At 39.2% G+C, this 71,602-nt stretch overlaps 6 protein-coding genes across 6 annotated transcripts; all 6 read right to left on the reverse strand.

Annotated features, from left to right (window-relative positions):
- Window positions 1–10,464: 10,464 nt before the first annotated feature.
- LOC102929018 (hemoglobin subunit beta) lies at window positions 10,465–11,818 on the reverse strand. The gene is made up of 3 exons (XM_006979007.4): window positions 11,663–11,818; window positions 11,325–11,547; window positions 10,465–10,726 (listed from the first exon to the last, which is right to left on the reverse strand). Exons 1-3 carry the CDS (start codon window positions 11,752–11,754, stop codon window positions 10,598–10,600), a joined length of 444 nt encoding a protein of 147 aa, XP_006979069.1. The 5' UTR covers window positions 11,755–11,818; the 3' UTR covers window positions 10,465–10,597.
- Window positions 11,819–16,127: 4,309 nt separating this feature from the next.
- LOC143272274 (hemoglobin subunit beta-H1) lies at window positions 16,128–17,671 on the reverse strand. Its single transcript, XM_076566220.1, has 3 exons — window positions 17,539–17,671; window positions 17,193–17,415; window positions 16,128–16,362 (listed from the first exon to the last, which is right to left on the reverse strand). The coding sequence occupies exons 1-3, from the start codon at window positions 17,628–17,630 to the stop codon at window positions 16,234–16,236; spliced, it is 444 nt and encodes a 147-aa protein (XP_076422335.1). The 5' UTR covers window positions 17,631–17,671; the 3' UTR covers window positions 16,128–16,233.
- Window positions 17,672–21,995: 4,324 nt separating this feature from the next.
- LOC143272276 (hemoglobin subunit beta-H0) lies at window positions 21,996–23,877 on the reverse strand. The gene is made up of 3 exons (XM_076566225.1): window positions 23,726–23,877; window positions 23,380–23,602; window positions 21,996–22,242 (listed from the first exon to the last, which is right to left on the reverse strand). The coding sequence occupies exons 1-3, from the start codon at window positions 23,815–23,817 to the stop codon at window positions 22,114–22,116; spliced, it is 444 nt and encodes a 147-aa protein (XP_076422340.1). The 5' UTR covers window positions 23,818–23,877; the 3' UTR covers window positions 21,996–22,113.
- A 2,103-nt stretch (window positions 23,878–25,980) lies between these two features.
- Hbe1 (hemoglobin subunit epsilon 1) lies at window positions 25,981–27,526 on the reverse strand. The gene is made up of 3 exons (XM_006979009.3): window positions 27,372–27,526; window positions 27,031–27,253; window positions 25,981–26,234 (listed from the first exon to the last, which is right to left on the reverse strand). Exons 1-3 carry the CDS (start codon window positions 27,461–27,463, stop codon window positions 26,106–26,108), a joined length of 444 nt encoding a protein of 147 aa, XP_006979071.1. The 5' UTR covers window positions 27,464–27,526; the 3' UTR covers window positions 25,981–26,105.
- A 25,183-nt stretch (window positions 27,527–52,709) lies between these two features.
- On the reverse strand, window positions 52,710–53,651 carry Or51b4 (olfactory receptor family 51 subfamily B member 4). The gene has a single exon (XM_006979088.2). It carries the CDS (start codon window positions 53,646–53,648, stop codon window positions 52,710–52,712), a length of 939 nt encoding a protein of 312 aa, XP_006979150.1. The 5' UTR covers window positions 53,649–53,651.
- An 11,251-nt stretch (window positions 53,652–64,902) lies between these two features.
- Window positions 64,903–65,934, reverse strand: LOC102903806 (olfactory receptor 51B2-like). Its single transcript, XM_006979010.3, has one exon. It carries the CDS (start codon window positions 65,824–65,826, stop codon window positions 64,903–64,905), a length of 924 nt encoding a protein of 307 aa, XP_006979072.1. The 5' UTR covers window positions 65,827–65,934.
- Between the last annotated feature and the right edge of the window lie 5,668 nt (window positions 65,935–71,602).

Raw genomic sequence — 71,602 nt, forward strand, 5'->3', positions numbered from 1 at the left:
GGGAGGTGTAACAGCTATGGAGATTGCTGTAAGCCATTAATAGTATATATAATAGTATATAATATATATATATATATATATATTAAGAAGGGGGGACCTGTGGGAGCCCATTCTCGGGTTCCTCGTGGCTTTACCCAGCAGGTCTGAATAGAGAATGATCAGGACCACGGGCCTGAGTGCAGGTGTCTGAGATGGTCTGCACTTGGCTGTGCTGGAGGAGGAGGTCTGCTGTGGGACAGTCTGTATGTCAAATTGCTCTGATTGGTCAATAAATAAAACACTGATTGGCCAGTGGCCAGGCAGGAAGTAGGTGGGACAAGGAGAGAGGAGAATTCTGGGAAGCGGAAGGCTGAGGTGGAGAGACACTGCAGCCGCCGCCATGACCAGCAGCATGTGAAGATGCCGGTAAGCCACCAGCCACGTGGCAAGGTATAGATTTATGGAAATGGACTAATTTAAGCTATAAGCACAGTTAGCAAGAAGCCTGCCACAGCCATACAGTTTATAAGCGATATAAGTCTCTGTGTTTACTTGGTTGGGTCTGAGCGGCTGTGGGACTGGCGGGTGACAAAGATTTGTCCTGACTGTGGGTAAGGCGGAAAACTCTAGCTACAGAGGTCTTTTGCTCCACCCCTTGGCATCTCTATAAAAACCCTGGGCCAGAGATAGTCGGGGCCTGTTGGAATAGGTTCCAGGCCCTCTCGAGGCTATCCTTTATTTTCTATCTGTTTATCTCCACAAGATTCTCCACTATAAATCCTTCTATCTAATATTTCCTGCTGCTCACACTCAAGAAAACTCTGGGGAACTTTGGGGGTGGTGGGTAAATGCCCCACAGACCACCATGGCTTAAAGATAGATTTCAACAAGAACACCAACTACAGAAAGCCTACAATCACATCAAAACTGAATAATGCTCAACTGAATCACCAATGGGTCAAAGAAAAAAATCAAAGACTTCCTAGAATTCAATGAAAATGAATGTACAACATACCCAAACTTATGGGACACTATAAAGGCAATGCTAAAAGGAATATCCATAGCAGTAAATGCCCACATACAGAAGTTGGAGAAATCTTACACTAGCAACTTAATAGCACAGCTGAAAGTTCTAAAATAAAAAGAAGCAAACTCATCCAGGAGGAATAGATGCCAGGAAATAATCAAATTGAGAGCTGAAATCAATAAAATGGAAACAATAATCAATGAAAAAAGGAGTTGGTTCTTTAAGAAAAAAAAAAAAAGATACGCCCTGGTAGCTGGAGAATTTCCTCTCCAGGTCCCGCCAAGCCCCGGCAATCCGACAGCCCACTTATAAAATAAACACACGGACACTTATATTATTTACAAACTGTGTGGCCGTGGCAGGCTTCTTGCTAACTGTTCTTATATCTTAAATTAACCCATTTCTATAAATCTATACCTTGCCTCATGGCTTACTGGCATCTTCACATGCTGTTTGTCGTGGCGGCTAGCAGTGTCTCCTCCCTCAACCTTCCACTTCCCAGAATTCTCTTCTCTGCTTGTCCCACCTATACTTCCTGCCTGGCCACTGGCCAATCAGCATTTTATTTATACAGAGTGATAGTGATATCCATAGTACTTCCCATTTCTTTTTTAGAAAGAGATCACATTTATAATCAACCTGATTTAAATTAAGATACTGGTTTTTCTCTGTCTGATATGGGACATAAGAATCTCTTAACCTTTTTTTTTTTTAGCAATATGCCTGGGTTTAGAGGGGGAGTGAGCCAATTCCATCTCCAAAACCAGTTTGGTATATTTGGGAATTTGGGCATAGCTTCTCTTACTACTTCCTGCTGAAGGGGGGTGTTGTATCTTATGGGGACACAAAGGAAATGTTAGGCTTATAGGGTAGTCTGTGAGGCTGTATTATCTGAGCCAGTTGCCTCGAAACCATTCTGGATGTTGGATCATCTGGGCCACAGTGTCACTGGAGACCTTTCAGGTGGTCTTGGCTGGTCAAACCTGATGTATCTTAATCTGGAACAAATCCATAGCCTCTGGCTTTCTGTGGAAACATAAGCAGAGCCTCTTTTCCAAAGCAACATATCCTTATATCCAAATTTTGAAATTAAGTTACCTTTAAAATATACATTTTGGCATAACTCAACAGCTTTTACAATCGTTTTTCTTCAGTTACAAATATGAACAAGAACATAATCCAGATTCTCTGCGTGATAGCCATCTTAATTGGCTTATTTTTTATATTACCTTGAACCTATTGCTTTAAACTGCAGCATTCTAAGACTGAAATGGCATTGTGGCTGCTGGCTCTGCCCACTTCAGCTTCCCAAATGGCAGTGGTATGTTTTCTGCCAGCTCTGGGAGCCATCAACTCTCAGAAATAGTGGGTCTATGCTTCTATCAAAGTAGTGTGTAGCCCAGAAACCTCCTTTTTTTTTTTGTTTCGTACTAGCAAAGGCTAAATCCACCACGCATCTTAATGTGCCACTTGCAGAGGCCTCATTTCCGCCATACTGCAGGTGTAGCGCACATGCCAGGAACCCACCATAGTAGCTCAAACACACAGGCTGCCGCTAACTTCAAAGAGACAACTAGGAACTGTTTTTAGCTCCATTTTAGAATCGATTTACTCAGGTTTTAGGTGGAAACTCTTGCCAACACTTTGGGTGCCAAGTCCTTATCCAAACTAATGAAAAGGCAGAGAGAGAACATCCAAATTAGCAAAATCAGAAAAGGGAGAGATAACAACAGACAGTGAGGAAATACAGAGAATCATCAGGTCACACTTCAAAAACCTGTACTTCACAAAATTGGAGAATCTAACAGAAATGGACAATTTTCTAGATGGGTACCTCATACCAAAATTAGGGCAAGACAGGATAGACAATTTAAATAGACCTATAACCCCTAAGGAAATAGAAACAGTCATTAAAAGTCTCCCAACCAAAAGGAAAAGCCCAGGACCAGATGATTTCAGTGCAGAATTATACTAGAATTTCAAAGAAAAGCTAATACCAATACTCTTTGAATTGTTCCACACAATAGAAACAGAAGGAACATTACCAAACTCTTTTTATGAGGCTACAGTTACCCTGATACCCCAACCACACAAAGATGCAACAAAGAAAGAGAATTACAGACCAATCTCCCTCATGAACATTGATGCAAAAATACTCAATAAAATACTGAAAAACCAAATCGAAGAATACATCAAAGAAATTATCTATCATACTCAAGTAGGTTTCATCCCAGAGATAAAAGGATAGTTAAACATAGGAAAATCTGTCAATGTAATACACCATAAAAACAATCTCTATCATGGTATCTCTTTCATTGCTTTCCCACTCCATCCCTGTTTCAGCTCAACCATCCTGTTCCATTATGTTCTCATCCCCCATCCCCTACCCTCCATTACCAACCCCTCATCCCCAGTGTACTGACAGGGATCTCATCTATCTCCCCTTCCCAGGGTGATCCATGATAAAAATGTATTGTAGTGCATTACATATGTAAACTTTCATAGTCTTTATAATAATATTTTGAACAGAACTATAAAATAATTTATGGCATAACCACTATTATTCCTAAGGAGAAGAGCCCATAAACTTCTAGGTTCTTGTCATGGGGCACCATTGATTCAGCAGTCAGGCAGAGCAAGTCTGAAAGCTGTGGTTTTTGCCCTGCCTGCAGGGCTTCAACGGGTTCTCGACCACCCTAAGGAGGGAATGTAGGTACAGGAGATACAAAGGAAAGACACCAAGTCTAGATTCTGATCAAGGTGCAACTTTATTCCTCTTCCACAAAGGTTTATATAGTTCCACAGGGTGGGGGGAACAAGAAGCTGTCATCTGCATAAGGTGGGGCAAGCTAACAGGATGTTTGTATAGGCTGTTTACAGGGTGAGAGGGTCAAGGGCTCTGACTCAATGTCCTGTTGCTAGGCAACCTGACTGTAAGATGATCTAGTTCCCTGACTTATTGGGGGTCTGTATTTTTCCACTAACTAGAGATTCTGTCCTTGTCCCTGACAGTTTTAATCAAGATGTCTTCTTACTATTGTTTAGAAAGACAACAACAAACAAAATAAAACAAAAAACCCTAAGATATAATTCATTCAAGATAACCTAAATACCAAGATGTATTTTAATATACTGGATACCTTACATTAAATCATAAATTTCAGACTAAATTTGATATTTATTTTTATAATGTAAACAGCAGAGTAATCAGTACATTCAGCTTCAAATGGACTATTATTCTTTCTTGGACATCACTGTAACACCTTTGTTACATAGCAAATAGAGTTAGTCTCACAGAATTTGAGCCTCCTAATTTGAACCTGATAAGCTAAGTTCTCAGTGATTTTTGTTGAAAAACAGATGCATACCTACCTACATACATAGAGATACATATATCTCCATGTAACAAGTCTTTCTCTGTCCTGCCAGCCAGCTCCCAAATAACCACAAGGAGACTGCTTATTAATTATGAAAGCTTCACCTTAGCTTAGGCTTGTTTCAACTGGCTCTTATAGCTTAAATTAACCCATTTCTATTAATCTACGTACTGTCACATGGCTCATGGCTTTTACTGCTCCTCCTTCATGTCCTTCTTCCTCTGAATCTGGCTGGGAACTCTGCCTTTCTTCTTCCCTGAGTCCTCTCTGCTCCCAGAAGTCCTGTCTGAACTCTTCCTGCCTAGCTATTGGCCATTCAGCTCTTTATTAAACCAATCACAGTGACACACCTTCACACCGTGTAAAGGAATATTCCACAACATCTACATATAAAGTATTTAACTACTAAACTGTCTAAATAGAAATTGAGACAGTTTGTTAATACAGAAATGCACACTTAAGGGAAGGGAAACAAGCCAGTGAGGTAGAAATAGATAAACACAGTTACACCTTTAAGTACCAATATTTTTTTTTGTTTAGATTTAGTTTTTCATTTTCAAGACAGGGATTCTCTGTGTAGCACTATTTGTACTGGAACTCACTCTATAGACTAGGCTGGCCTCAAACCCACAGAGATCCATCTGACTCAGACTCACTAGTGCTGGGATTAAAAGAGTGTGCCACCACTGCCCAGCCAGGACCAATATTTTTAAACCATTAAGTCCTGTTTGTAGCCACAGAAAATTAATTGCATCTCTGCCTTACATACCATTCATATTTTTACAGAAAAGTGGCCATTGTTTAAACAATCTAAAGGAGAAAAACTTTTATCAAATAACCCACTTAGCTAAATATTTCATAGAAAGATATCACAATTTCAGATCATTATTAATAGAGTTAAGTTCAGTATCTCTCATTTTTTAAAGAGACATTAAACTCTACTGTCTGCAGGAGAAAATGAAGACTACCTTGGTAAAAGAAGTAGTTCAGACTCTGAAAGACAAGCATTACATGTTTTCTATAATGTGGAAATATGAAAAAAGAAGAAAGATGACTGATAATGACTACAACTGGTATCAGTGAAAAGGAGAAGAGGAAATGGAATGAGGATGTGAGGGTAACATGATCAACATAGTTTATACATATAGAAAAAAGGCCTAATGAAGTCCATCATTTTGGAGAAGTAATACATACTAATAAAAATTATTAGAGAAAAAGTAATGAAAATGAGTTCTTTACCAAATTTGAAATTTGGAAGATATCAACCTTAACTATGGTCATCAGTCAATGCAATAGGACACAGCAACTCGTTGTTCCAGTGTAACAGCAACTACCGCCTCATCATCTCTTCTAAGTCTTTCTCATCCATTACTGTCCTCTCCACCCAATTTCCAGGTCATTGTTTTCATCCTAGTCTGAGATATTCCAGATGTAGAGTGTTCTGTTAAATGAGTCAAACACCCTTTATGAATTTTTAAATGGCATAAATCTTTATTGCAAATCAAAACAGGAATGGTTAGGAGCACACTTCACTGTTAGAATCCTTAAGTAATTCCAGTGATTCCCTGATCAGATCTTCAGTACCAAAAGGGAGTAGGTGAAAAAGGAGTGCTGGGGATAGCATCTCTGAGAGGAGAGATAGGAGAGGAGCAAAAGGCCACAGATGGTGACCCCTGATATCACATGGGGATTTTCATATTCCAGTTTTATCTCTTCCAAGTTCATGTTGACACTGCTGGCTTCCCATTACTGTGTCTGAGCACATAGCAGGACACCTGGGAAACTCCCTGCCATCTATGTTGTCAGTACTGACTCATCTCCACATCAGCTCGGGTACTTTTCTGCCTGGCAGACAAGGATGTCAGCCATGCCCAAAGTTCTGGAACTACTGCGGCTAAACTCTATAAACTTCTAATTGCATTTCTTTGTATTCTGTAACTCTGTGCTCCATATATTTATTTCATGGAATTAACCATAGTTTGAACTGTAGACTATTACTGTATGGCCATCACCAACCAAAGTAATCCTCAGTGATTACCAGCATCTGAATATTGTGCTGACATGTACTGTGAATTCAGAGTTAATAGTTCATTATGCCCCTAGCCTCTCAAAGAGACAAGATAATATCTGTTATCTGCATGAGCATGACTCAACTTGCTCGACAAACTTAACCACTTTTAATAATCACATTCATCAACCTTATTAGACATATTTTCACCATGGATTCGGACTTATGTTTCATATTACTCTCATGTTCTGGTTCTCCATTTGAAAATGAGCATGACCTTGAGAGGGAGTAACACTAAGCTCTCAACAGTTCAGTTTCTCACATTCTGGCTTTCCTGGAGTGCTTATTATATTGTTCTAGCACTGTTGCTTACAGAGTTCCTTCCCTGCTTATACTCTTGGAATATACCTGGGTGCTTTCTCTCCTGTGATAAACTCAGTCACTAGTAGCACCAAGACCTAGTAAGGTCTCTTCATCAAAATAGATATAAATCCTGTGTTCTCAGTCAACTCCTCTCAACTAGATGAGTTCAAATGGAGTCAGTGCTAACCACAGTCCACAGGAATCTGTTCTCTTTTTCAACCACAAGAACTTAGTAAATATATTCATTTTAATATCACACAAACTATTGAAAATACTACTAAGTATCAGAAGAAATATTAAGCCTTATAAAACAAATTTCAGAAGTAAAAATTATCTTAGAATGAGTCTGATCTAGTAGCATTTATTATTGTGAGTATTTAAGTATGCACACTGATGAGTAATGCGAATAATGCATGTTCTGTGCTGATTGATTGATGGCTGTTGGAACATGAGACTCCTTTTCATATAAATGATAAATTATATCTTAAATTTCCAGTAAGAGTAACACTATATTGTTTATCCACACTTAAATTCAAGATCCCTTTTTTTCCTCATTATGTCAAAAGGAAAACCCACAGCGACATGTTATCTAGTTATACCAAGTCTGAGCATTTAACACTTCCCTTCCAAATAGACAGATATTCATTGATGTCTGATAATTTAGTGACCATAGAAGTTTATTGAACATTTCTTTTTCTTAAAAACATTAGGAAGAGACTTTGGGGAATTCAGGTAACAGGAGACACAACCTGGTGATAAGAAGGAAAATTAGTCTTATGTACCTGGTGGTTTGTTACCATAATAAACTCACCCTTGGATTAAAGACTTTTGCCCAAAATATTGCATGAACAGATTAGTTTGCTAACAGGAGAACCATGGGAGTAATCACAGAACTTACATCTCTTAAAATCATTGGTATCTTTTCCATTCTAAGCTCCTTCATTTACTTCCCTGGGTTATCAACATCCCCTCTTACCCCCATTTTGTGTGCAAGTCTCTCTGTTGAGTTGCATGGTCCTCCTCTCAAGTCTCCTTACACACCTCTACACTGCACTTTTCCTGTGTCCCAATCCTCCTTTCAACTGGACTGGTGAGATTTTCTGCATTTGTTTGTATTCCTCATATACAATCTCATTCATTCTCAGATCAATGTCAATCCAGATGGTTCATACAGAGGCCAAACTAAGTTATCTTCAACATACACTGTTAACTTCCTTCTTATTTGTGTATTTGGCAAGATATCTATCTGCTACACATCTCCATGGAGTATTTAGATGAATATCATTTGTATGCTAGCTTATTTTCATTTTCAGTACACATTAAGTAATTCAACAAAGTGCTTCTTTGAGAATAAGGCAGTAAGCAGTAGTATTTTCAAATCAATACATAAGCACATTAAGAGCTTAGACTGCTGATAAGGAAGACTAGCTATTTGATCTGAAGTTACTATATTATTTTGAAAAACACATACTTCAAATGGTAATTGTTTCTTAGGAGAGAGAAAAACAGAGAAAGGTGAGGAAGGATGGAGGAACACAAACACACACACACAGAGAGAGAGAGAGAGAGAGAGAGAGAGAGAGAGAGAGAGAGAGAGAGAGAGAGAGAGAGAGAGAGCTTCCCGCAACAGTAATTACAGTGAGTAACATTCAACCAGGCTCCAGTTCTTGCAACTCTAGAAAGCATCTCTGGACTAGACTAGACCCCAGCTCCAGCAAGACCTGGAAGCACCATAGGAATAGCACCCAGCCTCAATTGCCTCATATCAAAGCAAAAATAATATGTTTTAATTAGGATTCAATCAAGGGGTACATCCATGAAATGATGTGTACTGCCACCTCTTTATAAACCAGTATCTATTATTATCTTTGTTAAACTCAGAAAAGTAGGCAAAGATTCTACCTACCACAAAAAGAACTGCTCAGTTTATCTTTTTAGTAAGCCAAAGCCCTACTTATATGAAATATAGGGCAGTTATCAAAATTTCCAGTTCCATTTGAAAGCAGAAGATGCTGCTTTGAGAACAATAGCTTTCAAGGCACTAGATACTGCATCCTGAGAGGCCTGTAGTTTATAAACTCCGTTTGGCCTCTTAGCAAGAATTAATAGGGATATAAATGTGCATGATATACCTGGCTCTAGACCTATCCTAATGTATCCTATATTTTGTTCTAGATGATTTATACTTTCCCATCTTACTCTAAGTCTTCAGTTCATTTGGAGTTGTGTTTTTATGCCTATGACAGTGGCACAATCTCTTAACATTTTGGGGATTTTATTCTGTAATCTTGATAAAAATCTATACAGACCATTCTGTAATTAAAGATCACTTATTATATACAGTCATTACAAAATCGTGCTAAAATTATACCAGACAGTAGTGTATGGAACACTTGAAACTCGTATTTTGTTTTGCGAATTTAGAGTGACCTGGGTGGTTATGGAAAGAAAAACAAATTGCCAGTTCATGCACTGAGGACAGGACCCGGTCCCACTGTCTGGATGCCTCCCAAGCAGATCAAGCTAATCAACTGTCTTATTTATCTGGAGGGCCTGATCCAGTTGGGGGCTCCTCAGCTATTGGTTCATAGTTCATGTGTTTCCTTTCATTTGTATATTTGTCCCTGTGCTTTTTCCAACCTTGGTCTCAACAATTCTCGCTCATACAAACCCTCCACTTTCTCACCAGTTGAACTCCTGGAGCCTGGGAGAAGGGGACTGGACCTGCCTGGACTGAATCTACCAGGTTGAACTCAATCCTCAGGGGAGTCTTTGCCCTGGAGGAGATGAGAATGAGGCGTGGGCTGGGGGGCAGATGGGGGTGGGGGGTGGGAGGAGGGAGAACAAGAGAATCTGTGGCTGATATGTAAAATTAAATTTAATAAATAAATTTTAAAAATGAAAAAAAAGAAAAACAAATTGAGGATGCATTACCTATTGTGTTAACTCTAGTAACTGCATACAAAAAAAAAAAAAGCTATCAGAGAGCATGAAGGAGATTGGATCCACAACCCATTCCTTGATACTGAAGATAGACATATTGAGAAAGAATAGGGTGTCCATCTACAGGGTGCTATGAAAAGTTCATAAGACACTAGTGATAAGCCTTAAAAACTGGATTTTCTTATTCTTTCTAGTCTTAGATTTCTCTCCTAATTCAGGCCAGAGCATGGTGTGATGTGTAAGGGTCCCAGGAAAACACCATTTGAAATTTCATGGTGACTATTGACTGTGGAGGGGAGGGATAAAGTCTCAAGCGACAAACATGGCACTTTCATTCTCCCTTTAAGCATACTTCTATAGCATAGTGGGGCTGTCTAAGGTAAGAGGATTCAGGGTATAGTGAATAATGTGGCCAGGAAAACATAGATAGAAAACTTTAGGGAATAGTGGTAACTTTAGGCAAGAAAAACTTTGCTGGATAGGCAAGGGAAAAGATAAGAGACATTTATAAGAAAGACTAGAGTAAACAAATAATGTACATAAAATGTAGCTGAAAATCTATATTGCAAATGAAGCCACCACTTTAATTCTTCTTTGAGTGGTTAGGAGGGGCATTAGGGGCTGTGGCTTGCTGCTTGCTGTCTCAGCTCCTATCATAAAAAACAAGGCTTTGGTCTACTTTCTCAAGGTTAGAAACACCACTTATTTGTATCCTGAATCCTTACCATGAACCCTCCTATGAGACACACATATAATTTAACACACCATTGCAGTGAAAGCAAATGTCTTTTATTAGTCAGAAGACAGATGCCCAAAGGCCTTCATCATTTGTCCACAGCTGGCAGTTGTTCTCTAGGGGACAACTGACCTTTGAGCACAGACAAGGGCAGGAAAGGGAGCTTAGTGGTACTTGTGAGCCAGGGCAGTGGCCACACCAGACACCACCTTCTGATAGGCAGACTGTGCAGCGGGGGTGAAGTCCTTGCCCAGGTGGTGGGCCATCACAATCACGATCATATTGCCCAGGAGCTGTGGAAGATAGAATAGGCATCAACATGATAGTAGAGAAAAGCACCAGACACTTCAGGCTCATTTCAAATGGTACTTATGATTCTAAGCTTAAAATATAGACAAAATGACAGCTGAATCTTACTGGAAATTTTTGAGAAGAATTCTTCTATGTCAAGCACAATTTATATGCAAAAAATATTCTGTCCTATGTTCTAGCCAGAAAGCCAATTATCTCTGTTATTCTTTAGAGCTGTGCAAAGAGCAGGGAATCACTTATCTTCCTTGTCCTCAAAGCAAATTACCAGGAAATACTTGAAAGAAAACAAAATAAAGAAACAAAAAAAGTAGATAAAGAAAAAATACATTTTAAAACTACAACTGAAAATTAAAGCTTGCTAGAGAAAAAGGAAATCACAACATAGAAGGATGAAGTGAGAGGACATGATGATTGTGAGTGGAGAGTAAAATAACCAAACTCTTGTCAGCACTCCATGGGGGAACAAGCAGATACCTTCCATCTAAACTGCTCCCTAGAATCTCTTCCCATTTCCTTCTGATAGGAAGGTAAGCCCAGAAACTAGAGGAAGGAAACCATGGGCAGACCCATCAGACTCACCTTGAAGTTCTCAGGATCCACATGCAGTTTGTCACAGTGGAGCTCACTCAGGCTGGCAAAGGTGCCCTTGAGGTTGTCCAGGTGTTTCAGGCCTTCACTAAAGGAGTCAATCACCTTCTTGCCATGGGCCTTCACCTTGGCATTACCCATGATAGCAGAGGCAGAGGAAAGGTCTCCAAAGCTGTCAAAGAACCTCTGGGTCCAAGGGTAGACAGCCAGCAGCCTAAGAAGGAGAGAACAGCCAGAGGATGCTGGAAGTTATTGCCTGTGGGCAGCAGACCTCCATCTCCATGCACCCAACTTCCACTTGTGAGTTGTCTTGTAACCTGAATACTAACCTTCCCAGGGCCTCACCACCAATTTCCTCAGGTTTCACCTTTCCCCACAGGCCGGTGACCAGAGCCTTCTCAGCATCAGTCAGGTGCACCATGGTGTCTGTTTCTGCGGTTGCAAGTCAACACAACAGTATCAAAAGCAAATGTAAGCAGCAACTGATCCTGCTCTACTTTATATGCCCTGCCCTGGCTCCTGCCCTCTCTGCTTGCTTGAGCAGATTGGCTAGTGCCAGGGTGTGGCTCTTTAGGGTGAGGCTTCAGTGATGACAGCCATACCTACCCAGGGTGGATATGACACAGGCTTATTCTGGCTGGGGCTGCACACAATTGGACCTGAACACCACCAGCTAAGATATACTTGGCTGTGTGCCAGAGACTGTTACTTTGAAGTTTAATTCTCTTGCTGATAAATTACCTAAAAAAAAAATAGCACCCTTATGAATCCAGTCTCAAGTGAACGTTTGAGGACAGTTACTGCACAAATCAGATAAATCTCTATTGCAGCAACAGACAACATTGGGGCACTCGTAAAATTGCCAACATTAAGACAAAAATAATTGTTGCTTTTAACAAATGTAACTTTCTTGACCTCAGAATAAAATTTTTGAGGCATACCTGCAAAACCAAGATGTACTATCTGATGCTGTCTATAGCAATCTGTAGTCTAAAATCATCACTTGTTTTTATAATGCCCAGTGATGGAAGCATTGGTTTAAAGTAGATCTCTATTCCTACCTAGTCACCAGTGTAAGCCCTTCATCACATTCAGAGCTAACATCTCTGAGTTTCACCTACTCAACGCGCATCATGACCATTACCTGATATCTTCCAAGCTTTTGAATCACAGGAAGGCAGCACATGCTGCTCATGTTTGGGTTTCTCTGTGTGTGTGTGTGCCTATACCTATGTATGTGAGCTTACCTATTTCTTTCATTTTTACACATAGCCAAATAATGTTTGAAAAATGATAAGTTTGAATTGAGCATATTCTGTCGAGTAGTGGCTCAATTCAATTTTAGGGATCCAGAGAACCAAACAGAGAATTCTCAATTCTGAAAAAAAAAAATCAATATAAAACTATTTAGAACCCAATGTTTTGAAACATTAGGAGAGGCCATTGTCTCAAAGTAGAGACATAGGGATACCTAACTGTTTCTGTCTGTGGCAGTCTGGCAATGTGCCTGCTTTGGTTCCTGACTCCAGGTTCCTGATCTGAGGTCTTACCCTGAATTCCCTCCATGATGGAACAAGACTTGAGAGGAGTTAGATGAAATAAATGCTTTCTTCCCAAAGTTGGGTTTGGTCATGTTGTTTTATCAAGCGATAGAAACCCTGAGATATCCCACTCCCATTTTCCCTGTATTCTTTGTTCAACTTGTCTACTTTGTCAGAATTTACATGTACATCTTTACAGCTCTTCCAATACCATCTTGCTTCTTGTTTTTATTTTCCCCCATGTAATATACTGTTCACTTCTGTAGTTTGATTTCTTGATGTTAAAAGCTGCAATGTAAAGAGGAGAAGCAGTATTTCTGATGCAGTGTTGAGATTCCAACTAGGTCTTCACTCTCTTTTTATTATCTAGACCTTCTGATCTTTGTCCCCTGCCTGAACTGAGAGCAGGGAATTGCTTTCCTATTTACAGTGTTACTTTACTATTACTATTTACTATTACTTTACTATTTACAGTGTTTCTGGACTTTATCAAGGTGCACTACTGTCTAGAAACATTTTTTTTTCTCCTGGTCATACCCAGAGACAAATAGTCAATAGTAATAGCTCATGCTTTCAGCTCTAATACTCATACATTATAATTCAGACATATTTTTCAAATTTCAAAACATACTTCTTAATATTTAGCATTCCATACATGTATACAGTACATTTTAATCATATCCACTCCCCAATCCTTCCCAGTCACTCCCACCTGATCTTCCTCCTAACTTTACATCCTCTTTTTTTTTTTGACCCACTAAGTTAAACCAGTGCTGCTTATTTAACCATGTCCAATCACTGGAGCACAGGCAAACTTCTAGGAGCCACAACCCAACAAAAACAAAACAAAAACACAGCTTCCTTTCTCTCATTAAGTTACCAGGCAAATAACTGTGTCATTTGTTGCTCCAAGAAGACTGACATAATTTTCTTTGCTCCCTTTTTCAGGTGGTCCCTTCTTCATTGATGGACAGATTTCTCCTGTCATTTTACCTTTCTCAAACCCTCAGTGGGCATATACAAACGAAACTCACTTACTCACTTAGATTATTCTTGGTCACATAGAAAAGAATGGGTTCTTCTACAGGTTTCTGGAGTTTAGGTAAGAATTACACATGCATATAATATTTTATATAATATGTAATTTTATGTATTATATATACTGGTACATTGTCTTTTTTATTATTAATTAAGTTTATTCATTTATTTTACATCCCAATCACAGTTTTCCCTCCCTACCCTCCTCCCATCCCTTTACCCTACTCCCACTCCCACCCCCACCCTGCTTCCCCTCAATCCACTCCTCCTCTATTTCTGTTCAGAAAGTGGCAGGCTTCCCATGGGCTTGAACAAAGCCTGGCACATCAAGATGAGGTAGAACCCCTGCATAAAGGCCTGGCAAGGAATCCAGCATGGGGAATAGGTCCTAAAACCAGCTAAGAACCAGGGACAGGTCCTGATTTCATTGCTAGGAGCCTTAGATAAAGACCAAGCTACACAACTGTCACACATATGCAGAGGGCCTAGGTAGGTCCCATGCAGGCTCCCTAACTGTTGGTCCAGAGTCCATGAGCACCCAAGAGCTCAGGTTAACTGTCTCTATGGGTTCCTCCATCATGACCTTGCCCCCCCTCCCCGACTTTATACAATCCTCTTCTCTTTCTTCAGGAGGACTCCAGAGCTTGGCCCAGTGTCAAGCACTGACTTTGAGACTGACACAGACAAGAAGATCCCACCTCCCTGAGCATCCTGCCCTCTCTCAGGCAAATTCATTGACATGAGGGTCTCAGGTCACTTCATGGCTTCCTCTAGCTATGTGCACCAAGGCGGAATGATTTCAGATATCCTCTCTCCATCTTTCTACTCCTCCTCCCCGGTAAATCTAACACTAGGTCTTCATTCTTCCTTTGCCGTCTTTCACAGGCTGAATGCCCCACTTCAATTTCTAGGTTTAGTTACATTCCCTTTATGCCCAGTGTCTGCAATTCTGAATTTATTTTATAAAGGTTACTATCTCAATTATCCCAATTCTCATTTCAGTTATCTAAGGAGAGTTACAGTTATTAAAATTTTACTCCGTTGTTTGATACTGTATGTACAGCCATGGATTGAACCTTGAGGCTTTGTGCCTACTGGCAAGCACTGTACAGTGAGCTCTAGCCTCATCCCTTCTTTCCATTTTCATTGTGCCTCCAGGTCTCAGTAATTACCTTACTCTATCTTGACATTGCTCTGGAGTGTCTCAAACTAGCTCATAAGTATTAGGTTTACTATCTCAAGCAACATAGTCACAGGTTATGTTTTTATACTCAGGGACCTGTAACCTTTGGTTTAGTTTACCCTTGTTCAACTGCCCTCTATACTGAGTAGTCTTTATTCGAGATACCAAGGTATGCTTAGTAGTTAGAGAGCGTGGACCTTCTTGTAATCATGCAGTCTTCACTTATACGAAATCTTCCTTGCTCTCAAATGATCCCCAAATTTACTACTCCTCTCCTGAATGTAACCTCACTTCAGGGCTTGTTACATCCCATTACATGATACAGAACACTGAATGCCTTAGCCATTATTCTTCACTGTGCCAGTGAAGTAATACTCACACATGACTAAAGGATAGTATAGCTACAGTAATTGCTGTAACTCTTTCAGGAAAGTTCCCACATATCACTCAGTTCCCCATTTACTTTAATGTATCAGTCTCATGAGGTATAAGCTAGCTCTTTCAAAATGCACAGTTCATTAAAAATAATACTTCTAGCTTGTCTTTTAGATACATAAGGTTTTCTATTTAAAGTCTCCAGCATGTTTTGGGGCTAGAGAGAGGGCTCAGTGTTTAAGGGCATTTGTTACTCATCCAAAGAACCAGACTTCAATTTCTAGCACACATATGGCAGCTCACAACTGGCTGTACCTCCAGTTCCAGGGGATGTGATCCATTCTTTGTCTGTACACATGTAGTACACACACAAACATGCACACAAAACACTCATACACATAAAGCAAAACTTAAAAATTTTTTAGCATATCTCACTAGTCTTCTTTCCTCCTAAATACTCACTACCCCAGATTTTACCTTGTACAGCAAATATTTTATATCCTACCATATACTGAATGAACCTTTTCTTCTCTTCCCTGAGAATTCTTCATCATCTTTTCATCCTCAAGGCTTACCACACTCCTTCAATATGTCCTTCTCTCCCCACCCATAAGCCCACCAATCTTCCTTAAACATAAAGTTTTAAAGAAGCCAATGTTAGATTATTGAAAGTCAACTTTATTAAACAAAATCTGTACTGTCAAGGCCTGGTCCAGTCCTAATGTGCTCAAAGAGAGGACTGCTGTTCTGTAGGAATGGGAGCTTAATGGTACTTGTGGGACAGAGCATTGGCCACACCCATCACCAGCTTCTGCCAGGCAGCTTGCACCTCAGGAGTGAATTCCTTGACAAAATGAGTGGAAAGGACGATCACCAGCATGTTTCCCAGGAGCTGTAACAACAACAACAAAAAAGGCACGTAGGAGTGATAGGTAGAGGTTCAAAACTATTGCATATTAAAATTACATTCTTTGAGGTTTCCAATCTCCCACTACCTATCACTTCACCTGTGACAAACTTGACAACTGAATTGCATGACTCTTCTTATACCCACTCACCAATCAACCACCTGTATCTGTCTCATTCCTCACTCAGCCCTTTTTACCTCCTGTATTCCTTGCTTCCTGTCTCATTCACCAATGGCCTAATCTAAACAAACACAAAATTGCAGTGCAGCAAGATGCTTAGTAGAGTCAAGTGTCCAATGAGAAAGAAGCCTCCAATTATGTTAATGCTCAGTGGGAATGTAAAATATTTAGAAAGGTTGTCAAAACGAAAAGAAAGATCAGTCTTTCCGTATTCCATCAGATCTTCCCTAATGCATACATTATGAAGTACCAAAGAAATAACGTATTTTTCTTTCCTAATGACAAGATATCCAATTCAAATTCTGTTTATTCTTGCATAGATCTACTAGTTTCTAAAAACACACTCTTTTTTTTTAAAGAAATCCAATATTTGGACTCTTTGTTTCCCAATGCTATGGATCCAACCCAAGGTCTCAGGCATGCTAGGAGTGCAGTCCTCTCTGCACCCAAATCTCTGTCTTCCACAACTTTTCTACAGCTAAATATTAATTTAGACTTCTGCTACATACTTACAGACACAAGTTTTGGAACTATGTAGTCTAGAATCTGTGAAGCCATTACCAATCACATTCTCAATTCCCAGTCATGTCTTGGTAAAATTAATAATGAGCAGATGAGCATGTTCCAAACTGACCTTGAAGTTCTCAGGATCCACATGAAGTTTGTCACAGTGCAGCTCACTCAGATGAGCAAAAACCTCCTTGAGGTTGTCCATGTTCTTAACCGCCAAGCCTAGGGATGTCAGCACTTTCTTGCCATGGGCCCTGATTCTGGGGTTACCCATGATGGCCGGGGCAGAAGAGAGGTTTCCAAATTTGTCAAAGAATCTCTGAGTCCATGGGTAGACAATCAAGAGCCTAAGACACAGGGCATAAGCAGTTAAAAGTCAGAATGTGTCGCAAACCCCTAAAGGAAACCTATATATTTCTGCCATGCACAATTCCCCTCCATTTCTCCCCTGTCCTGGCCTCATATCCTACCTTCCCAGGGTTTCTCCTCCAATTTTTTCCACGTCCACTTTATCCCATATGCTTGTGATAGCTGCCTTCTCCTCAGCTGTGAAGTGAACCATGGCGTCAGGTCTAGAGGCTTGGAGATGATCTCAGGTGTGTAGAAGCAAGTGTGTTCAAGAGGCTGAAGGTCCGTCCTTTTATTCTTCACCCGGGACCTTGCACCCCTTCCCCCCTCCCCAGGACTCTGAGGCTATTGGTCAAGAGAGGCTGGGCAAGACAGGGGTGGGGTCCAGTGGAGTAAGGTGTAGATAGCATTCCCACTAAGATAGTGTCAAGTAGGCCCCTTCCCTCATGGGAGGAGACCCTCCTGGTGAAGTTTTCATAGTATTTTCTCTCTTTCTTTCCTTCTTTCCTTTTCTTCAGTCCCTTCTGCTCCCAACAGAAGATTTGCAAGGGTATCTTTCACACTCTGTCCTTTCTGTCTCTAGCCTTACAGGGGCCAGTAGATTAAAGCTGAAGCATGGGCAAACATGGGAAAGCCTCAGAGAGTACAAGGCTCTCTTTAGGCCTGGGAACCAGGACCTGAGTGGCAGAAATATGCCCCTTATTCAGAAGCTATGCATGATAAAGAAGTGCTGTTCCGACCATCAGATGCATTTTCTATAGGTTTAGCCCATGGTCTCCCTAGTTCCCACAGCCTTGGGAAAGAAGTTCTGTTTCTGAGTAAGAATAAATTACTGTGGTGTAGTAGAGCATGTCTCTACATTTGCCTCCATTTCACTTTGAAGTAGAGCAATCTGCTGTGTGTAGATGACAGCCTGTTCCACCTTGTGAGTGGACTGTGTAGTCACCATGCAGTTGGCATTCCCACTGGAAGAGTGTAGCTGCCTGGTGATGCAGGTTGTGTGTTCAGCCTTCTCTGTGCTCATGGCAGGTTGAGTACTGAGAATGCTGAGTGATTGGCCTTTCAGGTTGTTCAACCAGGCTCTGTCTTCACTTTTTGTGTGTTCACAAAATAACTCTGATGTATCGGGATATTTCCATCCAGTAATAGTCCACATGCACTGCCTCTGCTATGATAGAATCACATATTAGGACCTTCATCCCTAGGAGTGACATTTTACTACAGCTTTCATAGTTTTTGAGTTGCCTCTATGTAGTTATGGATAGAGATTTTTATTGGTGTGCAGTAAAGAGCACACAGTATGAGCAAGAACCAGCTATGTTCTTTTTTTAAAGTCATTTGTGAGATGGCAGATATGCACATACATATTCTTTTAGCTTCTGTCTCTATGGTCTGATTTTGGGAGAGACCTGGAAGTCCTAGTCTAAGCTTCCAATGATCTTAACTAGTCTCAGTTGCTCTTCAGCAGACTCTGGTGAAATTTGTGATCCTACATGTCTGAAAAAAAAAATAACCACCATCTTTCAAGAAACCTAAATACTGACCCAGGAATCATCTGTAATCATTGCTGTCCTCAGATTTCTGGGGCAATTTCCTTCTAAGTTTTATTAATGAGTTCATGCCTGTCAATACACCCTCCATGTTCCCCATGTCATGTTGAGTTAGAATCTGTACACAGTTTCTTTATGACATCTAGTCCATGTAATGTCAACTTTCGCTTAATCATTATGTGTTCCATACAATGTTACAATTATTATCAGTCCTGGGGGTTTATAATATGTGAATGACAGAATAAAACTTTAGGCTCATTCACTAGATGTAGGAGATGTAAGATACAGAAATGAATGTGTAAATCAAACAAAGTTAATGGTGGTGTCAGAATCAGTTTTCTGTGTCATGAGGAATTAACTTTTCTGTATCCAGAATGACTAGAAGTAACCTGTCATAGGAAGTTCCTGGAGAAACAATGTTGTAATAGTAAATTCAGTGTTCTGAAGAAGGGAAAAAAGAGCATTTGTATAATGGTAGCACAGACAACATCCTGTGCAGTGAATATATAAATAACCAAGGTGGACCATGGCAGGCATATTGCTGCAGTGCACTCATAATCCAATCAAAGTATCAAAGTCTTCCATCATAGAGATGAGAAGCTGTTATGGCATAACCTCTAAATACTGCTCCTTTTGTTGTTAAAATATCTCATCAGCAGCTGCACATAATAACATGTGTCTTTAATCCCTGCACTCAGGAAACAGGCAGACATATCTTTGTGAGTTTGAGGTCATCACAGTCTTCATAGGAAGTTCTAGGGCACCCATGGTACAGACTGTGGCCTTGTCTCCAGAAGTAATACAAATAAACCAAAGTTTGGTATCATTCTGACCTGTATATGTGAATATGTGTGTGAATATATTAAAAGTTATTTTTCAGTTATCTTGTTTTTTTCACATTGGAGTGGTAGTAAGCATATCTAGCTCTCAAACAGGTGGTAAATATTTCTTCTTCCCACCACTGCGTAATTATCATCCTTTATCTGCTGACATCTAGGGCTGAAACATTAGGGATGGCAAGAAGAAAAAAAAGAAATTGATAAAAGTGGGCATTGTCTCATCTATTGACAGACCCAGTGAAAACCAATTTGAGTGCCTTATACAAAGCCCGTTTTTTTTTTCTTTTTTTCTTTTAGTGACATATTGAAAAGCTAGCAGGACCAGAAAGGTCAATGTTGTTGATAGCCTGAAATTACAAGAATCATTCTTCCTATATCTTTAAAGTAGACAAAGACAACTTAAAATATCATCCACCAGTCATACTCTGACAAATCTATGGAGTCAAGAGAGGATGAAATAGAGTTGTTTGCCAAGATGTTAACCTCCAACTTCTACCATTTAAAGATCCCAAACCCTGACATGAGATTGACTCAAGGCTTGAATGTCTTTGAGCAACTTTAGACTCTCTCAAGTGTAATTCACCCATATGAGTGTCCTAAGTCCATGCACACTTTGCGTAGTTATAACCACTCAGGATTTACAATTTCATTCTCCACCATCTCTTGTTTTCTTCTCATATATTCTAGTAAATCTCACACCATGTCTGTCTCATACCACCCTTGGTCATCGCCACTAGTTGCATGTCTTGTTTCACCTCTTTATTTTAAACTTTTAAATCAGTGTGACAACCAGCTCCTGAGAATGTAAATCAATTTTGAATTCATAAGGAGAATGTTTTTCTCAATAGTCCCATTTCCTCAGTCCACTTTCCTGAGACTGTTTATTGTTTACTAATCAGTTCATTTAGTGTTTTTAGTTTAATGGTACTGAGAATTGAATCTCTGGCATTCCATGTGTTAAGTCAATGCTCCACACTGTGTGGCATCCTCAGACCAAGGTTTATTATTAATTCTGAGACAGGAACTCACTAAGTTCTTAGGTTGGCCTTGAAACTATAGTTCAGGCAGCCCTTGAAACTGTGACACTTTGCTTAGCCTTTCAAGTAGTGGGATGATAAGCAGGTGTCACCAGGTTTCCCATCCATTATTGTTTCCTACCCAATGAAGTATTAAAATTGAGATTTTTATAATCCAAGTCTCTGTTGCCTAGTTTTGCCAATATTTTACCTCTTCAATACCCTCTAGTTTTATATAAATCATTAAGACCTAGTTCACTGGCTTTAGATTACAGAAAGTTTTAGGATTCATGTAGACTTCCCATGTATGAAATCTTCATCGTCCCCACTTGACCTGACAAGGTTCTACTTCTGTCCTTTCTCTATCACCATCTCATTGCTCATTACAGCCCTACAGAAAATTACAATGAACTGTGTCTCCTAGCTTTGATTCACCATTGAGACAAGGAATTCCTTCAAAACGCAAGCCTGCTATGGTGGTTTTATTGAAACATTGTCTTAAATGGTCACTGCTCTCTATCAATTTGTCCGTTTTCTTGCAATCAGCTTCAGAGGACACCTGATAAAGTGAGATGATGGCTCAGTGTTTAAGAGTACATACACTCTCAGAGGAACTGAGTTCAGTTCCCAGCACTCATGGCAGGCAGTCACAACCGCCTGTAACTCCAGTTCCAGTGGGACCTGAGCTTCTAGCTGCCATAGACTCTTGCACTCACATGCACAAAACCAAAGAGTGACAGACACAGAGACACATGATTAAAAATAAAGTAAATCATTTCTTAATAATAAAAAATCTGAGTGCATTAATTATCTCAGCTTAGACATTAGATCTGTCTAAAGCTTTATCTTAATGAAAAGACACATATCACAACCTGCAGGTCATCACTTGCCATGCTTTTCTTCACCCTCTGCACTAAGTTCTAGCAACTGTCAGCACAATTCATTCTCCAGTTAATTAACCCTTTGCTTTCCTACATGAGAATTCTTCTCAACTCTTCATCCTCCTTGACACCCTAGAAAAGTCCCATAACATCTACCTTCCTCTTCTGAGTCCCGATACAGTTTTCAAAGAAACTCTGGTGTCCTGTGGCACCTCTTGACTACCATGCATCCATCAACCTTCTTTCTTTAACACAATAGTAAGAAACACACACAACAAAGCATGACTCTCGGGTTACTGAAGAGAATGGACTTTATTAAGCAGAAGCTCAAGTTTCAAATTCCAACAAGGTGGTCTTGTGTAAGATGAGCCTGAGAGGTGCACAGCAGTGCCACTCATCAAGAAAGGGGGCTCAGTGGTACTTGTGGGACAGAGCATTGGCCACACCAGCCACCAACTTCTGCCAGGCAGCCTGCACCTCTGCGGTGAATTCCTTGCCAAAGTGAGAAGAAAGAACAATCACCAGCATGTTACCCAGGAGCTGTGAGAAGAAACACAAAAAAGATACACAAAAGTGAGAAAAGAAGATACAGAAAAGAATTTGCAGGAAATAAATAATATTTTTAAGTTATATTCCCTGAGGACTCCAGTCCCCGATTATCTATCCATTCTAATGAGGAGGTTGGTTCAGTTTCACTGTTCACGTGCCCTCCTTGCTCCCCTGCTCCCTTCTGTCTCCACAGTCCACCATTTCTATGTTGCTTTCTCCTTTTCTTATTCACCAATGGCCTGGATTCAATAAATGCAGGATTTTGGTGCAACAGCACGTTTACTAGAGTTTAAGTCTTCACTAATGAAGAAGGTGAATACTTCTTATGCTTTTGCTCATTAGGAATGTAATGCTTTTTAGAAAGTTCATCAAAAGCAATAAAAAAATCTGTCTACTTTTCTCTCATATCTTTCCTGAAGTGTCAATCATTTAGAATACACACAAATAATGTATTTCTCCTTCTCTAAAACAAAATTTCAATTTCAAATACTATTTCTACTTCCACACAGGTGCTAATTCCTTTTAAGGAAATAAAGTAGGGGGGATTTATAACCAGCTCCAGAAGTTTGCTCCTTTTTGTCCTTTGGTAGGCATCGAGTCTCAGACTTTCTATACCCTGGAAAAGCATTCCACCAACTGAGTTACATACTGAGACACCACATGTCTGTCTAAAAAACTTTGTTGAATATTTGCAGATTTATGGGAAACATTTCTAGCATTTCATTAACACTAGATTTGGTCTTACATATTTTGAGATCTGGGCCAGCATAACCAGTCATACTCTTTTTACGATTAATTAAATTTCTTCATTTCTTTTACATCTGGACCACAGTTTCTCATCCTTCCTCTCCTCCCATTCCCTTGCTCCACCTCCCTCTTCCCATTGCCTACCTCTCTGTTTCTATTCAGAAAGGGGCAGGCCTCCCATGGGTATTAACAAAGCATGGCATATCAAGTTGAGGTAGGACTAAGCTCCTGCCCTTGTATTAAGGCTGGACAAAGCAACTCAATATAAGGAATAGGTTCCTGGAAATAAGCATAAGCACTAGGAACCAATCACGCTCTTAGCATTAATTCCCCTGCCCATGTCATACTTAAATTGAGCAGATGAGCATGTTCCAAACTGACCTTGAAGTTCTCAGGATCCACATGAAGTTTGTCACAGTGCAGCTCACTCAGATGAGCAAAAACCTCCTTGAGGTTGTCCATGTTCTTAACCGCCAAGCCTAGGGATGTCAGCACTTTCTTGCCATGGGCCCTGATTCTGGGGTTACCCATGATGGCCGGGGCAGAAGAGAGGTTTCCAAATTTGTCAAAGAATCTCTGAGTCCATGGGTAGACAATCAAGAGCCTAAGACACAGGGCATAAGCAGTTAAAAGTCAGAATGTGTCGCAAACCCCTAAAGGAAACCTATATATTTCTGCCATGCACAATTCCCCTCCATTTCTCCCCTGTCCTGGCCTCATATCCTACCTTCCCAGGGTTTCTCCTCCAATTTTTTCCACGTCCACTTTATCCCATATGCTTGTGATAGCTGCCTTCTCCTCAGCTGTGAAGTGAACCATGGTGTCAGGTCTAGAGGCTTGGAGATGATCTCAGGTGTGTAGAAGCAAGTGTGTTCAAGTGGCTAAAGGCCTGTCCTTTTATTCTTCTCCCTGGACCTTGCACCCCTTCCCCCCTCCCCAGGACTCTGAGGCTATTGGTCAAGAGAGGCTGGGCAAGACAGGGGTGAGGTCCAGTGGAGTAAGGTGTAGATAGCATTCCCACTAAGATAGTGTCAAGTAGGCCCCTTCCCTCATGGGAGGAGACCCTCCTGGTGAAGTTTTCATAGTATTTTCTCTCTTTCTTTCCTTCTTTCCTTTTCTTCAGTCCCTTCTGCTCCCAACAGAAGATTTGCAAGGGTATCTTTCACACTCTGTCCTTTCTGTCTCTAGCCTTACAGGGGCCGGTAAATTAAAACTGAAGCATGGGCAAACATGGGAAAGCCTCAGAGAGTACAAGGCTCTCTTTAGGCCTGGGAACCAGGACCTGAGTGGCAGAAATATGCCCCTTATTCAGAAGCTATGCATGATAAAGAAGTGGTGTGCAGACCATCGGATGCATTTTCTATAGGTTTAGCCCATGGTCTCCCTAGTTCCCAAAGTCTCGGAAAAGCAGTTCTGTTTCTGAGTAGGAATAAATTACTGTGGTGTAGTAGAGCATGTCTCTACATTTGCCTCCATTTCACTTTGAAGTAGAGCAATCTGCTGTGTGTAGATGACAGCCTGTTCCACCCTGTGAGTGGACTGTGTAGTCACCATGCAGTTGGCATTCCCACTGGAAGAGTGTAGCTGCCTGGTGATGCAGGTTTTGTGTTCAGCCTTCTCTGTGCTCGTGGCAGGTTGAGTACTGAGAATGCTGAGTGATTGACCTTTCAGGTTGTTCAACCAGGCTCTGTCTTCACTTTTTGTGTGTTCACAAAATAACTCTGATGTATCGGGATATTTCCATCCAGTAACAGTCCACATGTACTGCCTCTGCTAGGACAGAATCCCACATTAGGAACTTCATCCCTAAGAGTGCCTTCCTGCTACAGCTTTCATAGTTTTTGCTCTTCCTATATAGTGGTATAAGGAATTTGTATTGATGTGTCAGTAGAGAACATACAGTCTGAGAGAGAACCAACTATGTTATCTTTAACATAAGACATTTGTGAGAGGATAATAATATATACAGATCTACCAACATAGCCAAATTACCACCTGAATCCCAGTTCTAGTGGATAACAATAGTTCTGGCTCTCAGGAGCATCTCCTTTCACACACACACACACACAAACACAAATTTTGAGGACATACACACAGACTCATAAACTTAAAATAATAAATCTTTTTAAAAAACATTTTGGAAATTGTGATATAGTTACAACATATCTCACTTCTCTTTCCTCTATCCAAACTCTTCTATATACTTTCCTTTCTCTCTTTCAAATTTATGTCTTCTTTTGTCTTTAATTGTTATTGCATACACGTATATGTAAGTGTAATCTTCACCCCTCATTCAGGGAGCTTCTCATTGCAATAGATGGAGAGCACTACAGAAATCCACCACCAATCAAAATGCAGAGTTGTGGAACCCAGTTCCAGTGAATACATTTACAAAACACTCCCACACCTAAGGCTCATGGAATACTGCAAAAGAGGAACAAAAGATTGTAAGAGCCAGAGGATCAAGGAGTTTCTTGTGGGACACACTAACATCGATAGGAGAAAGTCAATGAGATTTCAACCACACACAAAGAATTACAGGCAACTAAAGAATGCTGAAAGCTGGGGAAATAGTCTTCCTCAGGCAAGAGCATACTAATTGGTTATCCAATAAATCCCTTTAGGAAAAAAAGTACATTAAGTAATTTAAAATAATAATCCTATCTTAGATCTTGGATCTCTAAAGCTTTTTCTTAATCGAAATGGGATATGTCACAACCTGCCATTAGATACTTATCCTTTTCTTCACCCTCTACAGTAAGTTTCTATATGTTCCACACACAATTCCTTCTCCTCTTTGAGAATTCTTTCCCAGCTATAGGCTCTCCCTGGGCCAGTAGAAGCCTTCAATGGCATCTACTCTCCTCTCTTGAGTCCTTCCAGTTTTCAGAGAAACTCGGGTGTCTTCCTGTATTCCCCTCTCCCACAAACCCATCAAACATTTTTCTTTAGCACTGAAGTAAAAAATGGACAAGACAAAAATGACTTTTTGATTACTGGGATGAATGATCTTTATTAAACAATCTGTGTTCTCAAGGATCAGTCCATTTCTCATGTGCAGAAAGATATAGTAGGGGACACACAGGATTGCTGGACAGGTAGAGGGATCAGTGGTACTTGTGGGACAGAGCGTTGGCCACCCCAGCCACCACCTTCTGCCAGGCAGCCTGCATCTCAGGCGTGAATTCCTTGCCGAAGTGACCAGCCAAAACAATCACCAACACATTGCCCAAGAGCTGTTTGAGAAAAGATAAAACAAACAGATTGATGTGTTAAATACAGGTTCAGAAAAGAATATGCATGAAAAGCAAAGAAATGTTTTGAGCCTATACACTAACACATTCAGCATCAAACTCCCAATTTAGTCATCTCTGATGAGCATAGGTTCAATTTTCTATTGTATCTCTATCTTCCCACTCACCACTGCTCTGTCTGAATTCTCACACTTTCTCCTCTTCCCATTATATTTATTTGCCTTTCTTGTTACTTTTCCCATTCACTAATTGTCTAATATCTGTAAATACAGAATTTCTGTCCTACAAGTGCTCTTGGGGGAGTTTTAAAACTACCATCAATGTAGGAACAAGTCTCCACTTGTCACGATATTCACTTGGGAATTTAACACATTTTAATAATGTTGATTAAAAATTAGCATCTTTAAATGAGAAAGATTCCATCTTTCATAAAGAAAAATTCCATCTTTAAAATGTATCCCAAATCTTTTCTTCAACATCAATCATTAGGACCTACAGAAGTTAAGCTGTTTTTCCTCTCCAGATTCCATTTCTTTTTGCACAGATCTGCAGTTCTTTTCCATAACTCTCCATGATACGTACACCAAAATTCTATCATGACAAAATTTTCCAAATGCCTGTAAACTAATTTAGGCTTCTTACAGCAATTCACTGTTTTCCTGCCTAGACCACTGAATTTTGAGATCTGTGTTGGCATCACCACCACTCATATACTCAGCTTCCATTTTTGTCACCAAAACAAATGCAAAATAAATTTGTGAGCTTGCCCTGAACTCACCTTGAAGTTCTCAGGATCCACATGTAGCTTGTCACAGTGCAGCTCACTGAGCTTAGCCAAGGCAGACTTGAGGTTGTCTAGGTTCTTAATGGCTTCTCCAAGAGAAGTCAGTACCTTCTTGCCATGGGCTTTGACCCTTGGGTTGCCCATTATGGCAGAGGCAGAGGACAAGTTCCCGAAGCTGTCAAAGAATCTCTGGGTCCATGGGTACACAACGAGAAGCCTATGAAATATGAGAAGAAAGTGGAAAATCGGGGATCCTCAGAATTCTTTACTTTCCTGGCTAATTGTCCAAAGTACTATTCACCCTCCTCCCAGATGAATCAACAACCAATTCTTACCTTCCCAAGGCTTCACCACCAATATCTTCCACATTCACCTTACTCCACAGGCCATTGACGAGACCCTTTTCCTCAGCAGTGAAGTTCACCATGATGTCAGGTCTAGGAGCTTGCTGCTGATCACAGGAGTGCCAGAAGCAGATACATGCTGCTGCTAAAAGTGATGGCCTTTTATTCTTCACGGACTATGTTCTAGCCCTTTGTTCTGCACGATTCTTTGAAGCTATTGGTCAGCCTGACCTGTGGTCCTCATGGGTGGAGCCAGGTCATGGGAGGGTCAGCAATAACTGTACACTGAGTTTATGATAATACATTTTAGATATGGGGCATTCTTTCTTTTTGGCTCCTCCTTCAACAAAAACTTTTTTGTAACTTATTGTCTTTTCATTCCCCTCCCTTCACATGTAAACTTCTAAGATAATACTCATCTCTCTCATCACATTTTCCAACAAATGCACAGAGAGAAGAGCTTAATCCACTATAGGAAAAACTTTAAGTCTAAAGTAACTTTAACCTTAGGCAAAGAATGGTTACAATGATAAGAACAAACTCAAGAAAAAAGGAGTTTGTGCTGTGGACACAGATTTACATCTAGTTCTTCTCTTGGGAGATGTGGGTTAAAATTACATCTTCTAGATACGTGTTGTCCCAAGTGGATAAGAATCCTATATGGTTGCATCTATCAGATGAATACAGTAGCAAAGGACTGACAATGGGAACAAAGACTCAATTCCAAAATACACCAGGGAGTAACACCATAGAGAAGAGGGATGCAAATTCACCTTCTGTGTGTCTAGAGTCCTCTGACCAACACTCTGTGGACCTTGGCTCCTTTGGGAATTCTGCTCTGGGCTCTTTTCTTGCTTATTTTCATATAGACATTTCTCATCTGTAATATGGAACTAAAATTACTTTAAAGTAGGCCTTGTGACCCAACTGAGGAATGAGTTAATTGACACATCATTGGCCTTGAGAAACATTTGGGAATATTCAGTCTTTGTTATAGCCAAAGGTTCTGATCGTTAGTGCCCTTGATTTCTACTCATGTCTTGGGATTGCTTGTTAGCTGTTATATGTTGGATGTGTTTAATTGCATCCATGTTCATGAAGCATAGTCTCTACACCATTCTATTTAATCTGCATCTGGTAATATAATTATCATTACCCACCTTTTATTTAAATGAGGGAACAAAGCCACAAAGGTGATATAACTGTAAGGTGAGAGAATTGAAGACTGAGGGAGGAAGGATGCAGATTGTGTACAATTTAGCTTTCCTATCTACAGAAAAATTCTCCTACATTGCCTTACTCTAGTATTCCATTGCCTTCCTTCCAAGTCTCTGCCTCTGGCCATTCTGCATGCATTCCATTCTTTATCTCCTCTATTGCTCCCTATGCTCCTAATAGCCCGAAGAGTTTCTCTTCCAGTAGATTTTGTTTTGTTTAGTTTAGTTCTATTTTTCTTTTCTCTTCTCTGTTTTTTCTTTTTTCAAGACAGGTTTCTCCATGTTGTTTTGTTGCCTGTCCTGGATCTTGCTCTGTAGACCAAGATGGCTTCGAACACACAGAGATCTACCAGGCTCTGCCTCCCAAGTGCTGGGACTAAAGGCGTGTTCCACAGCCACCCAGCTAGTTCTATTTTTCATTCAGCAATGTGGCTTCTGTGTCTCAAGTCTTCATGTTCCAGGTTTATCCAGGGGCTTTTCTCTATAACCTTTGATGACTTGTCTTGGCCTTTATGATGATTCCTTATGTATATACCACAACAATTTCTGACATGTGAGAATACTTTTTTTCCTTTCTCCTATGATTGCAGAAGCTGCTATCTAATTTAAAGTCTTCCTAAATTGGCATTATTACAAATCATTGAATCCATACTCAACTCTCAGTTTTTACCCTACATTATCTTTTGGGTACAGATTCTAACCAATGGATGTAAACTTATCTTTTCATGACATAGACTGATCTGACAGACTGGTAACTACAAAAATGGTGTGCATAAAATTATATACATAAGATTGCCAAGAATATCAATGTAGTTACCATACACACATTGAAATAGCTACCTTTGGTGTAATATTGCATGTACTTTCTCATGAGCACGTTAGATTCAATTGTAGATCCATAGTGACCATAATATCCACTTCATAAAGATTAATGGTAAGGATATATGTAACAATTATGTTCTGTGGTCCCAATTTGAGATTTCCCTGCGTAGAATAGACAACCTATGAAAATAAAAATTCTAGGTTGAGAAAGATGCTTCATTATTCAAGGATAAGACTAAATAGACAAAAAAGAAAAAACAGCTCTATGCCAGACTGAGTTACACAGCAAGATCCTTGTCTCAAAACCCAAGTCTGAGCCGGGCGGTGGTGGCGCACGCCTTTAATCCCAGCACTCGGGAGGCAGAGCCAGGCGGATCTCTGTGAGTTCGAGGCCAGCCTGGGCTACCAAGTGAGTCCCAGGAAAGGCGCAAAGCTACACAGAGAAACCCTGTCTCGAAAAACCAAAAAAAAAAAAAAAAAAAAAAAAAACCCAAGTCTGAGAAGTTCAAACAATACAGTGTTTGCCTAGCATGTACACAACCCAGAGACTGGATTCACTCCTAAGGGCTGCCCATAATTTTTTAAAAGAAAGAATCAAATATTGTGCTTACTTTATATACTATTAGTATGGGAAATTGAAAAAATGTATTGTTTGTAGTAAAATAGCCCCTTCAGTGCATGTTTTCAGTGTTATCCAAGAAAAACATTCTCTATAGTTGTTCTTCGCCATATATAGTTTTAGAGTAGAAAAATTATTAGTGAAGTTTCTGAACAGGAAAAAGTAGTTTGCAATTCTTACTGAAAGAAACAGTCATTTAATTTGCTTCCACTGCATGTCTACATTCATATCCCTATAACAGCAATTAATGGGGTAGAATAACTCTATTAAGTGTTGCATTAGCCAGGAATGACTTACAGTCTAACAGCATCAAGGTGGCATCCCTGCAGAAAGCCTCTAAACTTTCCTTAGTGTCACCACAGAAAATAAGGAACAAGCCATGGACCGTGTCAGATACCCTTAAAGCACCAGCCTCATCTGTTTCACAGGTGAATTATAGGCAGAGCTGTGTCTCATTCTTAGAGTGACTCCCCTCCATTTTCAGTTCAGAGCATAGACACCTGCTTGACTGACCTCTAGGGTTACACTGAGTGAACCAGGCAGAGATGTGTATGGTTTTTAATTATGCAGAGAGGTTTTTACTAGGAAGAGAAAATAGAAAACCACAGCCAGCCAGTTTGTCTCTGTTTCCTTCAGCTATGGAACTGGAAGTTTAGACTTGAACCTGGTAACCTAGAAAAGTCATGAACGCCCCCATTTTCTTCCAAACTGTCACTTTGTTTTCTTGGTTTCTTTAGCATGCTTTTGTTGTTGTTGTTTAATTGCTTATTTGTTTTTAACTTGAGTCCTTGAGTAAATAAAGTTGTAAAGTTGTCTGTTTTCAGGATTAAAACTCTGGAGAACTCTTGTCTTTTTTGCATTGAATAATCTCACCATATGTATTCTATAAACCAAGATCAGCCTGTCAAAACACTTTGACATAGTCAAAAATACAGGCACTCTTACTAGGGTGGGTGCTTTTTGTTTTCAATTTTCCCCTTCAGGTAGCACCACTGCCTTAGGGAATGGCCAGATTCATTGTTTGTAACCAGTTAATTAAGTCAATTAATAACTGGTGAACTTTATTCAAATGTAGCCCCTCTTAGACATACACTAAATTCTTGAATAATTCTAAATAAAGTTAGCTCAAATGCTATTCTTTCTCCCCCCTCCCCCTTTTTGAAGCATTTTCTTTTTTTTATTTATTCATGTTTTTATTTAAAAATGTTTTATTCACAGCTGGGAGGTAGTGGCACACACCTTTAATCCCAGCACTCGGGAGGCAGAGGCAAGTGGATCTTTGTGAGTTCAAGGCCAGCCTGGTCTACAGAGCGAGATCTAGGAAAGGTGCAAAGCTACACAGAGAATCCCTCTTGAAAAACCAAAAAAAAAAAAAAGTTTATTCATTTTACATGCCAACCACAGATCCCACTCTCTTCCCTCATCCCGCACCCCCTCTCCGTCTTCCCCCTACAACCCAACCCCCATTCCCTCCTCTAACAAGGTAAGGCCTCCCATGGGGAGTCAGAAGAGCCTGGTACATTCAGTTGAAACAGGTCCAAGCTTGTTCCCCTGCATCAAGTCTGTGCAATGTGTCCCACCATAGGTAGTGGACTGCACCTGGGATGGATCCTGATCCTACTGCCAGGGGACCCCTTAAGTAGATCAAGCTACACAACTGTTTTGCTTATGCAGAGGGCCTAGTCCAGTCCCATGGAGGCTCCATAGCTGTTGGTCTAAAGTTCATGAGTTCCCACTAGCATGGTTTGGGTTGTCTCTGTAGGTTTTCTCATCATGATCTTGTTGTCCCTTGCTCATAGAATCCCTCTTCTCTCTCTTTGATTGGACTCCTGGAGCTTAGCCTGGGGCTGGATCTCTACATCTGCTTCCATCAATTACTGGATAAAGGCTCTATGTTGACAGTTAGGATATTCACCAATTCAAAAGCTATTCTTATATACAGAGGTTATGTCTATTCTATGTCTAGCTAGATCTGCTGGAAATGGCCCCACAGTGTGCTTAGGGTCCATCTGTACCCTAAAAAAGGAAAAATATTATATCTTGCCTAAGCATGCCTCTTCAGCATTTGTAGTATCCTATATGAAAGTTATAGCTTGGGGTAATTCCTGAATTGCAAACGCACATCTGTCTGGAAAAACATAAGGTGTGAGCATTGGCCAAGGAAGCAGAGATTAAATGACAACCACCCTGACAAAGGCCAAAACCCCATCCCTTAGCAGTGGGTATTGTGAGACACAACCCTGTGCTTGTTGTCCCTGAAGTTGGCAATATTTAATGACTGTTCTTGCTCCAAAATTCATAGCTCAGAAGAGTTATTCTGAATGTAAGTCATCAGCCTCCAGTTTATTAAGTCTGACGTATCTGAAGGGGAGAAGTTTGCCTTTTTCAGAGTCCTAGACCAAGGTGCTGAGAAAGTATTTCCCTACACCCCAGCCTCAGGCCTGTGTTGTGGTTTCTCACTAGACCTACTTCATTCCCTCCATCTCCTTTTTTCTCTTTGTCCTTCTTTCCTTTTATTCTTGTTCATCTGTCTAGGGACTTGGGTCTTTATTTTATTTTATTTTATTTTATTTTATTTTATTTTATTTTATTTTATTTTATTTTATTTTATTTTATTTTATTTTATTTTATTTTAGTAGAAGTAAAAAGAACTGCTGTTTCTCTTCTTCTGGGACCTGGAATGGTGACAGCTGGGTGGGGTCAGAGACTGTGGGGACAGATAAGAACTAGAGATACACAGAGCTGAGTCAAGGTTGGGGCTTCCCTGAGATGGTGAGTGGCAGTGTTCAGTCTCCTGCCTTCGATGTCCCATCATTGTTCCTTCATGATTAGATAAGAGGGATGAGATATGGAGTAGTGTTTGAGGATCTGGCTTGGGGAAGCCTGATAAATATGTTTTGTGTTATACATTCACAAGTATATTCATATAGCTACAAATATGTGGCTATTATCAAAATTTTCAAGGCTATCATGGCTATATAGCTTAGAAAGCCCACAGAGCCACAAAATAAATTGCATTCTCAAAATTACACTGAGATGTAATTTTTTTTTAGAAAATAAAACAAAAAAAAATACCCAAATGATCAAAAGAGGGACTCAAAGTGTTATGAAGGAGCTAAAATGACCCCAGCGCCTGAGACTTTTAACTGTAGTTTTATTAAATTCATATATATAATTTAAAAGTTAATAAATAAGGAACTAGCCCAGAGGAAAACCATAGAAAAGAAAGGTTTCCTGTTGGCTTTCCTAGAGATGCCTTGGACTTTACATGGTTTCTCCAGGCCATGGTTCTCCTTTACCTGAGGAAATGAATAAAAGCTACACCTGAGCTGTTGGTCTCAGTGGCACAGCTACAGGATGCCTGCCATGTATGTACATTAATGCACATCAATTTCTAAGTGGGAGTATGTATCAGTACAAAGATTCTGAGGCTGAAAGCAGTAACTCTGTGCTGACCTCCAGCCATGCCTGTGGTCATCACAGTCATGACCTTAGAACTGCCTTGGCAGTTCTATTGAATGGGTAATTAAAGAAATTAGAAGCCATCTTTGCAACTTGTGGGCGTAGCAGATCTTCAGTCAAAACAATATCAGGCAATATCCATCTCAGATGGTGACCAGTGACTTAGAAGCCATGGCTTTTTAACTAGAAGAAGTTTACATTTTCTTTGAGGAGAGAAAACTCTCTGATGTCAGAATAATCAGAGAAAATACATCTGTGCAGTAGCAGCCTTTGGTACAGAAGCTGTGGCCTGTATATTAACAAAGGAGAACTACATGCTCCCTTTTCTCCCTTCAAATGTGCATTGTATCCTTACACCCCTGAGGAGTACCTCCTATGTGTTCAAAATGGTGTGAGAATGGCAGAATTCCACTCAAGAAGTATCTATAATATTGATTATTAGTATCTATAATACCTAAACTAAGCTTCTGTCCTAGAATACAGGGTACATGAGAACTTGTCCAGGAACTACCTAGTACAGGTCCAATGACCCCCAACTATTCTAATAGCATTTGATTAACTATTGACTATCTTATGAACAAAACTCGTGTATGTGTGTACACTAAAAATGTGTCATTCTGTTGCTTCTAGGTATGAGACTGAAGAATAAGCACCAGATTCAAAAGAACTGATTATACTATGACATCTAATGAGAACAATGAGAATTATTTTTAACCAGAAAATAAAATAAGATATGTCACACAGTGTTGCAGGGTCCCTTTTTCTTCATGGTGCTTGTGGATACAATGTTTTCATCAGGTAGCAAACTTCTCCTTTTCTTGCCATCATCCCCGTGGACTTCCTGCTGGAGAACCAGATAGCACTCATCACTCAAGGCTGAAAACATCTGGCCACACACCCCAAGCCTCAGCATTACTCAGCATGACTCAGCACTGCTGTGCTCAGGCCAGATGCTAGCTCAGAAGGCCAAACACACCCAAAGAGTGGGTGGGTGGGGCTGAGAACTGAGTCAGCTGGGGCCCAGCTAACCTTCTCTGTGCTTGGACTATGGTAATGCAGCAATTGAGACCTAGAGACAAAACATGAAGGAATGGAAAACTGGAGTTTATTTAAATCAGAGATGTGGGCTGAAGGACATAGAGGGTTGTGACTTTGTAGAAAGCCTAATAGGCATTCAGCAAGTGTTTGTGTAATACCTGTAGTGTGCTGATACTAATATCAATGTTTGAGGAATAAGTGAGACTAACATGTCATTTGTCTGCCAGAAGTCCTGGTCAAAGCTAATGATTAATAATAATACATGATTATAATATTGTTCGTAATTTATAGAGATGATAATGTTGGCAATACATGTCTTTCTTGGTGAAGATGCCTTTTAAAAACTAAGGGGTGGATAAAACATGTAACACAATGAAAAGAACATAAACTGAGCATTTTATTATAGACATTTTCAATATGTATTTAAATTTTTTTCTCAAACTTTCCTGAGATACTGCCATGGCTAAAGAAGTATGGTAAACAAGTGTATCTTGAACTCTGACTGGGGATGGGGGTAGGCAGTGGATGGGAGGGTATTGAGAACATGAGGGAACAGGTTGGTCAAGCTGGGGGAGGGATGGAGTGGAAGAGCAATGAAAGAGGTATCTTGATAGGTGAAGACATTATGTGGTAAGGGAGAAACCTGGTGCTAGGGAAATTCCCAGGAATCCATAAGAACGACCCCAGATTAGACTACTAGCAATAGTGGTGAGGGTGCCTGAACTGGCCTATCCTGGTAATCAGATTAGTGAATACCCTAACTGTCATCATAGAGCCTTCATCCAGTAACTGATAGAAGTGGATGCAGAGATCCACAACCAAGCACCAGGCCAAGCTCCAGGAGTCCAGTCAAAGAGAGGGAGGAGGGATTATATGAGCAAGGGGAATCAAGATCATGATGGGGAAATCTACAGAGACAATTGAACCAAGCTCAAAGGAACTTTAGACCAACAGCTGTGGGACCTGCATGGGACCGTACTAGACCCTCTGCATACACGAGACAGTTGTGTATGTGGGTCTGTTTGAGGGGCCCCTGGCAATTTGATTAGAATCTATCCCTGGTGCATCAGCTGGCTTTCTTGATCCTGTTACCTATGGTCGGACACCTTGCTCACCCTTGATACAGCAGGAAGGGGCTTGGTCCTGCCTCAACTGAATGTACCAGGCTTAGCTGTCCCCCATGAAAGAACTTACCCTGTTGAAGGAGGGGATCAGGGATGGGTCAGGAGGGGGGAGGCAGGGGAGGGGCAGTAGGAGGAGGGATGAGGGGGGAATCTGTGGTTGTTATGTAAAATGAATAAAAACAATTAAAAATTTTCTCTCCTTTTACATACCAACCCCTGTTCCCCCTCACTCCCCTTCTCCTATTCCTCTCCACCTCCCCTGTCAGTCCCCTTCTCATAGGGGGTAAGGCCTCCCTTGAGTAGTCAATACAAACTGGCACACCAAGTTGGGGCCAGACCTAGCCTTCCCCCCTGCATCAAGGCTGAGTAAGGCATATAAAAAGCCAGTTCGTGTACCCAGGATAAATCCTGGTCCCATTTCCAGGGGACCTCCAAACACATCAAGCCATACAACTATCACCCACATTCAGACAGCCTAGTATAGTCCCATGCAGGCTCCCCAGCTGTCAGGCCAGAGTCCATGAGCTCCCAATAGCTTGGGTCAGCTATTTCTGTGGGTTTGTTTTTTTTTTCATCATGATCCTAACCCCCCTTGCTCTTTTAATTCTTCCTCTCTCTTCAGCTGAACTCCAGGATATTGGCCAAGTGCTTGGCTGTGGGTCTCTGCCTCTGCTTCCACCAGTCATTGGATGTAGGTTCTATGATGACGATTAGGACAGACACCAATCTGAGTGCAGGGGAAGGCTACAGAAGAATCTCAAATGGCTGAAAAATATTTAAGGAAGTGTTCAACATCCTTAGCCATCAGGGAAATGCAAATCAAAAGGACTCTGAGATACCCGCTTACACCTGTCAGAATGGCTATGATCAAAAACACTGATAACAGCTTATGTTGGAGAGGATGGGAAGAAAAGGGAACACTCCTCCACTGCTGGTGGGAATGCGATCTTGTACAGCCACTCTGGAAATCAGTATGGTGGTATCTCAGAAAAATTGAGAATCAACCTACCTCAAGACCCAACAATACCACTTCTGGGCATATACACAAAAAATGCTCAACCACACCACAAGGACATTTGCTCAGCTATGTTCATAACAGCATTATTCATAATAGCCAGAACCTAGAAACAACCTAGATACCCTTCAACCAAAGAATGGATAAAGAAAACGTGATACATTTACACAGTGAAGTATTACGCAGCAGTAAAAAACAATGTCATCATGGAATGTGTAGGCAAATGGATGGAACTAGAAAAAGTCGTCCTGAGTGAGGTAACCCGGATCCAGAAAGACAAACATACTTACTCTAAGTGAATATAGACACAAAGCAAAAGATAACCAAGCTATAATCCACAACCCAGAGAAGCAAGGTAAAGAGGAGGACCCTAAGAGGGACACACATGGATCACTTCAGGAAGGGGAAAATGTTAAGATCTCCTGGGTAAACTGGGAGGAGAGAGTAGAAGGGAGGAGATGGGAGGTGAGAACATGAGGACTTGAGATGGCTGGGCTGTGGGAGAGATGGGAAGAAAGAACAATGAAAGAGATATTTTGACAGAGTGTAGCATTAAGGGGATGAGGAGAAATGTGCAGCTAGGGAAAATCCCAGGAACTCACAGGATTGTCCCCAGCTAAAAACTCTGATTTTTATACATGTAATTTTTAAGATAATATTTTCATTTGTTTTTGAGAATTTCCTACAGTGTATTTTGACCATGTTCAGCCCTCTATCCCCTCCAAGATCTACCCCCTATATCCTCACTCCTTCTAAATTTAATGTCCTGTTATTTATTTAATTTAATATTTTAAATAACTCCCTGAGTCTAATTCATACTGTCCATAGGTGTGAGCCCGTCAATGAAGGGTGGTTGAACTACTGGGAGACATATCCTTGAGGAGAGTGAATTATTTCTCCCTCAGAAGCCACTGACTGTCAATAGTTCCTCAGTTAAGGATGTGAGCCTCTTCTCACTCTGTACTAGATGGATGACTGGTTTGATCTTTGTCATAAATGTGATTCTACTGCTTCTCGAACATGAAGGCAGTTTTGCATGCTAATGAGATGCATTCGCATTTTTACATTAAGAATTACATCTTTTCCTAACATTTGATACTATAAGATATACAACATCCTCAATGTTTTTCTGTTGATTATTTTAATTTTACAATCATCATGCTGAGAATGCTACTTCACAAAAAATACATAGTACAAAATGGTAGTGTATGTTTATGGCCTCCTGACCCCAAGTGTTCATGAAGTAAGTCAGAAGAGGTGATTGGGGAGAAGGAGTCCATGTTTCTACTTCATTGAGCTCACAGTAGACAAAATCCTTTGTGTTTTATTGTTACAGAAGAATTCTTCAGCAGGACAAGAAATGGTCTTGTAGTGTCACTTTGGGGAGTTCTGTAAGCTTGGGTCAATGACATCATCTCTTTGGTTCTCAACACCACACACTCAGTAATAGGTAATATGCTGTACATAGCACAACAGATCAATACACTTGAATTATAACACTAGTTCTGCTCTCCAGAAATTTACTCACACTATTTTTTTGTTCCTTCCTCACCAGTGAAGAAAACAACAATCCATTTCTGAATGCTAGTATTAGCGTAAGTTAATTAATAAAAATAATTTAAATTGGATTCTATCAACTCAGTACTCAAAAGGTGCTACTCATTACTGGATTTAATTACACATGCATCAGAGAATTAAGTATCACAGAATTACAATGGCAACTAACATATAAAAAGATTTTAATTGAGCACTATCCTTTTAATTTTCCTTTAGTCAGAATACATTTTATCTTCAAGTATCTCTAATCAGGTTTCCAATTCTTTATCATACCATGTTCTTCTCAACTCCTGCTCAGGTTCCTAAGACTCTTTCATGCTTAAGAATTTTACATGTCTTTTCTTAATAATATCTTCATTTATTAGAGTGGTATTCTTGGATTGCAAAATGGCTGACAGTGGTCTTCGACTTGGTCTGTGGAGTTAGGCAAAGTACCTGGTTGGATGGTCCTAATATGACAGAGTATGGTTTTTTTTAAAATAATATTCCAGCCATTACCAATTAATCACAAAACTTTGAGGCTGCATTATAATTCTTAGAGTGGTCATACTATTCTCTAACTTATCTGTTGCTTTGGGCCTACTGGTTATGAGGAATATCAAAGTTCTGAGGTGAACTCTTAGTCACTGATCCACAGAAAGTGAATTTCACTTGATCATCAAATAACTGCCCAATATGTACAGCTGTGACCCTGACTTTTATAAATGATGAACATAAAATCAGGAATCAGGAGGGTTTTTTTTCACATAGTTGAGATATTAAGAGTCTAGTGTGGTAGGACATAAAAATGTCATATGCTTTTTCTCCTCACCCTTTCTCCTGCTGCTCTCATGTTCAGGTCTATCTTTCCTGAGAGTCACAGACTCCACCCAAAGCTGAAAACCAGAACTGGCCATCTATCTGAGCCAGCAGGTATGTGACCCTTCTTGATAGCTGGCAGCTAGCTTCAACACTGCCCAGTCTGGGGCCTCTGATAGACACATCTTCCAGAGCAGCTCTCAAATTCCCTAGGAGGCCCTTAGGTTTGCTGAGTCAAAGTTCTCAGTAGCCAGTGCCCTGGAGACCTGTGCTCCCAAATTTGAGTCATAGACCTCCCATTGTTTTCTCCTCCATCTGTAACCAGGTTCCTCTGCTTCATCTAATCCATTGAATCCTCATCAGGGCAACAAGGATCTCTCAGTAGCATCTTTAATCTGATCTGAGTCTCTTATTGTGTCTGACATTTGACCTTAGGAAAATGTCCTGACTCTTCTGAGCTCAATCTTGTCTTACAAAAATAAATATTATTGGTATCTATTCATAGAGTGAGTTGAATACTTAACAAGGACTATATACAACACAAAAGGTTTCAATGAGTGATATTTGATCTTATCATCTCTTAATCTAATTCCCCACAAACCTCATTCATCTTCCATCCTTTTTTTAAAATTTTTGCTTAAATGATCATTCTTATTACCCTTCTTCTTTCCTTTTCCAGATATTAAAATAAGGCTTAGAGTGAGACAACTGTAGTCTTTCTTAATGAAGTATTTCTCACGTGAACCATCTCAGATGGGGGAAAGTCAAGGCCAAAAGAAGGGGTTAATGGGGGTACCTAAACTCACTATTTCTTGGAAACTAAAAACAAGTCAGGACTGGCTCCCAGGTGCCAAAAGGATGTTTGTCATGGTCATTCCAACTACAAAGGCTCTGAGATCATGGGGAAGTAGCTTTTGTGTGGAGCGCAACAAGTGTGGAGGGTAACAAGAGAAGCTGAGGAAAGGGGGGCACCGGAAGTCTGGGGCAAGACAGACACTAGTTTACAGAAAGGAACCATGTTTAGTATAGGCTCTGGACTCTTTACTCTTCATATTTGGTGAGGTCTCTGAGTTTAGGTGAAGCTTCAAAAAGCCCCAGATTCTTACTTGCTAGAGTCCTGACTATGGAGAAAGAATTACAGCTTCCACTTAATTAAGAACTACTTTTGCCCAGTTGACCCATTAAATTCAATGTATGCATTTAATAATCTGACATATCTCATCAAAAAGTATGGGAAGAGTCTTCTTCTGTGTCTTGTCCTATATCTCTTGTTAGATATATGATCAAGTTTGGGATTAAATGTCATGGCATGAGCCTTTTACTAGCTATATGGATATGGGACTTCATCAAGACCAGTCCTTCTGGAACTTTTTACACTTGAGTAAAAACTTACTATCATAGGGGTGAAAGAAAGCTCATGAATTTTCAACTGAACTTTTGCTTTTGCCAGACAATTTGTGTGTGTGTGTGTGTGTGTGTGTGTGTGTGTGTGTAGTGTGTGTGTGTGTGTGTGTAGTGTGTGTGTGTGTGTGTGTGTGTGTGTGTGTGTGTGTGTGTGTACTTTAATCCTAGGTCACCCACTCAATTGGAATATAACCCTTGGATCCTGGAACATGTATACATTAAATACAGAGATGCATTTTAACAAGTGCTACACATAACAGTAAACCAGAAAGCCATAGTTTTTAGATTCATGAAGATAATTAGTTCACTGAACATGATCATCTATAACCAGTACACCTTCTCCACTTAAGCTAGTCTTTCTGGCTTTGAGTAAATGGTATGAGATCCCCTGGATCTGGAGTTATGGGTTGTTGTGAACTACTCAGCATGGGTGCTGAGAATCAAAATGCTTCAGCACTATGATATAATTTTATATTGACTTTGGAAAAATACAGTGTAGAATCAAAAACATGTTCTGTCAGGGCCAGTTAGGTGGTTCAGTAGATAAAAGCATTTATCACAGAGACTGATGACCTCAATTAAATATCTAGATCCCATGTGAAAAGCTGGATGTTGTGGTGCTTGTCTATAACCTCAGCACTTCTATGGTGAGATGCAGAGATAAGAGAATTGCCCTCAAAATTTATGGATCAAAATAGCCTGGAGTACCCAGATCAGCAGGAACATGGGAGATCCTTCTTTGACAACGTGGAAAGAGAGAATTGACTTTAAAAACTTTACTCTGATCTCCATACATGAAAGAGTATAGTTGGGCACATAATCTCACAACTAGGCATGGAGCTATCAGCAATTATTAGCTGCTGGAAATGAATGGTGAGTTTTCGCTAAGAGTGTAAACCCTGATAAGTCAACCATGCTCCAGCAGAAGACCCCACATTTAAGAACAAGTTGGTCTTGAGTTTGATATTGTTATTTGTTTGTTCTTGGTTTTTTCTAAAAACATAAAGGTGAGTGAGTATGAATGGGGCTGTGGCTCTCAGAAGAGTTAGGAGGGTGACTATGACTAAAACACATTGTATGAAACTTTCAAAGAACCAAAAACATTGTAAAAGAAACTCTTAGAATTCAATGATAAAGTGAGAAATAAACCAACTGGAAAGACATTCATATAATAGACGAAGGCACTGACCCACACAGCTAACAAGAGGTGCTAAAGATGCTCTGATGACAGTCTTACCTACAATGTTCTGGATAAAACTTCTGTGAAACAAAGAATTTGAATTCCTAAAATTGAATTCCTGTTGGAAATGACTATGTGTGTGGCAGGGAGTTCTTTCCTTGAGGTACATGAGGATAGAAAGGAGAGGGTATCTTCTTTCCTTGACCATACAAAGCACCCACACATCTAGTGTTCAGTAGGCCTAGTTGAACAAGAGAGTTTCACTAAATTAGAAAAACCTTTGGACAGGATGCCAATAGAGGGTCCCAAATTACTTTGCTCATGTAGAAAATGAAGGAGTTCATACATTTAATTGATGTAACATATATTGGAAAAAGTTCCATTAAGAATAATTTACTACTGCCCATTATATCAGAAGAAAAAAAACTAAAGATCAGAAAAGACTAATATTATTAATATTATAAAAATTTAACATGGGAATTCTGAGCTAGGACTCAAAGCTCTTGCCCTGCTGGCCTGTGCATTTACATAAAGTTCCTGCCTCTAAAACTGTTCCCTATGAAAGAAGGATGCAATTAAACACACACAAAAAACAAAACAAAATTTTTTAAGGTAGTTTCCATGGCACTGTCTGGGATGTGTGGGGATCTAGTTATTTCTTTGAAAATAAATACACAACTTAAATATACACATAAGCAAATTCTTGTCAGTAGTTGGAAGGCCAAGGCTCTGGAACCTGGCCTCCTGGTCCTGTAGATAGTGTTATCAGAGGCCTGGCAGGATCTCACTCCCATTGGTGTGGGTGGGAGGGTCTCAGACTAGCAAAAGGGTGGGGAAATCCATCTCATTCTGACATGGCTGGTGGATGTAATGAAGGAAAGAGAGTTGATGATCTGTAAACCCATGGCATGGCTACCCTCACCTATAAGAAACAAACAATGCTGGGTGTCTATATACACCCTGTCCCTCCTCTTGAGGAACAGTGACGGCAAGATCATTGTACTGAATGCATTTCTGACACAAACCTCATATTCTTCAAACACCAGCCATGGAAAAGACCTCTCCTCTCTATGCTTGTCTTTAAATAATGGTCAAGGAAACAGTTGATTTTTTTCTTCATTCTTATTCTGTCCTTCCTGCCTCAACTGCTCAGTAGGAAAAGTGTGCAATGTTTCATTTTCCCCCTAAACTTGACAACAGACTTAATTGCATTTGTGTCAATTCACAACATTTAAATGTTATGACTCTGAGAAATTACATTCTAGTGAGTAAAAGAAAAATACAATACAAATTAAGACAATAACAATAACAGCTTTGAACCTATACTTTCTATAAAATATCAAATAGAACTGGAGAGATGGAGGACCCAATGGTTAAGAGCACCTGTTGCTCTGGCAGAGGACCTGAGTTTGGTTCAAAGTACCAATATGATGGTTCACAGCTGTCTGTAAGTCTAGTTTTAGGGTATCCAATGCCTTCTTCTGTTCTCCATAGGTACTAGGCACACACATGGTGTGTATGCACACATGCAGGCCAAATACTCATACATATAAAATAAAACTAAAAAAATATAAATTTTAAAGAATAGAAATATTACAAAATTAATCCAATGGTTGTAAACAGTGAGACAATGTATGTAAGTTATTTGGATGCCTCATGGTATAAAAATCCAGTAAATACTTTGAAATATTTCATTCTGTTTTTAATTTTTTTCCTTATTTATTTTTGAGCATTTCAAATATTAGTGTTGTTTTTACATCATTTTCCCTCTCTTCCTCTCCTCTCCCCAACTCTTGAAAACCTCCCACTCCTCAAATTAATTATAATTTTATATATAATATGTAATTGTATATATGATATATGTATATATAAGTTTATCGATACATATCACTGAAATCATTTAGTCTTGCTGATATGTGTCTAGTTGCCCATTTTAGATTGGCTAACCAATCAGGGAACTCATTTGAATCTCTCTCTCTTAGCAACCATTAATTGCCAGTAAAGCTTCTTTGAGAAGCAAGTAATTTTAGTGACTAATTCCTGGTACTACCTGGGTGACTTAAAGAGTGGACCACACATCATTTATATGTACCAAAACTGACAGGTAAAGATATTGGAAGAAGATTAAAATTTAATTTTTATAACCCCCACAAAAAAAAGGTACTCTCTTTTCCTATCAATGAAAAACACTTGGTCATTCCAACTGTTGGGAATGGGAACAAGTAGCTAATAAAATGCCACAGATGCTATTTATGTGTGACAAGGTAAAAGCCCTGGAAAGAACAAGTGTTCTCAGTGCATTGCCAAATAGGAAACTAGACCAGCATGACATGACCTTATATAAAAAGTACCAAACATAGCCTGTGCCTGATCACAAAACTACCAAAAGAGATGACCTTCGGTGTTAGAGAAGTTTTAATTTCTGTCTTTGAAGGCTGAACACTTTTCTTCCTTCCTTGTTGACCAAGTTTAAAGCTCTTGTTTACTCCCAAGGTTTTTTCGTGTTATAAAGACAGGTGTAGGGAAAAGAGGAGATGTTTAAGTCTATGTTCTATTAGCACTCTCATGAAACGTTTTAATTCAGCAACATGTGAAACTGAAGTGTCAGAAATTGTTTTCATGTTTTTTGACTAATTTTAACATCATAATATAGAATCCAGACCAAACGGGAGCATTTTATATGATCAACACTAAATGAACTCAGCAGACTGTATTTGTAGATTCATATGTAAATATATGTGTATATATATGTATGTATGTGTATATATATATGTGTGTGTGTATATATATATATATACAACTACTACTTAAAGAATATGAAGCTATACATTTGAAGAGGAATGGGGCATGCAAGGAGTTAGTAAATATGTAAATATACTACTCATATGTGAAATTCTCAAAAAAATATATTAATTTTTTAAAAGAAGGGAGATAATTTTGAAGACCCTACAATCATTATTTATCTGCCATCTAGCTAGCTATATAGCTATCTGTATACCTATCTATCCTCTTCTATTATTTGTAAATTATTCTTTTATAAACCTGAAAACAAATCTTACAGTGTAATATAACAAGTGTATGTTCAACACTGCGTAGAAGTGGGAGTTGTTAGAACTAAGGTGAACACAACTTTGCTGCCCTCTCTGGTCCCTCTGCTATACTGCAATTCTCTTGTTAACTTACTCTGTTCTTTTACACATCCATTCAAGTATATAATACATTCCAATTAATTACTCTCACCACCCGTTTAGGTCTTGTCTCACTCCTGCTCTCATCAGTACCACCCTCTTCACACGTTGATGTCTTCCTGTTCAGTTTTGTGACCTGATGAGTTTAACCAGGACTGTCTGTGAGATCATGGTTTGGAATGATCTGTTGGAGCCCGGTGGTTTCAGCGGTGAGGACACAACTGAAGGCAAGCCTCTTTCACTTGCTTGGCATCACTGGTCATGAGGTCCTTCATGGGAGGCAAGGAGCTGTCCACTCTTTGTTTCAGCATCCACAAAAATCCAAGAATAATAATCTCCCTAAACCTAGTGGGATATTGTTATAATAGGAGTATAGAATATGAAAACTCAAAACATAGTTCAGGCCTTCAAAAGAAATATGGCATTCAACAACTTAATCATTTTCATGAGTCTGGACTTCTCCAGCCCAAATTGAGGATAACAGTACATGACTCCTAGTATTGAAACATAAAACTTGTGATATAGTATAGAGAAATTTAATGCAAATTAAGAAATTTTAATTTTTTAATTTCAACATTATAAAAATACTACTTACTCTGTGTCAGTTCATGTGCCTGATAAAAGCACGTGTATCATCTTACTTAATCTTCACTAATGATAAAGCTATTTTTTCTTTTCCAAAGTGAGAAATTACAACTCAGAATATTTAAGGAGATGTTCAAATATTGGATAGTTTATATAGAACTGGAAAGTCAGTTTCTATTATAAGATGATATATAATATAGACTCATATAGCATCTGTCTTCCCAGACATAGCCCTCTGCCTCGAAGAAACTAGCCTTGGCTTCCTGACAGGAAGATGGCTTCAGCTATCTGACATTAATTCTTATAGTATATATTTTTGAGAGATGAGAAAGTAAGGACAATTGGAGGAGGAGATAGAGGGAAGAAAGAGAGACTGGATGAAAGAAGGGGAAGGAGGGGTAACAAAAAAGAAACCCAGGTACTAGTTTATCTCATAGAAAATATCTTTCTAGTACACTAATTAAAAGTAACTTCTGTTTTTCTGAAATAAAGATTGCCTAAAATGTAAAATCATTTGAAAGCCTCTGGCATTTGCAAAATCCAAGGTGCTATTTTACTGACTTTGCTTAAGTATTATAAGTAGAGAAGTAGTGACATTTTCTCAGAAGACCCTATGGAGAAGAGAAGAGTTAGGCAGAATACATAATGTCCTCTTCCTCTAAAGTGGAAATAACCACCTCCAGTCAAGTGCCTTTTCATCACTTCTTTCTCTTGAGGATCCACACACCTAGGTCTGTGGGTTCTGTAGTAATTGCCTTCCCTCTAGTGGTCAAACACCTCATTCTTTTTCTCCAGTTTTGTCAGATATGTCAGTTAATAGAACCCTCTAATAGAAGTAAGCTATCATGAGTTTAGTCATTTGTTTTATTGTGATCACCATTTAACTTCTCATCCTTCACTGGTGACCACTCAGACTCCTTCATGTAAGGACCACCGGGCTGTGGCATATTTAATTGGAAAAGGATTCCTCATGCTTCCTGTACTAAAGTGAAACTGATATAGCACAACATAGAACTTTACAGATGTTTTTCAAATAAAAAAAATCATCGGCATGGTGCATACAAAATAGTTATTTACAATGTTCCACAAATTATGGTTCGAAACTTCAGCTAATGACCATACCAATTATTAATCTAATCACAAGCTCAGACTAAGAAGACCATGACCAGACAGAGGTAAGAGAAACAAGAGAGGTGATAAGGTCAAGAAAAGAGAAGCCATTTGATCAAGCATATGACAGAAAGGACCAACAGGATACAGTAACAAATGCCTGCCATGTAACAGAAGAAGTGACTCTGTTAATAAGGACAACTGTCCACATGGCAGATCAATGATTCTGTTACAAGAATAGAGATTCTGTAAAGGAAGGAAGTATAAGTGCGCAGAAGCTCAGATGCTGTGAACTGTGAAATATTTAACTCCATGAGCCCCAGCTATGGGAAACATAGTAAAGGTAAATCTTGATGCCACTAAACTGATGAGACATGGACAATAAAGACACACACGAGGCCTCCACTCTACAAAAGAACTAAAGGCAATGAAGGAAAACTCTGAGTCCTCCTCCTTCTCCCTTAGAGGTTCACTGACCATTCAACTTTCATCCGTTTCTGATGTAGAGGTCAGCATCAATGCAGAGCCTCATTTGAAGTGTAATGAATAAACTGGATGTTCTACTGTTTCCCCTTACCAGCAATAGAAAGAAGCTTGTACCACATACTAATTCCTATGGATAAATTCACCTGGGTTGCACATTGTATGCTTTTTAATAAAATACTTAGCCCATTTAAGTCACCTGTATAGGTTCTAATCTCTTCATCATAATGAAAAGAAACCTGAAGATTCTCATGGAAATCAAAACCTGTGATGTTCCTAGGACAAAGGTTGGCAAAAATAATACAATGAACTTCAGTTTACCCTTGTATGCTAAATTCATATGAGGCTGTAAGTTCTGTTTTGTTTTCCTATACTTTGCTGTCACTGTGGAGTTGAAGGTTAATGTACCATGTTAGTAACCTACTCTAATTCATTTTTATTCCTTGCTCCTCTTCTTTCAACAATGCATCTGAATGCAGCTGTTTAGCAAAGATAACATTTGATGCTGATGCAGAGAGGCCTGGATGGATTATCAGAGGAGCCAAGACCAATGAATACAGCAGGAAAATCTGTCAGAAGCCTGATAAAAAGAGTGCTTTTGGAGGATGTCTCACAAGATATAGACTGAAGAAAGAAGAGCAAAAAAAAAAAATGTAACACTGCCAAGACTTAAGTGATTTCAATAAGGCAAATGAGTAAGAAGAACAAAAGGGAAGATTCAGATTTAAAATGAGACTATTGAACTATTCTGGCAGAGACAATGTCTCAGGAATGGCTATAGGAAAGGGTAGGAGTTGACACTGAAAATAATTGGGAAATGGAAAACAACTGCTACATTCATGTGTAGAATGCCTAATTAAAGAGCAATAAACTATTGGCAAATCCAAGAATTCTACTGAATTCCAAAAGCTATATGCTGGGTGGAAGGAAATAATCTCAAAGAATTACAACCTAACTAGTTTTGTGGTGTTACAAAGTTGAAAATACAAGGAATCGTAGTGACTCCTGTTAGAGTGCTCAGCACTGGGTGTGTCACTAAACAACAAGAAGTGGACTTTAACTTGGAGTGACAGATCTGTGCTATGTCCCTTTTATAGTGTGCTACTCAAGGAAGAAATAGACAGAGATAAAAGTGTTAAAAAAAAACAGGTACAACACCAATGCCCTTGTTTCACAGTGGGAAAACAGGTGTCTGGAGAATGTCACATGTCTACAGATGTCCACTCTCACCACCTGCACACCAGTGAGTGACTGGCATGTTCATGACACAGATCATATAGGAGACAGGAAGAATAGGACTCAGAAAAGAGAACTTATTTGATGTTTGGTAAATTGTTCAGATATGTGGATGTAAAAAAAAAAATTCAGGTTTCAAGAGGTATGAAAGGAATCATGGTCTTTATTATCATGTTTAATTTGCTCAGTGTCTCAGTGCCTCAGCATCATGAAACAATTGTGAAATTGCACGACTTTGGATATCTGTGTGTCTTTTCAAGATTCATTGGCCTGTAAGTCATCACAAACATGAACCGCAAAGCCTTTGGAAGAACTGACATATGATAATTACTACATCTATAAGAAATAAGTCTGTCCTGAGTGCAACACAGCATCCCTAGCCACATAATGCAGAAAAGAATTTTTTTTTTACTTAAAAAAAGTCTTATTTTAGGGGTGATCCCTAAGAAGACTTTAAGCAGATAGGTAGTTCTGCCTGGCAAGACTCCCAATGTGAGAGAATAAAGCATTCCAGAAAGCGGAAATGTGACTCTGAGGTCAGAACTAACTACAGAACCCTGTTTGAGTGTAATGAGTATTAGCATGAGGATGAGGACTGAGACACTTGTCTGAAAGATGCTCCTGTTGGGAAGGACACTGCTTTTATCTCAATTGTGCAGTAATGACTTTATATGTGAATATATCTATAAGAGGGGCTGGCCTTCAAGATGGAAATTTCCAAAAGATTTTCATTTGCCGCAATAAAAACTGCATGAGTGGTCAGACCTGACCGCAGAGGTGGCAGCAGGTGACGCCTGGATGATGACAGAGGTTTACAAGGCCCGGATGTGAAGCTGTTTCATTCAGGCTGCACTTGGTCTGTGGGCGTCCAGAGGCTGTGTCATCACTGACTGTTGGGGCAGCAAGTTTAATGCCAACAAAAGTCAGGCATGATGCTGAAGAACTTGAAAGTGGAAACTCACCCCTACTTAGCCCTTTAAATTAATTTTTAAACAATTACTTGCACAACGGTTTGACTAAATAAACAACTGACCAAAACGCAAAAAAAAAAAAAATAGTTTAAAAGGATTTTCAAAGCAATAAATTACTTTTTTTTCTTTTACAAAATATTTTAATATCTTCATCTGACACCAAGTAAATTTCTCCATAACATAAACTGGGTGGTTGCTCTTGAAATTGCTTTGTAGAGAGCAATGTTTTTTTTTTTAATTTATTTATTTTACAATACAATTCAGTTCTACATATTAGCCACAGATTCCCTTGTTCGGCCCCCTCCCGCCCCTCTCCCCTTCCCCCCAGCCCAGCCTCCATTCCCACCTACTCCAGGGCAAAGCCTCCCCTAGGACTGAGATCAACCAGGTAGACTCAGTCCAGGCAGGTCCAGTCCCCTCCTCCCAGCCACCCTGCATAAGCCCCAGGTTTCAAACAGTCAACTCATGCAATGAGCACAGGACCTGGTCCCACTGCCTGGATACCTCCCAAACAGATCAAGCCAATCAACTGTCTCACCCATTCAGTGGGCCTGATCCAGTTGGGGGCCCCTCAGCCATTGGTTCATAGTTCATGTGTTTCCATTCTTTTGGCTATTTGTCTCTGTGCTTTATCCAACCTTGGTTTCAACAATTCTTGCTCATATAAACCCTCCTCTTTCTCGCTAATTAGACTCCCAGATCTCCACCGGGGGCCTAGCCATGGATCTCTGCATCCAGATCCCTCAGTCCTTGGATGGGGTTTCTAGCACGACAATTAGGGTACTTGGCCATCCCATCACCAGAGTAGGTCAGTTCGGGCTGTCTCTCGACCATTGCCAGCAGTCTATTGTGGGGGTATCTTTGTGGATTTCCGTGGACCTCTCTAGCACTTTGCTTCTTCCTATTCTCATGTGGTCTTTATTTACTATGGTCTCCTATTCCTTGTTCTCCATCTCTGTTCTTGATCCAGCTGGGATCTCCTGCTCCCCCAAGCTCTCTTTCCCTCGAGCCTCGCCCTTCATTACCCCCACTCATGTCCAGGCTGTTCATGTAGATCTCATCCATTTCTCCGTCATTGGGAGATCCCCCTGTCTTTCTTGGAGTCCTGTTTTCCAGGTAGCCTCCCTGGTGATGTGAGAAGCAGTCCAGTGATCCTTGTTCCACATCTAGTATCCTCCTATGAGTGAGTGCATACCATGTTTGTCTTTCTGAGTCTGGGTTACCTCAACACAATTCTTCACAGACCTGGAAAGAATAATACTCAACTTCACATGGAAAAACAAAAAACCCAGGATAGCCAAAAGAATCCTGTAAAATAAAACAACCTCTAGGGGCATCACGACCCCTGACTTCAAGCTCTACTATAGAGCTACAGTAATAAAAACAGCTTGGTATTAGCATAAAAACCAACATGTGGACCAATGGAATCAAATTGAAGACCCAGACCTTAATCTGCACACCTATGAACATATAATTTTTGACAAAGAAGCCAAAAGTGTACAATGGAAAAAAAGAAAGCATCTTCAACAAATGGTGCTGGCATAACTGGATATCAACATGTAGAAGGCTGCAATTAGATCCATATCTGTCACCGTGCACAAAACTTAAGTCCAAGTGGATCAAGGACCTCAACATAAATCCAGCTACTCTGAACCTGCTAGAAGAGAAAGTAGGAAGTAGTCTTGAATGCATTGGCATAGGAGATCACTTCCTAAATATAATACCAGTAGCACAGACACTGAGAGAAACAATCAGTCAATGGGACCTGTTGAAACTGAGAAGCTTTTGTAGAGCAAAGGATATGGTCAACAAGGCAAAGCGACAGCCTACAGAATGGGAAAATATCTTCACCAACCCCACATCTGACAGAGGACTGATATCCAGAATATATAAGGAACTCAAGAAATTAGACATCAAAACGACCAACAGTCCAACTGAGAAATGGGCTTTAGAACTAAACAGAGAATTCTCAACAGAGGAAACTCAAATGGCTGAAAGACATTTAAGGAATTGCTCAACACCCCTAATCATCAGGGAAACGCAAATCAAAACAACTCTGAGATACCACCTTACGCCTGTCAGAATGGCTAAGATCAAAAACACTGAAGACACTTTATGCTGGAGAGGATGTGGAACTAGGGGAACTCTCCTCCACTGCTGGTGGGAATGCAAGCTTGTACAACCACTTTGGAAATAAATTATTTTTTAAAACATGGACTATAAGTTTCACTTAAAATTGTAATGCATAAAGGCATATGTACAGAAACTAATTCTCAGTAGTCAACCTGTTTCTTCATTGATTTTGACAACTAGTCTATAAGAGTCAGAGGAGAAAGGAGTTTACTATTAGATTGACTCTCCTGGGAATCTCAGAAACTATGCTCATAAAGTCTCACCAACATGCTTGCCTAAACATGAGCTGCATGAGGAAAGCAATGATTAACATATTATCTTTGATGGGGAACAACCCACAAGGCCTCAACCATACACAAAGAACTACAGACAACTAAGCAATGATGAGAGCAAGAAAATTAATCTTCCCTAAGGAAGAGCACATGGACTGAATAGCCAATATCAATTGGTCAGCCCCGAAAACATGCATACAAGTAACATTATACAGACTGAACAGATTTCATTTAGCAACATATATATATATATACATATATATATATATGTATATATATATATATATAATCACAATAATTAATGAAAAAGAGGCCACAAATTTGAAAGAGAGCAAGGAGGGATATATAGGAGTGTTCAGGGTAGAAAAGGAAGATGGAAATGATTTAAATCTCAAAATAATGGAAATAACTTTTTCAAAAATGGGCTGACTGGTAGACTTTGAGAATTGGAAAATTACTGCCATCAATTTAGAAGCATTGTGAACCCACCAGGCTCTGATGGAGAGCTTCACAGTTGTGCAGATGGCCCTGGTTAAACCCTTTATATCTCAAACAAAACAAAAACATAAATATGAGAAGGGGGCTTGTTGGTAGGGGAGATGTATATTGGAGGAGTACAAAAGACACAAGCATAATCAGAATGCATCGCATATGTGTATGAAAATGTCAGACACAATTAATTTAACACCTAACAAGAGAATAAAAAAAAATCCATTATAAGAAAACAAAATATCAATAGGCCATAAAACCATATCATCTCCCTCATGGTCACATGAATAAATGTGTGCCTCCACCAAGTTATTTCTGTCCATTCATCTTTTCATTTCTAAGTTATTTTCATAAGTTATTTTTCTCCCTTTGGATATGGAACCTGTATTATTCCATCTGATACATTCATTACCTCCTATATTCCTTTCTGAGAGAGAGGAGAAAGAGAGAGGGAGAAAAAAGAGAGAGGTGACAGATTTCTTTGCTTTATTTAGTTTCCCTCTTTGTGTGATAATGAAAATTTCATTCCATACTAAGGAAATATTTTAAACAACATTTGTTTCCAATAAAGGCCCAGAAATCACAGATAACACCATGTTCTGTAATAATTTTACAATTTTAATAATTTAAATTCTACTGTGTACAGACAGTAGACGGAGGATGCTCCTCTGAATTTGCTTGGTCTTGATGCTGTAGATGATGGGGTTCATAAGTGGAGGAAAGAGAAAGTAGACATAGCTCATGGTTATATGCACCACATGTGGGGCATGCTTTCCAAACCGGTGGATGAAGGTCAGACCAATCACAGTGATGTAAAAGACCAGGACACAACTAATGTGAGAAACACAGGTGTTGAGAGCCTTTGCTCTCTCCTCTCCAGAGGCGATGCCCATAACTGTCTTCAGAATGAGGACATATGAAAAGACAATGATCAGTGCATCAAGAAAGAAAGTCAAGGCAACCAAAACAACTGGGTACACACGGTTAAAGGTGATGTCAGCACATGCAAGTTTCATGACGTCTTGGTGGAGGCAGAAGGCATGAGAAAGAACATGGGAACGGCAGTATGGAAACCAAAAGAGAGGCAAGATTGGGGGCACAATAGTCACAAAACCTCGCAGCAGTACCCCCAGTGTGACCTTCATTACTTTGGAATTGGTAAGGATAGAGTTGTAATGCAGAGGTGTGCGGATAGCAACAAAGCGGTCATAGGCCATGGCAAGCAAGACCCCTGATTCTACAATGGCTAATGAGTGGATGAAGTAGGACTGAATGAAACAGGCCCCATGTGCGATCTCCCTCTGATTCAGCACCAGTACACCCAGCACTGTGGGCATCGTGGTTAGTGTCATCCCAAGGTCTGTACTTGCCAGAACAGCAAGGAAGTAGTACATGGGCTCATGGAGGCTGTGGTCATTCCAAATGATGAAAAGAAGTGTGCCGTTCCCTAAAATGATGGAGAAGTAGATGACAAAGAATGGGATAGAGATCCAGTGGTGAATTGCTTCCAAGCCCAGGAAGCCAGTCAGCAAGAAAGGAGCCGCATCACTGTTGTTGAACCACATGATTTTCAGCTAAAGACGGTTTCAGAGACTAAGAAAGCAGCAGTCTTCCTACCACCATCTCACTGTAGCACATCTGCAGGTCATTTTTTATTTCCAAATGTACAGGGATTTCTGCATTGTTTCAAATTTAAGAAGACTTTCCTCATCCAGTCTTTGCCTAGAATAGCAATATTAATCACTATCACAATTAGTCACTTCACATTAGTCACTACCACAATTTACTATGAAGCATGCTGCTTTTAATATTGTGATACAATTCCAACCTTCACACTTAGTCCCAACCAGCCATCTTCAGGTCCATTTCATTCTCTTCACTCTTCTTTTTTTTATATATTTTTTTTGCTTTAATTTTATGTGTGGGGTGTTTTGTCAGAATGTTATGTCTGTGCACTAAGTGTGTGTAGTGTCCACAGAGACCAGATGAGGGTATTGGATCCCCTGGAGCTGGAGTTACAGATATCTGTGAGTGACTATGTGGGTACTGAGAATTGAACCTCGGTTCTCTAGAAGAGCAGTCTATGCTCTTAACCACTGACCCATCTCTCCATCCCCTTCATCTCCCCACTATTTTATTCATTCTCATATTATGTCCCATACAACATTTTGTTGTAATTGTATTAAACTTGTTTCAGTATATACTTCCTTTCTTGAAACCAATGAGATAACTTAAAAAGAAAAAAAACTAAGCAAATGCTTAATCAACAGTAATGAGTTCACTACTGTGAAATGTTTGGGTTATTTTTACAGTGTGCTGCCTCAAGTGTGCCCTAAACAAGGAAAGAACTCATGAATCGCTAGAAAAAAAATTGAACAAGTGAACAGAATAAGCAAACTCATTTTAAAACACTGTGAGTGTTCTAAGAATTTAGGGCCCAGCAAGTTTTCATTAGTAAATATATCTGACACCTAAAACATTTCAGACAAAATTTAACTTGGAGAAAAAAATATACACTGGAATGGAAAATATATAAATGGAAAATTTAAGGAAGCCAGAATATTTCATGAGGTTTCTATTAAAACTTGATTCTTATAAATGCTGGTAGACTTTTTCAAAATGTTTATGGAATGGAAAATAGTCATGTCAGAAATTGGTAGTTGGAAACATGCACTTTATACAGCAAGATACAGAACAAAGTTAAAATCTAACACATGAGGGTAATTGTGATCATATTGCTGAGTGAGGCAATCACAGATTGCATTACAACAGACATCTACAAACTCTTTATCCGTGAAAAATCAAAACTAGGCTTCATAGGGATCTTTGAGCTATGATCTATGTATAATTTATACACCTATATTATCAGGTCACTTTTGTTTGCATACAATCAGGAAATTTTGAAACAAGAATATTATGATAATTTAAAACAAGAAAAATGTGTTCCTCGCAAATTCAACTAGATCTGTGTGTCCAGAATCTTTTAAAATAACTTTGTATGATAAACAACATCAGTATTAAGTCGGAGGATGAATTCAGCAAGGTTGTTAATGATAGCAATCTTTTTGTAACCCTTCAATATTTAGTAAAGTCCTATCAACAACCAGAAATGCATATATGGGAACTGTAGCACAATATAATCTCTTTGATAATAAGCCACTAGTCTAGAAAAAATAATAGAAGAAAGGTAAATGAGCTCTGGAAACAACACTATTTCAGAGGAAACTAGCTATGGAGAAGCAGTCAGTCTGAGAAACTGAATGGTAGCTCCTCTGATAAAAGAAAAAGTTCATTATCTTGATCCACTAGATTATAGTATATTAGTGACTCAGCTTGGCTTTGTAGAACTGATGTGTATGCCATCATATACCAAAATCCCTGCTACTAACCCTCCATTCGGAAAGCAGAAAAAGAGAAGATAAACTTCACAGTTTATTATGCAGCATAAAAGCAAGCCACAAATCCTCGCCTACTGCCACTTTGAACATGGACCAGAGTGAATAAGCAGAAGGCACAGCTTCTTCCTTCTAGACTTTGGAACAATAAGGATTTAAGTACTAATGCTAAGGAGTAACTCTTTTGATAATAGTTATAATTTATTAATATGTATTTTATTGACTTAAGCCAAAGAGTACCCGATTTGGTATTAATACTCCCTACCAGTAACTATGCTAAAATTTAATTGTAGCATAACTGGCAGTGTCAGAAACGTTATACATGTCTAAGAACAACTGCTCAGTTTAGACACTCTGCTAACGTTGGGCTGGAGGAATGGCTTAAGAGCACTGATGGATCTTGCAGAGAACCCAGGTTCAGTTCCCAGAACCCAGGATGCGGCTCTCAACATCTGTAACTTCAGTTCCAGGAATTCCAACACATAATATCACTGGCTCAAATCTTCGGAGGAATTTTGTATCATTACCAGGCAAGTGTACTGGGATTTCAGGCATATAGGTAAGATTGGAGTACTTTCTCCCTTATCCTTTTCAGAAGGCTATTTTTGGACTGATTCCCATAAAGCAGTAAGCCCTGTGTCCTCAACAGTTTGCCAGAATGTCACAAACATCATCCAGAGATTTTTTTGATCAGTTCTAGATAATCTGCAAACATCCTCTACATTCAATGTCTTCTCACACCATTCACTTGGCCTTGGCCTATTGCTCAAGAACCAGTGTTTATTTACAAGAGCTGTGTAGATAATGTTCACTCAACTAGCAACTGGAAACCATAGACCAAGGGTGGCAACCTAAAGTCACAGCTTTGAAGAAATTGTTTAAACTTTACCTGTTTTCCATGCTAATTAAGATAGGAGCCAGCACTGGAAAGGAAGGGTAGGTTCTTTGGAAATTTTTTCTTTGTAATAAATCAAAACAAGAGCATCCTGAAGAAATGAACAAATAGGCAGTTGATCAGAGGATGCTAAAGGTGATTTGTCTTTTTTGTCTTTGTCTTTTTTTTAGTAAAAAGTTTATAGCAGTAAATGACTCAATAATATAAAGGTATCTGAACCTTTAAATAAGGTAAAATTTTTAAATGTTGGTTGTTTTTGGACAAGGATGTCTCTGGTGAACTTACCACTGTTAATAGTACAGCAGGAATAGGTGCCTAATGATTGTGCAGTGAAAAGTGAATGAATACAAGAAAGAGAAGCCAATACATTACTTGAATTCTCTAGGATAAAAAAATTTTGACAACTCTAATCATTTTCCTAAGATTGGATATTATGTGGTGTGGAAAATTTAAATTTAGATTTCTTAAAATATTAAACTTATGCTTTCAATTAGCATCCATTAAACATAAACAATGTGGCTCTTTTGGTCTTGCTTGTCATTATATGTTGCATGCTCTTTCCTCAAATCCTTATTTAATCAAAAGATACATTCTCAACTTTTCCTCAAGAATTGTTACAAAACCAGGTGAAAGATTTAATTTTAAATATATTTGAATGTATATTTCCTTACCTGTCACAGTTTTCCCTTTGTAATTCCTAGACATTTCTCATCATGCCCTCAGTATACATTCATAATCCTGATGGCAGTCATATTTATTAAAGGACCAACTCCCCAGGTGCCATTCTGTCTTATTTGAATATACCAGGTAAAAGCTAGAGAGGTACCTCAGTGTTTAAGAGCATGTTCCTTCACCAGTGTCGGGTAACTCACAACCACCTGTGTAACTCCTGCTCCATGGGGTACAGCACCTTCAGGACTCATGGGATAACCTGTTTCTCTCTCTCTCTCTCTCTCTCTCTCTCTCTCTCTCTCTCTCTCTCTCTCTCTCTCTCTCTCTCTCTCTGTGTGTGTGTGTGTCTGTCTGTCTGTCTGTCTGTCTGTCTGTCTGTCTCTGTCTCTCACTCACTCATACACACACGTATCTTTTTTTCTTAGTCCTTTGAGAATTTCATTAAGTTGAGTTTTGACCTCATTCTCCAACTCCTCCGAAATTTACCCCTTTTCATCCCCACCCAACGTGGTGTTCTCTTTGTTTCACCCATCAGGTCAAATTTGTGCTGTCCCTATATGCACAGTTGTGCAGCTTCCCACTGGATCATAGTTGACCTACAAGAGACAACATTCTTAAAACTGATGTTCCCTCTTGCAGGAGCTACCAATTGCCAATAGCTCTTCGGCTAGAGTTGGGACTTGATGTCAGCTTCCCCTCTCCATGGTGGGATTTATCTGCATTAAGCCTTCATTAAAAGAAAGTGTAATGTCAATCAGAATACAATGAACCTCAAGATTTAGACTAAGGGAGTGTTTCAAAAAAGATCTGCACAGACTGCTTTTAAAATAATTCAGTGCATGTTTATCCAAAGAATACATACAAATGACCAATAAATACATGAAAAGATGTCCATCAGCATTATTCATTAAAGAAAGGTAGATCTAACCCACAGTGAGACATCATAGTGTTGTCTCCTAAACTGACTGTAATCAAAATAACAAATGTTGATAAGAATGTGGGTTACTTGGAACCCTGAATTTGGTAGTAGAAATGTGAAGTGGTGCAACAGCTAGGCAAACAATGTAGAGCCTTCCCAAAGAGTTAAATATAAAATTACCATGTTATCAAAATTGCATTCATATACATGTATATGCAAATATATGCATATACTTTATTACTTTATTATCTTATTTATTTATTTATTTATTTATTTGGGGAGTACATGCATGTCATGATGAACTGTGAAAGTCAGAAGACAGCTTGTAGTTGTTTCTATGCTACTACAGTGATTCTAGGGATCAGGCTTGGCATCAACAAGTACCTTTATCCACTGAGACATCTCAGCAGCCCGTCTATTAGAATGTGGGCATCTATTGAAATATTTTAATGATTAAATATTGTTCAGTCATTGAAATGAACATTTGACATGTGCTACAATGTAGATGAGCATTAAACTTTCCTGTGATGAGTCATATACAAAGGAAAAATGTGTGAATCCACATACACAGGTCTAATGTTTCCAAGGCATATCCATCCTCAAGTCATGACCCATGTGCTCTGTTAAGTTACCATGTGTAAAATAGATTAAACTTCCTTGGCATTTCTTATAAAATATATTACTAAGAAATTAAAGTTGTTTTTTATAGAACCAGATTGAAAAGAAAGAAGGAAGGAGAGAAAGAAAGGAAGGAAGGAAGAAAGGAAAAAAGAAAGAGAGAAAGAAAGAAAGAAAGAAAGAAAGAAAGAAAGAAAGAAAGAAAGAAAGAAAGAAAGAAAGAAAGAAAGAAAGAAAGAGAGAAATAAAGGAAGGAAGAAAGAAAGAAAGAAAGAAAGAAAGAAAGAAAGAAAGAAAGAAAGAAAAATGTATAGATACCAAAAACAAATTAAAAGGTACCAACGTCTTGGGAGGAAGGTAGAATAGCAAGATACATACTTAAAGAACATCCAAGTTTCTGTTTGGTACAGTGAAATGAATTAAAAAGTTTTATAAATATTGTTTATTATACATCACACTGAATTATATACTGTATTTAAAAATCAGATAATAAATCATATCTCATACAGACATATAAAATCATTTTAAGAAGTCAACAGATCATACTTGGCTGAGACCCAGATCAGTGCATGACTGATGCCTTGTCAGAGAAGCTTAGACTTGCAGTAGATGATAGTTAATACAGAGATCCACAAATAGACTATGTTTAGAGAGTGAGAGAGTTTGGAGCACTTGGCTTTTAGTGGCATGTCCTTATCAAATGCCTCCCTTCAAAGCTTAGAGATCTATGGTGAAGAGGAGGCAGAAAGACTCTGAGAGCCAGAGGTGGTGGAGTGCTCCAAGGAGACAGCATCTTCCAACCATCAGGACAGATGCGCATATGAACTCACAGAGACTGTAACAGCACACATAAAACCTGCACAAATTCAAACCAGACAAAATCCAAGCATGAAGAAGGGGAGTAAACACAAACTCCCACCCCTAACCAATAAACTATTTGCAATTGATACCTGCTGGGAACTGGGAAAATCAGTTATGTCCAATGGAATCTCACTGTGTATATCAACTACTCTTCAGAGCATGCCCCATGCCCAAGAGTAGTTGACCAACACAAAATGGACTCCATGCTTTTGATGAGCTGTTTTCTTTATTTTGGTAATTTTTGTCTTATTGGTTGTTTTTTTTTTTTGTTTTTTGTTTTATTTTTTTAGGGAAACAGAAAGAACATGAAGTTGTGTGGAGAGAAGGAGAGGATCTTGGAGGAGTTGAGAGGGGGAAATAACATGATCAAAACATATTGTATAAAATAATTTAAATAAAAAACACAAAATTGAACAGACTAATGTGGTGATATTGTGTTCCCCAAAATATTGTGCATCCTAATAAACTTATCTGGGTCAGAGGACAGAACAGCCACTAGATAGACACAGGGGGCAGAAAATGGTGGCACACACACCTTTAATCCTAGCATTCCAGAGGCAGAGATCCAACTGTATCTCTGTGGGTTCAAAGCTACACTGGAAACAGCCAGGCATGGTGATTCATGCCTTTAATCTCAGGAAGTGATGGCAGAAAGCAGAAAGACCTCATGATCAGGGTAACTTTTATAAATGCAAATGTGTAATTGAAGTGGCTCATTTACAGTTTCAGAGGTTCAGTCCATAGCATCAGGATGGGGATCATGACGGCATGCAGACAGATGTGCTAGAGAGTCCTACATCTTGACTCAGAGGCAACAGGAAGTCAACTGACTGCCACACTAAGTAAAGCTTGAAAAAAAGAGATCTCAAAGCCAGCCCTCACAGTGACACACTTCATCCGACAAGGTGACACTTCCTAATAGTGTCACTCCCTTTGGGAGTCATTTTCTTTCAAACCACCACATTTCACTCCCTGGCCCCCAAAAGCTTTTAATAACATCATAGTGCAAAATGCGTTTAGTCCAACTTCAAAAGTCCCCATACTCTATCACAGTCTCAACAATGTTTAAAAGTCCAAAGCTCAAAGTCTCTTCTGAGATTCATGCAATCTCTTAACTGTTAATCCCCTAAAAATTAGAAACACTGATCACATACTTCCAACATATAATAGCAAAGAATATATATTGCCATTCCAGAATGTAGGGAAGGGAGCGTAGTGAGGGAATGCTGGGAAAAAAAGCAAGACTAAAAACCAGCGGGGCAAACTCCAAACTTTTCATCTCCATGTCTGATGTCAAAAGGCTCTCATCTCTAAATCTGTTCATTTGTTGACTGCAACACACTTCTTTCTCTTGGGCTGTTTCCACTCCCTGCTAGCAGCTTTCCTTGGAAGATATCCCACAACTCTGGCATATTTAACATCTTGAGGTCTCCAAGGCAATCCAGGCTTTAACTTTACATTTTCATGCAATGGCCTCTCTACTAGGCCTCCATTCATGGACACTTTTGACACATGCCTGGCCTTGGCAGCTTTATTCCATAACTCCTTTCTTTTATCCTTAACTCTAAAGCCAGAATCATGTGGATGAAGCTGCCAAGTTCTGATGCTTACTGGGGCTGGAACATGGTCCCCTCATTCAACTACATCTTCAGAAGCTTTCTGTCTTCCAATGCCTAAGCTCAGCTGTCCTGAAACTTGCTCCATAGACCAGGCTGGTCTCAAACTCAGAGATCACTAGCCTGTGCCTTACCCAGTGCTAGAATTAAAGCTATGCCCCACCACACCCATCTCTAAGCCTTTTTTCAGTTCCTCTTTACAAGTTGGAAACTTAGCTGGATGGGATCATGCCCCAAGGTCACCACTCCTTTTATTCCATTTCTAAATCCATTTATCTCCTTGAACAGAAGATTTAGCTCCATTCCACTTCCTGGTACCCTTTTTCTCCTCAAATATTTTTCCTTGCTCAGCTTCCTCCTTTTTATTTTATGTCTTCATTAGTCTTAACACTGCTATCCACACATAACAGAATCTATACTAGTCTGTTTTGAGATTTCTTCTGCCGATGGAATTAATCCAAAACTTTTCACTTTATCCTCAGATATGTTCTTCAGATAAGGGCAAAAAAAAAGCAGCCATTTTCTTCACCAAAATATCACAAGGACTATTTCTAGGCAACATACTAAAATTCTTCTCTGAAAGCTCTTGAGCAAGCTCCCAACATTTCAAATCATAACCAGCACCATTGTCTTCCATGCTCCTACTAGTGTTCTCCATTAAGCAGTGCTGAAAGCATTCTACTGTTTTCCTATCCCAAAGTACCAAAATCCATATTACTCCAAACAAAAGCATGGTCAGGTCTATCACAGCAATACCCTACTCCTGATACCTACTTCTGTCTTAGCTAAGGTTTTTTTTTTATTTCTGTGAAGAAACACCATGACCATGGCAACTCCTATAAATAAAAACATTTAATTGAGGTGGCTCACTTACAGTTCCAGGGGTTTAGTCCATTATCATCAGGATAGGGAGCATGGCAGAATACAGGTAGGTATGATATTGAAGCTGAGAATCATACATTTGACTCAAAGACAACAGAAAATCAACTGACTGTCACACTGAGTGAAGCTTGAGCAAATAGATCTCAAAGTCCACCCCCACAGTAACACACTTCCTCCATCAAGGTGACACCTCCTAATAGTGCCACTCACTTTGAGGGCCATTTTCTTTCAAACCACCACAGTATGAAATTTTCAATAAAAATATTTTTAAAAATAAGATAACAGTTTGAAGGCAGAAAGTACCATATTAAAGGTTTCATTATTTTTGTCACATAACCATGTGTATGTTTATAAACGAAGACATAATTACATGTGTATACATATGTATACATGCTACTATATATCTTAGACCGTAAAGATAACTTGTTTATTTACTTTTTACAACTTCAATGGGTGGTTATTTCCATATATCAAAGAACATAATGAAGAATGAAATTTCTTAGTTCCCGAAGCTCCTATAAATAGTGCATTCAGATCCTAAGTGAGTCTCATAGCTCTCCATTAGCTTCCCACTCTAATTTTCTAAACTGTGTTACCTTTTGCTCAGCCCCTCTGGTCACCTTTACCTTGACTATTTTCCTCTTACCTCCCTCCAGTCCAATTTATTGTCAACACTCAAATGATTTGAAAACACCAGTGAATCTATATTATTTTTTTCAATAGCCTTCCATGACAATTCTGTAATCCATCCAACCCAAGGCTTTGCATGTAATGTTTCACTCTTATATTCTTGGCCTTGTTTACACCAGTTAGCTGTTAATGTATCTTCACATCTCTGCTGAAGGAACATATCCATAGCAAACTTTACTCTTCCCTCAAGCCAGAATGTGCCCTCTTTTGAGACTCACAGTCTTTTTTACTAAAAAACAGTGAATGTCAGTGAAACTTTCATGAAAATAAGCACATGAAGGCTGATTTAAATTGCTTACACTTCCCCAAATACAAGCTTATTTTAACATAAGATGTGTAAAACTATTATACAAAGGTGTAAAAAAGGTTTAATAGAAACCTAGGCTCAGGAAAGATCCTGAATGCAAGGCTCCAATATCTCAATGAAGTGAATACTAATAAACATATATACATATAAATGATTTTAAAATTATATGTATAGAAATGCTAATAAAAATATGATGAAATATTTATGCTATAGTAAAGTCTGAGAGACACTAGTTAATAAACTTATACAAGTCAGTTTTAAAAGGGAAAAAACACTAAGCAATGTGATCAGCAAAATGTCTAAAGCAAGATTTACTTATGATTAAAACAAACTTAATTGTTAAAGGGTAAAGAAGAGAAGAGAGAAATTAAGGATAGGATGCAAAATGACAGGAAAAATATATTCTAGAGATATAGAATATATCCTATGCCACTGTACAGTACAACAATAATAAGCAGTTCATTTTTTGTCATCAAGTAATTAAGAACAATATTTTGGATGTTCACAACACACGAAAATGATCAACATAAATATGATAACTACTCTGACTTAATCAAAGCATTTGACACATGGATCAAAATATCACACAGTATCCCATGAATCTGTACAATTATATACAAGTTTAAAATGAATAAAAATCAAATGGACCACACAAAACTAAAATATCAAGTTATATTTCACTTATCATATGTACCAAAACTTTTATTCAAATATTTAGAAAGAAACATACATGAAAAATAATAAAGAGCAGCAAAAATAGTTTGAAAAAGTAAATTGGCATAAATGATAGTTTTGATTTTTTAAATATTCTAAAAAATAACTGTGTAAAGCCAAAGTGGTAATAATGTATTTGAGACATAGCCTGTGTAAAGGTAAGATGTATGTCAACAACATCTCAAAAGTGGGAAAAGGAGTAAGAAATATTTCATTGTAAGTTTTACATTATACCATTTATGGAAGGAATAAAGTAGTATTATTTGTAAGACAGACTAATAAATTCTAGGGAAGAACTAAAAACATTTTTAAATAAATTCAAGTTGGAAGTCACTGGGAGAATTTAAATGGCAAAATGAAAACAGCTCAAAAGCATGGACATTGAGAAGTCATGGCGCTTTGTAAGAAATCTGGTAGAGATGCTGACTCTTAGAGCCTCTGTGATGAGCAGTGTTCTGAGAAAAAAAAGTAGCACAGATGGGAGAACTTCATAGACTAAATAAGAGGGTTTATTTTTTAATTCATTATCTGTGATTAAAATAATATACAGAAAATAGACTTCATTAAAACATATTCACAGAATATAGTATAAAACAAGGCAAATAAAATAAAATATCAACAAGTGAATTTTGGGACAATACATGGTAAAGCCTTACAAACGGCTATCGAATCATTTCAAAAGAAAATCCGACCTTGAGATGGTACAATCAGAGTAGAGTCTGTGGGTTTACAATCCTCAAAGTCAAATTGATATTTATATAGTCATCAAATGTATTAACAGTTGCCTTTTTTTTCCTGTTGCTGACCCAGGTTGGACACTTGACTTCTGAAATGGTTCTTCTCTTTAGCTACATGATCTGAATTGTACCATAGTTACTATTCATAGAGTATTAACTATGTCCTTCATCTCCAAATTTAGTGATGTTTTATTTCCCTGCTCTTTGTTTTTCTACACTTCTTTCAAAATAGAAGGTAGATAGATAGATAGATAGATAGATAGATAGATAGATAGATAGATAGATAGATAGATAGATAGATAGATAGATAGATTTTGGTATTTATATAATATCTGCTTGTTGATTAAATAGCCAGATATATTCATTATTTAGGCTAACTTGTAGCTTTATGTAATAATTTACTCCCTAATGCTGATAAAGAAGCAAATGGATATAAAATCGATTTCTTTCAATATACAGGAGGCTGAGTGTCCCCCAAGTTCACTAGATTCTGAAGTAGTGACTCACAGCATCTTATACAGACAGTAGACGGAGGATGCTCCTCTGAATCTGCTTGGTCTTGATGCTGTAGATGATGGGATTCATAAATGGAGGAAAGAGAAAGTAGACATAGCTCATGGTTATATGCACCACATGTGGGGCATGCTTTCCAAACCGGTGGATGAAGGTCAGACCAATCACAGTGATGTAAAAGACCAGGACACAACTAATGTGAGAAACACAGGTGTTGAGAGCCTTTGCTCTCTCCTCTCCAGAGGCGATGCCCATAACTGTCTTCAGAATGAGGACATATGAAAAGACAATGATCAGTGCATCAAGAAAGAAAGTCAAGGCAACCAAAACAACTGGGTACACACGGTTAAAGGTGATGTCAGCACATGCAAGTTTCATGACGTCTTGGTGGAGGCAGAAGGCATGAGAAAGAACATGGGAACGGCAGTATGGAAACCAAAAGAGAGGCAGGATTGGGGGCACAAGAGATAAAAAGCCCCTCAGTACCACCCCAAGTCCTATCTTTATAACCCTGGAATTGGTAAGGATAGAGTTGTAATGCAGAGGTGTGCAGATGGCAACAAAGCGGTCATAAGACATGGCAAGCAAGACCCCTGACTCCACAATGGAAAGGGAGTGAATGATGTAGGCCTGTAAGAAGCAGGCCCCATGTCTTATTTCTCTGTGATTCACCCATAAGACTGCCATTACAGTAGGCATTGTAGTCAGTGTAACTGTGAGGTCTGTGCCTGCCAGCATAGCAAGGAAATAGTACATGGGTTCATGGAGGTTGTGGTCATCCTTGATGAGGTAGAGGAGTGTGCCATTGCCCAGAAGGACAGAGATATAGATGGCAAAGAAGGGAATGGAGATCCAGGAATGAACTGCTTCCAGTCCTGGGAAGCCAGTAAGCAAAAACGGGGCAGCACTGATATTGGGCCACATAGTGTGCACACTATACAAGTCAAAGCACAGTTTCTTCACTGTGGTGATGGTCTTGTCTTCCCTCTGCAGGCAAATGTTCCATGGCAGCTTCAATCATAGTATTCCTGACCAGCAATAAATGTGCATTAAAAACACATTTACAGCATCATTCACAACTGTCAAATGTAAATATAAAATGTTACAATGGTTACAAAGCAAAGATGACCAATATATCCACATGGATACTAATTTCGCCTAGTTAGACTGATACTTGTTTTGTTTGCAAAACTTTTTGCTATAAGTTTGAATTTCATTTTATATTTCACAAATATAAAAGAGACATGGTTTTGTTAGAAAACTTTTCTTCTTTGGTTTTGCAATTTAAATGTAGTATTTTTGTCGAATTCTCCCCAAAGCCATGAGTCCTTTGTGGAAATAAAGCGACATGACCAGATAATGCTACATGTATTTTAAAAGCACTTCACATTTTCCGAAAGTCCATCCATAAGCCCCTCACTAGAAACTCCACATCCACCTTAATATTCTTGCTGAAATAAAAAGTCTGGGATCCAAGTGAGCTGTGTCCTACAATGAATGGAAATTTGTCTCTCTTCTCCTGGCTGCATCTCAAAGATGTAGGAGAGAAGTCTTCCCTTGTTTCAATCCCTCACACTCACCAGCCCCATAGTCTTGTTGTTGGGTAGATGTCTGTTCCTCACCAGTCCAAACAGGTTCTTCTGAGAGACTATTGTAGAACCAGGTTTCAAAGACACACATGATGAAATCACCTCCCCAGAGTCTCTCCTTTAAAGATGCTCAGGGGACCTGGAGTTCTTCTTTCCTCTTCTTTGGGCCACTTAATTAATGCCCTTAGGTGTTTCAGACATATGCCCCAAGGTATATAAAGAAGCCTGAAAACTCAGATACCTACTGACATAGATGATGTCCCCAAGAGCCTCAGTATCAGGCTCTCATAAACACAAGCATGTTTCTTCCTATCGTCTTTCTCAATGGCCAAAAAGCTACTAGTTGCTCTTGGAATTCCATGTCCCACTGTTGATCCTGTTGTTTATAACCTCAATTACATTTTGTCTTCCCTGCTCCCTTGAGGAAAGTCGATTCTGGCCCACAAGAACCTCACTGGATGTACTAATTCCCATGTGAACTGTGAATGTTGGGTGTCTCATGTTTTTCTTAAGATCAGTTTGTTTGTATTCACATATTTGTCCATTTTAGGCCAAATTCAGAGCAATGGACGTGTTCCTTTTATTAGCAGGACTTTCATCTTCATCATGAAGTAGAAAGAAAGTGTTTACAATAAATTTACATTGAAGTATCACTGCTGCATTTATGTAGTATGCTAGAAAGAACACATGGAATGCATCTCTGGAATCAGGGAAAATATTCTGGAAAAAGGAGAGTAATTTAAATGATGAGAAATCAGATATATGGACAATGCTGGCTCAATGAAGAAAGAGAGACCTACACCAACATAGAGCAAGATAAATATGATGAATTTAGATAAATAAATCCATACTAACTATATTAAGGAATTGTGTTATTAGAATAAAAATAATGAGATAAAGCAGATTCTGACCACACATTAGTTTACAAATCATGTAGGGAGTTTTGACATTACAGTGAATGTGAAATAAGGGTTAGCATGGATATTTGCAATCAGATGATTGTTATTTAAAGTTAAAAGTTTCACTGACATGCTGTAGTACAGATGTGGAGTTTCTACTGAGGGGGGCCTGGATACCTCAAAGTATCTGTTTTTCTGTTGGTAGATATTTGAGCAGTTTATGGTTTAGCTTCATTACTGGTATGCTGATGTAAGCATCCAGTGTATATCTTTGATGAGCACACAAAGTGATATCTTTTTTGCTAAAATGGGCTGCAGAGTGTGCTCAGAATGTACATTAGGAAATGCTGCTAAACTGATTTCTAAAGTGTTCCGTTTTTTGTTCTCTTGGTGGTGAATGCAGTGTAGTTTTTCCATCCTCATCAGCACTTTATGTTATTACCTTGTTGACATATCACCCACCCACTGATGAATGCATTTATTATAATGGCTTCCAGACTGTGGTCTGGCTAGTCCAACAATGGCTATATACCAATGCAAGGTTCAATATTGCAGTAACTGTTTAGTCCATGAGGTTGGATGTCTCAGTTGGTCTTCAGTATATGTCAGAATCCTGAAAAAGTAGACTCTAATGCCAGTGAAGGAGTGGATTCACCAGCAAGAGCAAAAAGTAAGCAGGGGGAAAGAGCAAGCTTCCTTGTACTTTATATAGGCTACCAGCAGAAGATGTGGCTCAAATTAAAGATGAGTCTTCCCAACTCAGAAAATCTGGATTAAAGTTGTATCTTCCTACCTCAAAAGATTTTGATTAAATATGGATCTTCCCACATCAAATGATTTAATTAAGAAAAGAATCCCTAACAGGTATACCCAATCACTTGGATTTTAGTTAATTCCAGATGTAGTCAAGTTGACAACCAAGGATAACCATCACAAATGCACCCCTTGTCAACTTGATACACAGTTGTTTTTCCTTACATCATACTTAATTTTCAAATAAAAATAATAACTGGGTCATAATTACACCTAGCATGATATAATTCTCCCTTATACAGCTGCAAATGCATTATAATTTTTAGAGTAGGTGACAATGTACCTCGAGGGACATTCTTTTACTATCTCATTCTTAAATGTGATAAACATTGATATTCTCTTAATTGATGTTACATTATATGGTAAATAAATCTAGGAAAGAAAACTCAAATATCTTTATAAACACACTCTTAACAAAGTACAACAGAAACACTCATGTCAGTTAAATCCTTGTTTCTGCAACTGATCATATGGTCTTAGCTGGTATTTATAAATACTTTCATCTACTACCCATTCTGTATTGCCTTGATCCTCACCAAGCACTTCAGCAGGTCTTGACTCTTTTCCTGGAGGAGTGACCCATACCTTCACTCTTGATGAGTCTGTGCCCCTTGTCATCCTGTGTGGATTAGGCTGTTGTAGCTTCCCATTCACTTTAATCACAAAGCATGGTAGCAACAACAGTTGCCTAAAGGATAGCCTACACTCCATATGTAATCTTTTTTATCTCCATTGTGGAGAACCAATCCAATTTCCCCTTGGTAATCTGGATCATTCACCCCACCTAATACTGCTGTTTCTTTCTTTGCCTGTAGGAGTGAAGACATCAAGAACCCAAAGTGGTCAGAGGGAAGTCTGAGCTTCAAATTCAATAGAATGTTTGTTGAATACCCTGGTAGGAGTGCTCCTTATTCTGGAACCAAAACTTCTAGACCATCAGAACTTAAGGTTGCTGGAACAGGAAGCAAAAATTTTCTTAGTGGTTGAGTGGAGTGATAATGAGTAGACTATTACCTTTTCTACCCCTTGATTCTTGGACCCATGGATCCTGGCTATGGGAGAAACAGTACCATATATTGGATACTGATTCAGGGAATATACTGCCTTCTGAAGAACCCTGAACCAGCCCTCCAGGCTACTGCCATTAATTGAAGCTGTAACTATGCCTTCAAAAGGCCATTCTATCTTTCTATCAGGCCAGCTGCTTCAAGATGGTGAGTAAAATGGTAAAGCCAGTGGTAAATGGTAAGGAAAATGGTAAAGCCCATGATCATGGGCCCACTGTCACATTTCTCTGGCTGTGAAGTGAATTTATTGGTCAAAAGCAATACTGTGTAGAATACCATGATGGTATATAAGGCATTCTACAAGTCCATGGATCATGGATTTGTCAGAAGCTCTGTGTGCAGGAAAGGCAAATTCATAACCAGAATTAGCATCTATTCCAAGAAGGAAAAAACATCATACTTTTCATGGAGGAAGTGGTCCAATGTAGTCAACATGCCACCAGGTAGATGACTAGTCAGCCAGGAAATGGTGCCATACCTGGGGCTCCATGTTGGTCTCTGCTGTTGGCAGATACAGCACTTAGAAGCAGCTGTAGCAAGGTCAGCCTTATTGAGTGGAAGTCCATGTTGTCAAGCCCATGCATAACCCTCATATCTACCACCATGGTCATTTTGTTCATGAACCTTTTGGGCAATGGCTGGAGAAAGAGACTTACTGTTGACAAAACAAGTCATTCTGTTGACTTGGTTACTAAACTCCTTCTGATCTGCAGTCACCTTTTGATGAGCATTTACATAGGACACAAGTATCTTCACATCCTTCACCCATTTGGATAGATTTATCCATATACTCCTTCCCCAGATGTCTTTCTCACCACTTTTCCAATCATACTCTTTTCAAGTCCCTTACCATTCAGCTAATCCACTAGCTAAATTGAACAATTGTACATCTGTCCATCTCTCCTTCCAAACAAAATGTACAACTATGTGTACTGCCCAAAGTCCTGCCTACTGAGGATTTCCCTTCACCAGTGACTTTTTTGTTTGTTTGTTTGTTTTTTGTTTTTTGAGACAGGGTTTCTCTGTGTAGCTTTGTGCCTTTCCTGGAACTCACTTGATAGCCCAGGCTGGCCACCACCGCCCAGCCCACCAGTGTCTTTTAAGGTTGTCCCAGAAAATGATTGTAATGCTGCAGCTGTCCACTTCTGGGTGGTGTCTGCATAATGTGCAGAACCATCAGTAAATAAGGCACCAGTCTTCTCTTCCTCAGTCAACTAATCATAGGACACACCCCAAGAGTCTATAGGTGTATGCTTGGCAGCAGATGGTATTGTAATGGGAGTAGAAACCATAGGTATTTGGGCAACTTCTTCATGCAACTTGCTTGTATGTTTAAGACCTGCTTGGGCCCAATCACATATATACCACTTCCATTTGATAATGGATTTATGCTCGGCACTTCCTACTTTATGATTTTGTGGGTTAGATAACACACAGCTCATGATGGACAGGTCAGGTTGCATAGTAGCTTGGTAGCCCATTGTCAAATGCTCAGTTTCCACTAAGGCCCGATAGCAGGCCAATAGCTATCTCTCAAAGGGAGAATAGTTAACTACAGTGAAGATATAGTCTTGCTCCAAAATACCAAAGTTCTCTTCTGTGACTCACCTATGGATACCTGCCTAAGACTCTAAAGAGCATCCCTATCTGCAACTGACACCTCAAGTACCATTGAGTCTGCTGGATCACATGGTCCAAGTGGTAGAGCAGCCTGCACAGCAGCTTGGATATGTTGAAGAGACTTCCCCTATTTCAGGCCCAAATCAAAGGTAGCAGCTTTCTGAGTCACTTGGTATATTGGCCAGAGTAACACACCCAAGTGAGGAATGTCCTGTCTCTAGAATCCAAATAGGTCCACTAAATATTGTACTTTTTTCTTGGTGGTGTGAAGGGCCAGGGGCAATAACTTATCCTTGGTCTTAGAAGGAATATCTCTGCATGCCCCACACCTCTGGTCTCCTAAGAATCTCATTGAGGTAGAAGCTCCTTGAGTTGGGAAGTAGTACAGGTGGCAGGCCGATTGGAAACATTATAATAATCATAATGCATATTATGCATATATGAAATTGTCAAGAACAAGCTCAATAAAAGTAAAATTAAAAACAACATTAAGTTTTGATCATTTGTTTAATACAAGATTTAAGGTGCAGCTCTGTAAGCATATGTTTTTGTGAAATCTAATTGGAGGAAACCAGTGACCTTTGAATATATTATGGGATAATATACTCCAGTTGTCAGTTGATCTTGTCTGGCAGGGACTGAACTTAGACATGGATGTGAATGATAAAAATCTTTGAAAATAACTTCTCAATTCTGAATATCAAAGGGGACA

The sequence above is a fragment of the Peromyscus maniculatus genome, chromosome 1, assembly GCF_049852395.1.
Source record: "Peromyscus maniculatus bairdii isolate BWxNUB_F1_BW_parent chromosome 1, HU_Pman_BW_mat_3.1, whole genome shotgun sequence".
Classification (NCBI taxonomy): Eukaryota; Metazoa; Chordata; class Mammalia; order Rodentia; family Cricetidae; genus Peromyscus; species Peromyscus maniculatus.

Coding starts and splice junctions, on each gene's coding strand:
- LOC102929018 (XM_006979007.4), bottom strand. CDS start 11,754: ATGGTGCACCTGACTGATGCTGAGAAGGCTCTGGTCACCGGCCTGTGG. Junction 11,548..11,662: donor GGTGGTGAGGCCCTGGGAAG/GTTAGTATTCAG, acceptor TCTCCTTCTTAG/GCTGCTGGCTGTCTACCCTT. Junction 10,727..11,324: donor TGGATCCTGAGAACTTCAAG/GTGAGTCTGATG, acceptor TATCTTCCACAG/CTCCTGGGCAATATGATCGT.
- LOC143272274 (XM_076566220.1), bottom strand. CDS start 17,630: ATGGTTCACTTCACAGCTGAGGAGAAGGCAGCTATCACAAGCATATGG. Junction 17,416..17,538: donor GGAGGAGAAACCCTGGGAAG/GTAGGATATGAG, acceptor CCTGTGTCTTAG/GCTCTTGATTGTCTACCCAT. Junction 16,363..17,192: donor TGGATCCTGAGAACTTCAAG/GTCAGTTTGGAA, acceptor TTGTTGTTACAG/CTCCTGGGAAACATGCTGGT.
- LOC102903806 (XM_006979010.3), bottom strand. CDS start 65,826: ATGTGGCCCAATATCAGTGCTGCCCCGTTTTTGCTTACTGGCTTCCCA.
- LOC143272276 (XM_076566225.1), bottom strand. CDS start 23,817: ATGGTTCACTTCACAGCTGAGGAGAAGGCAGCTATCACAAGCATATGG. Junction 23,603..23,725: donor GGAGGAGAAACCCTGGGAAG/GTAGGATATGAG, acceptor CCTGTGTCTTAG/GCTCTTGATTGTCTACCCAT. Junction 22,243..23,379: donor TGGATCCTGAGAACTTCAAG/GTCAGTTTGGAA, acceptor TTCTTCTCACAG/CTCCTGGGTAACATGCTGGT.
- Or51b4 (XM_006979088.2), bottom strand. CDS start 53,648: ATGTGGTTCAACAACAGTGATGCGGCTCCTTTCTTGCTGACTGGCTTC.
- Hbe1 (XM_006979009.3), bottom strand. CDS start 27,463: ATGGTGAACTTCACTGCTGAGGAAAAGGGTCTCGTCAATGGCCTGTGG. Junction 27,254..27,371: donor GGTGGTGAAGCCTTGGGAAG/GTAAGAATTGGT, acceptor CATATTTCATAG/GCTTCTCGTTGTGTACCCAT. Junction 26,235..27,030: donor TGGATCCTGAGAACTTCAAG/GTGAGTTCAGGG, acceptor TTTCTCAAACAG/CTCTTGGGCAATGTGTTGGT.